The sequence below is a fragment of the Trachypithecus francoisi genome, unplaced genomic scaffold (assembly GCF_009764315.1).
Source record: "Trachypithecus francoisi isolate TF-2019V2 unplaced genomic scaffold, Tfra_2.0 Lachesis_group7, whole genome shotgun sequence".
Lineage (NCBI taxonomy): Eukaryota > Metazoa > Chordata > Mammalia > Primates > Cercopithecidae > Trachypithecus > Trachypithecus francoisi.
In genome coordinates, this window is record NW_022681472.1 from 46,398,571 (window position 1) to 46,470,659 (window position 72,089).

General features: G+C 38.1%; 1 long non-coding RNA gene across 3 annotated transcripts; it reads left to right on the top strand.

The window, feature by feature from the left end:
• The first annotated feature begins 820 nt into the window (after positions 1-820).
• LOC117078942 lies at positions 821-39,647 on the top strand. 3 transcript variants are annotated; one of them, XR_004435209.1, is made up of 4 exons: positions 821-1,165; positions 4,673-4,721; positions 22,264-22,425; positions 23,710-23,974. It is a non-coding gene; the product is annotated as an uncharacterized LOC117078942 (long non-coding RNA). The 3 variants fall into 3 exon arrangements; XR_004435211.1 differs by lacking the exon at positions 23,710-23,974 and adding an exon at positions 22,678-22,807; XR_004435210.1 differs by lacking the exons at positions 22,264-22,425; positions 23,710-23,974 and adding an exon at positions 39,159-39,647.
• The last annotated feature ends 32,442 nt before the right edge of the window (positions 39,648-72,089 follow it).

The window sequence follows — 72,089 nt, forward strand, 5'->3', positions numbered from 1 at the left end:
CAGTCTCCCTCTCACACTGCTCCTCACTGCATATTTGACCCAAAGAAGTGAGTCTTGGTGGAGGCAACATATAAAGATAGTAGAGAAAGGGGAAGCACCAACTCATATTAGCTAAATAATTGCCTAGCTAATTACCACTCCCAGCCAGAAAATGAAAAATTATAGGTTAACTCTGCAGATGTGACTTCCAGTCCAGAAGAGTCAGAAGATTTAGTATTTCCAGTTTCCATTAGTCTCAATTTCATGGGAAAGAGTATTTCAGAATTCCAAAAAGAAAACTGTTGTTCATTTATAACAGTGAATGAAAATGCCAAATCTTACTGTTATTATACTTATCTTACCATACAAGTTGATATACACACAAAGTACTTCTCAGTCTAGCCACTACACTAATTACCACCATATAGGATATTAAGGAGAAAAACTAGTATAAACTATCCACTTTAAATTTTTGTTTAAAAATGTAAGAAAAAGCAAAATTCAGAATATTCTACTACCAATGAACCTTTGTTTACTAGTATAGAAAATATGATTAGAAACTTATATTGATTACTTTCACAGAATAAATTCATTATTTTTTAGCCATACATACCCAGAATAATGTCTTTCAAGATTTATTAAATATGTATGGTTTTTTAACTCTTCTCGTTAATCAAGACTTAAATAAAATCTATGATTGGAGAAAATTTTAAGAATTTGAACTTGAATCTGGATTTACATCAAGATTATTTGTTTCATTTATAAGATATGAATTAGGGAGGAAGAATCTACTCTGTGGAACTCTAGGCTTAATGTGACTGAACTAATCTTTTTACAACCTTCTCTCCTAAACCTGTGCTCTCAGTTGAAGAAGAGAGGAATCTTCATCTTCAGTTGAAAAAAAAGGAGTGAAAAACAAAGCACAGGAAGAGAGGGGCTTGCCTGCTAAGCCAGCAAATAAGCTTTTACTCAAAAATGTCTTGTTGGGCATCTACTATGATCCCAGCATTTTAAAGGATACATTGGAGGTGTGCCCTCGAGAATCCATCTTTCAGTGTGAGAAGGCCTAAACAACTGCACCACAAAGTGTTAATTACAGTGACAGCACTGTCAGAAGGAATAACTAAATCTGCCTGGGAGTCAGAGGTTTTGCAGCCATGATGATATTTGAGCTGTGTGTTGAAGGGTAAGTATACAGTTATTTATATCTTACTCATTTCAAAAGGATTTAAGGTGTTTCCGGGTTTTGAACAGACAGTGGGAGAGTAGAATAGCCTTTCAGGCACAGAAAGTGCCAAAGCACAGAAATGTGAAAAGGTGCAATGGGCTTGGGAAGTGGCAAGCTGTTCTGAGGACACATGCATAGAATGCACCTCTATGTACTCTGGGGGAAGCCAGGCAAATAATATCAACAAATATGCCATCCTCTAACAGTGGTTTGCAGACTTGAGCACGCATCAGAATTCCCAGGAGAGCTTTTCAAAGAACTGTTTACTGGGCCTCATTCCCAGAGTTTTTAATTCTGCTGGTGTGTGGCCTTGGAAAGCAAGAATTTGCATTTTTCACAAATTCCCGGGTGATACTGGTGCAGCTGGTCTTGGGACCATACTTTAAGAACCATTCAGGGAAGGAAACACTTGGTAGATTATGTCACATGTCCAAGAGACAGAGTAAATAGACTGCAACCCATTTATGGAAAGATGAAATAAACTTGAGAATGTCTAAAGCATAACAAGATTACTTGGAATGATGGCATATGGGGAATAAGAGAAAGGGAAGGAGTCCAGGATATTAAAATTATGTTCCATAATATAAATGAAATACTATAGTGTTTACGAATTCGAAGAATCTTATTCCACCAACAAACCATACTATTGCAGGAAGTCAGGGACCCCGAACAGAGGGACTGGCTAAAGCCATGGCAGAAGAACATAAATTGTGAAGAGTTCATGGACATTTATCAGTTCCCCAAATTAATACTTTTATAATTTATTACACCTGTCTTTACTGTAATCTCTGAAAATAAATTGTGAAGATTTTGTGGACACTTGTCACTTCCCCAGTGAATATCCTTCTGATTTCCTATGCCTGTCTTTAATCTCTTAATCCCATCATCTTCTTTGTAAGCTGAGGAGGATGAATGTCGCCTGAGGACCCTGTGATTGTATCAACTGCACAAATTGTAGAGCGTGTGTGTTTGAACAATGTGAAATCTGGTCATCTTAAAAAAGAACAGGATAACAGCGATGTTCAGGGAACAAGAGAGGTAACTTTGAACTGGCCGCCGGTGAGCCAGACAGAACGGAGCTATATTCCTCCTCTTCCATAAGCAAATAGGAGAAATATCACTGAATTCTTTTTCTCAGCAAGGAACATCCCTGAGAAAGAGAATGTGCCCTGAAGGTAGGCTTATAGACTGCCCGTTTTTAAGGCGTCCCGTCTTTTCTGGTCGAAGCCAAAGGGATGAAATAAGCCCCGGTCTCCTATAGTGCTCCCAGGCTTATCAGGTGGACAAAAATTCCCACCTAATAAATTTTGGTCAGACAAGTTATCTGCTCTCAAACCCTGTTTCCTGGTAAGATGTTATCAATGACAATGCGTGCCCGAAACTTCATTAGCAATTTTAATTTCACCTCATCTGGTGGTCCTGTGATCTCGCCCTGCCTCCATTTGCTTTGTGATATTTTATTACCTTGTGAGGTATGTGATCTCTGTGACCCACACCGTATTCGTGCACTCCCTCCCCTTTTGAAAATCGCTAATGAAAACTTGCTGGTTTTATGGCTCAGGGAACATCACGGATCCTGCCGACATGTGATGTCTCCCCCGGACACCCAGCTTTAAATTTCTCTCTCCTGCTCTTTCCCTTTATTTCTCAACCCAGCCGAGACACTTGGGAAATAGAAAAGAACCCATGTTAAACATTGGGAGCGGGTTCTCCCGATACCATGTAAAGTTTTATATCATTTTCTTGCCAGTGTCATGAGTTAGGTCTTTACAGCTAGATAAAGAGATGGCCCAGTCATGGTCATTCAGCAGTCATACCTCAAAAATGTGTAAAATGAAGTCCACTCAGATAGGAGCAAACCTTCCTGAGGAATCTTCTAGGGGTGCTGAACCCACTTCCAGTGGTTGCAGAACTCATTGCACCCACTCTTAGTATCAGAACCTTGGCTATAAGTCACTTGTGGTGTTTCAGCAAAAGAAACTCAACAGAGTAGACAGACAACCTACAAAATAGGAGAAAATATTTGCAAACTATGCATCTGACAAATGTCTTATATCCAGGATCTGTATGGAACTTAAACAAATTTTCGAGCAAAAAGTAAACAACACCATTAAACAATAGACAAAGGCCATGAACACTTCTCAAAAAAAGACATACATGTGGCCAAAAAGCATATGAAGAAATGCTCACTATTATTAATCACTAGAGAAATGCTAATCAAAACTACAGTGGGATACCATCTCACGTCAATTAGAATGGCCATTACTAAAAAGTCAAAAAGTAACGGATACGGGCAAGGTTGTGAAGAAAAGAGAGGGAGGAGTGTAAATTAGTTCAGCCATTATAGAAATAAGTGTTGTGATTCCTCAAATAACTCAACAGAATTACCATTCAACCTAGCAATCTCATTATTGGGTATATATCCAAAGGAATATAAATTGTTCTGCCACAAAGACACATGCATGCATATATTCATTGCAGCACTATTCACAAATAGCAAAGATAGGAAATCAATCTGAATACCCATCAATGGTAGACTTGATAAATAAAATGTGGTGTATATGCACCATGAAATACTATATAGCCATGACAAAGAATGAGATAATGTTCTTTGCAACCACATGGATGGAGCTGGAGGCCATTATCCCGAGGGAACTAACGCAGGAACAGAAAACCAAAATACCTCATGTTCTCACTTATAAGTGAGAGCTAAACAATAGGAACACATGGACGCAAAGAAGTGAAAGCAGACACCAGTACCTACTTAGGGTAGAGGGTTGCAGAAGGGAGAGGATCAGAAAAAATACCTATTGGGTACTATGCTTATTATCTGGGTGACTAAATAATCTGTACACCAAAGTTCCATGACACACACTTTACCCATATAACAAATCTGCACATGTACCCTTGAACCTAAAATAAAAGTTAAAATAAAATTGTGGTGTTTCTAGCCTCCGTGTACTTCAGTAAGTGTAGGATCCCTGTCCCCTGACCCCCAGTACCTAAGAGACTTCATAACAACTATAAAAAATTGATAAATTGAGACTGGTGGAAGCCATAAAATGGAAAGATAAATATATTTGAGTAAGTTGATACCAATTATATTAAACACTTACATGAAAGCTTTGAAATTAACTTCTAGTTTCTCTGTCTAGCAACTATGGAGCCCTTAGCCAAGAATACTTAAGGAATAGTCTCTGTTCTGATCTCTCCTCCTTTGAATGTTTTTCTTCTTCAGGTGCCTTGGTTCTGATGACACTCTTCTTGAGTTGTGTGATGTTATTGACTCTTGCAGGGCTGTTGAAATAATCAAATCTTTATTAAGTACAAACGCTTATTTATCTTTTTGCAGATTTTGAACTTTCCCATCAATATAATTTCTGCCAATAGTATATCCAAAGCAGTTGCTTTCCTTAATCCTCATTGCTAAATATTTATAACTCATTAGCCTTTCTGTTTTTACAGCCCGTGAACCCTCTGCATCTCTTGGATTGGACTACATACAGCCTTTGTGGTATGCCCTTGGTTAAGACTGCATAGGGGATGGAAGGAAAGTATGGAGTGGGTGGGAGTAAGATAGGTGTTACATTTTACTCCTTTTGACTGGAAGGATAACTTTCATATGGGGTTTAAACTGAAAAAAGACTGGTGCAGTGGGTCACGCCTGTAATCCCAGCACTTTGGGAGGCCGAGGTGGGTGGATCACTGGAGGTCAGGAGTTCAAGACCAGTCTGGCCAACATGGTGAAACACAGTCTCTAGTAAAAATACAAAAAAAAAAGCCAGGCATAGTGGGGGGTCCCTGTAATCCAGCTACTCGGGAGGCTGAGGTAGTGAGAATAGATTGAACCCAGGAGGTGGAGTTTGCAGTGTGCCGAAATCATGCCTCTGCACTCCAGCCTGGGTGACAGAGTGAGACTCCATCTAAATAAAAATAAATTGAAAAAAAATTTCTTCCCTTGGACAGAAATTTTACCCTTTCTTTATAGCAACACTAAGCAGTCTTTGGCTGCAGCCTTTCAGGAATTTCTCTGATTCACCATTTTGTGCTCACAAATCATATGGGAAACAAAAACTTGCGTAATACATTTCCACAGTATTGGGGTAAGAGGGGATTAATAAATTATACCTCCTCACCACCTAGGTTTTGAACTGTTGAGAGAGACGTGGGTCAGTCAAATGAAAGTCAAAACTTTAACAATATTCCTGATAAAGCTGATGGAGAATGGACCTTAGAGTGAGAGCCAAATAATAACTCTCTGCTGCCAGTAGGAACTTTGAAATAGCCCAGTACCTGGAAGATTTGAGTGTAGAGCAGACAGACTAACCTAGGCCAATCACCGTGACCCACTTACCAGGTAATTAATTCAACCACCACAGAGAGCAAGAAGCCAGGAGAAATACTTCCTCATGGAAAGCAAAGGATAAGTTATGTAAGATGCATATTTTATAAGGGAGTTTTAAAGACAGTAATTAAAAAAATGGCCAGGTGCAGTGGCTCACACCTGTAATCCCAGAACTTTGGGCAGCCAAGGCAGGAGGATCACTTGAGACCAGGAGTTTGAGACCACCCTGGACAGCATAGTGAGACCCCATCTCTGCAAAATACGTTTTTAAAAAAGAAAATAACAATGACTAACACTAACTGTGTCTAACAATGACTTCTAAACTGTAGAAAAATAGTTTCTTCCCTCAAAGGTAATAAATGTCAAACACAATAAGGAATTTTAAAAATTCAAGAAAGTTAATATTTATTTTTCAATCTGTGAATGAAGATGATGATTAATTACATGCATATCTTGTGTTGACTCCACTAAAAGCCTGTTTAATTTTTTAAAAGGTACCATTAGGAGAGTTAAGGTTTTCTAACATTGTCACACACTAGTTCTTCTTCCATCTGTCCTCCGGTTTGCATAGTGGTAGAGTTAAAGCTGGATGCATGGCCACCCAGCGAGAAATACAATTGTTTAGTTTTACTTGCAACTAGAAGTAGCCACATGAATAAGTTCTCTCCGGCGGAATGGTAACATAAGAGTGATGTGTTCAACTCTAACTTCATTTATTTGTTTTTTGGGGGTTTTCTTGAGACACAGTCTCACTCTGTTGCCCAGACTGGAGTGCAGTGGCACAATCACAGCTCATTGCCTCCTCATCCTTCCAGGCTCAAGCAATTCTCCCACCTCAGCCTCCCAAATAGCTAGGACTACAGGTGCATGCTACTACACCCAGTTATTTTTTGTATGTTTTGTAGAGGCAGGTTTTGCCATGTTTCCTAGGCTGGTCTTGAACACCCGGGCTCAAGTGATCCTCCCACTCAGCCTCCCAAAGTGCTGGGGTTATAGGCGTGAGCTGATGTGCCCAGCCGAACCTTACTTGTTTAAAATGAAATGAGTTGTTGTTCTCCACTTTCATTCCCCCTCTGAGTTGAAATGCCAACATGGCAGAGGCCCAAGGCACCAGGGACCCTTTGTGACCTAACGGAGCAGAGCCACTCTAACCACTTAGCCTGGCCAGACTGTGAGATGAGAAATAAACTCCTACCTTATTTAGGCCACTATATGTTCAGTGTCTTGTCTTCTGTTTGTTTTCGTATCAGCTTAACACATTATTTAACACAAATATGTATGCCCCATTTAAAAGGTATTTTAAAAAATATTCAATAGAAAGATATCTGTACAATTAGCAACTGTGGTGGATTAAATAATGGACCCCAAATGATATGCCTACTCAGAACCTGTGAATGTGAATTTATTTGGAAGTATAGTCTTTGCAGATACAATGAAGGTAAGGATCGCCAGATGATATCATCTGGGATTAACCAGGTGAGCCCTAAATCCAATGGCACATGTCTTCGTAAGAGACAGAAAAGAAAAACAGAAGAGAAGAAAACCACGTGAAGGCAGAGGCAGAGATGGAAGTGAGGCATCTGAAGCCTAGGGACACCTGGTGTCTGCAGGAGCTGGAAAAGGCAAGGAAGGATTCTCCCCTAGAGCTTTTATAGAGAGCATAGCCCAGCTGACAATTTGGTTTTAGACTTCTGGCCTCCAAAGTGTGAGAAAATAAGTTTCTGTTGTTTTTAAGCCACATACATAGTTTATGGTGATGTCTTATGGCAGCTCCAGGAAACTAGAGCAGCTACCTAATAAAATTTGATCGTGAAGATGGAGAAACTGGACATGGAGAAATAAAAAGAATAATTTCTTGTATTGTTGTGAAATGCTAAGAGAAGCACAGAGCACTATTTACATTAGTTTTATATACTGGCTCATTCATTCATGACTTTTTAAAAGATGATCTGAAATGCCTCAACTGCTGAAAGGTGCAGGGCATATAAAACCACAGGGTCGGAGGGCGGAGCAAGATGGCCGAATAGGAACAGCTCCAGTCTCCAGCTCCCAGCGCAAGTGACACAGAAGACCGGTGATTTCTGCATTTTCAACTGAGGTACTGGGGTCATCTCTCTAGGGAGTGCCGGACAATGGGTGCTGGTCAGCTGCTGCAGCCTGACCAGCGTGAGCTGAAGCAGGGCGAGGCATCGCCTCACCTGGAAGCGCAAGGGGGAAGGAAATCCGTTTTCCTAGCCGGGGAACTGAGACACATAACACCTGGAAAATCGGGTAACTCCCACCCCAATACTGCGCTTTAAGGAAACAGGCACACCAGGAGAATATATCCCACACCTGGCCGGGAGGGTCCCACGCCCACGGAGCCTCCCTCACTGCTAACACAGCAGTCTGCGGCGATCTATCCGCAAGGTAACAGCGAGGCTGGGGGCTGGGGGAGGGGCGCCCGCCATTGCTGAGGCTTAAGTAGGTAAACAAAGCCGCTGGGAAGCTCGAACTGGGTGGAGCTCACAGCAGCTCAAGGAAACCTGCCTGTCTCTGTAGACTCCACCTCTGGGGACAGCCCACAGCTGAGGTCGAATAGGGAAAGCAGCAGGGGCCGGTGCAGAGGCGAACGACTCTGTCTGACAGCTTTGGGGAGAGCCGTGGATCTCCCAACGCGGAGGTGAGATCCGAGAACAGACAGACTGCCTGCTCAGGTGGGTCCCTGACCCCTGAGTAGCCTAGCTGGGAGACATCCCCCACTAGGGGCAGTCTGACACCCCACACCTCACAGGGTGGAGTCATCCCTGAGAGGAAACTTCCAAAGGAAGAATCAGACAGGTACACTCGCTGTTCAGCAATATTCTATCTTCGGCAACCTCTGCTGCTGATACCCAGGCAAACAGGGTCTGGAGTGGACCTCAAGCAATCTCCAACAGACCAACAGACAGTCCTTCTGACTGTCAGACGGAAAACTAACAAACAGGAAGGACACCTACACCAAAACCCCATCAGTACATCACTGTCATCAAAGACCAGAGACAGATAAAACCACAAAGATGGGGAAGAAGCAGGGCAGAAAAGCTGGAAATTCAAAAAATAAGAGCGCATCTCCCCCTGCAAAGGAGTGCAGCCCATCGCCAGCAGCGGATCAAAGCTGGTCAGAGAATGACTTTGACGAGATGAGAGAAGAAGGCTTCAGCCCATCAAACTTCTCAGAGCTAAAGGAGGAATTACGTACCCAGCGCAAAGAAACTAAAAATCTTGAAAAAAGAGTGGAAGAATTGACAGCTAGACTAATTAATGCAGAGAAGATCATAAACGAAATGACAGAGATGAAAACCATGACACGAGAAATACGTGACAAATGCACAAGCTTCAGTAACCGACTCGATCAACTGGAAGAAAGAGTATCAGCGATTGAGGATCAAATGAATGAAATGAAGCGAGAAGAGAAACCAAAAGAAAAAAGAAGAAAAAGAAATGAACAAAGCCTGCAAGAAGTATGGGATTATGTAAAAGACCAAATCTACGTCTGATTGGGGTGTCTGAAAGTGAGGGGGAAAATGGAACCAAGTTGGAAAACACTCTTCAGGATATCATCCAGGAGAACTTCCCCAACTAGTAGGGCAGGCCAACATTCAAATTCAGGAAATACAGAGAACACCACAAAGATACTCCTCGAGAAGAGCAACTCCAAGACACATAATTGCCAGATTCACCAAAGTTGAAATGAAGGAAAAAATCTTAAGGGCAGCCAGAGAGAAAGGTCGGGTTACCCACAAAGGGAAGCCCATCAGACTGACAGCAGATCTCTCGGCAGAAACTCTACAAGCCAGAAGAGAGTGGGGGCCAATATTCAACGTTCTTAAAGAAAAGAATTTTCAACCCAGAATTTCATATCCAGCCAAACTAAGTTTCATCAGTGAAGGAGAAAAAAAATCCTTTACAGATAAGCAAATGCTTAGAGATTTTGTCACCACCAGGCCTGCCTTACAAGAGACCCTGAAGGAAGCCCTAAACATGGAAAGGAACAACACCGGTACCAGCCATTGCAAAAACATGCCAAAATGTAAAGACCATCGAGGCTAGGAAGAAACTGCATCAACTAATGAGCAAAATAACCAGTTAATATCATAATGACAGGATCAAGTTCACACATAACAATATTAACCTTAAATGTAATGGACTAAATGCTCCAATTAAAAGACACAGACTGGCAAACTGGATAAAGAGTCAAGACCCATCAGTCTGCTGAATTCAGGAGACCCATCTCACATGCAGAGACATACATAGGCTCAAAATAAAGGGATGGAGGAAGATCTACCAAGCAAATGGAGAACAAAAAAAAGCAGGGGTTGCAATCCTAGTCTCTGATAAAACAGACTTTAAACCATCAAAGATCAAAAGAGACAAAGAAGGCCATTACATAATGGTAAAGGGATCAATTCAACAGGAAGAGCTAACTCTCCTAAATATATATGCCCAATACAGGAGCACCCAGATTCATAAAGCAAGTCCTTAGAGACCTACAAAGAGACTTAGACTCCCATACAATAATAATGGGAGATTTCAACACTCCACTGTCAACATTAGACAGATCAACGAGACAGAAAGTTAACAAGGATATCCAGGAATTGAACTCATCTCTGCACCAAGCGGACCTAATAGACATCTATAGAACTCTCCACCCCAAATCAACAGAATATACATTCTTCTCAGCACCACATCGCACTTATTCCAAAATTGACCACATAATTGGAAGTAAAGCACTCCTCAGCAAATGTACAAGAACAGAAATTATAACAAACTGTCTCTCAGACCACAGTGCAATCAAACTAGAACTCAGGACTAAGAAACTCAATCCAAAACGCTCAACTACATGGAAACTGAACAACCTGCTCCTGAATGACTACTGGGTACATAACGAAATGAAAGCAGAAATAAAGATGTTCTTTGAAACCAATGAGAACAAAGATACAACATACCAGAATCTCTGGGACACATTTAAAGCAGTGTGTAGAGGGAAATTATAGCACTAAATGCCCACAAGAGAAAGCAGGAAGGATCTAAAATGACACTTAACATCACAATTAAAAGAACTAGAGAGGCAAGAGCAAACACATTCAAAAGCTAGCAAAAGGCAAGAAATAACTAAGATCAGAGCAGAACTGAAGGAGATAGAGTCACAAAAAACCTCCAAAAAATCAATGAATCCAGGAGTTGGTTTTTTGAAAAGATCAACAAAATTGACAGACCGCTAGCAAGACTAATAAAGAAGAAAAGAGAGAGGAATCAAATAGACGCAATAAAAAATGATAAAGGGGATATCACCACCGACCACACAGAAATACAAACAACCATCAGAGAATACTATAAATGCCTCTACGCAAATCAACTAGAAAATCTAGTAGAAATGGATAATTTCCTGGACACTTACACTCTCCCAAGACTAAACCAGGAAGAAGATGAATCCCTGAATAGACCAATAACAGGCTCTGAAATTGAGGCAACAATTAATAGCCTACCCACGAAAAAAAGTCCAGGACCAGATGGATTCACAGCTGAATTCTACCAGAGGTAAGGAGGAGCTGGTACCATTCCTTCTGAAACTATTCCAATCAATAGAAAAAGAGGGAATCCTCCCTAACTCATTTTATGAGGCCAACATCATCCTGATACCAAAGCCTGGCAGAGCCACAACAAAAAAAGAGAATTTTAGACCAATATCCCTGATGAACATCGATGCAAAAATTCTCAATAAAATACTGGCAAACCGGATTCAGCAGCACATCAAAAGGCTTATCCACCATGATCAAGTGGGCTTCATCCCTGGGATGCAAGGCTGGTTCAACATTCGCAAATCAATAAACGTAATCCAGCATATAAACAGAACCAAAGACAAGAACCACATGATTATCTCAATAGATGCAGAAAAGGCTTTTGACAAAATTCAACAGCTCTTTATGCTAAAAACGCTCAATAAATTCGGTATTGATGGAACGTACCTCAAAATAATAAGAGCTATTTACGACAAACCCACAGCTAATATCATACTGAATGGGCAAAAACTGGAAAAATTCCCTTTGAAAACTGGCACAAGACAGGGATGCCCTCTCTCACCACTCCTATTCAACATAGTGTTGGAAGTTCTGGCTAGGGCAATCAGGCAAGAGAAAGAAATCAAGGGTATCCAGTTAGGAAAAGAAGAAGTCAAATTGTCCCTGTTTGCAGATGACATGATTGTATATTTAGAAAAACCCATTGTCTCAGCCCAAAATCTCCTTAAGCTGATAAGCAACTTCAGCAAAGTCTCAGGATACAAAATTAATGTGCAAAAATCACAAGCATTCTTATACACCAGTAACAGACAAGCAGAGAGCCAAATCAGGAATGAACTTCCATTCACAATTGCTTCAAAGAGAATAAAATACCTAGGAATCCAGCTTACAAGGGATGTAAAGGACCTCTTCAAGGAGAACTACAAACCACTGCTCAGTGAAATCAAAGAGGACACAAACAAATGGAAGAACATACCATGCTCATGGATAGGAAGAATCAATATCGTGAAAATGGCCATACTGCCCAAGGTTATTTATAGATTCAATGCCATCCCCATCAAGCTACCAATGACTTTCTTCACAGAATTGGAAAAAACTGCTTTAAAGTTCATATGGAACCAAAAAGAGCCCGCATTGCCAAGACAATCCTAGGTCAAAAGGACAAAGCTGGAGGCGTCACGCTACCTGACTTCAAACTATACTACAAGGCTACAGTAACCAAAACAGCATGGTACTGGTACCACAACAGAGATATAGACCAATGGAACAGAACAGAGTCCTCAGAAATAATACCACACATCTACAGCCATCTGATCTTTGACAAACCTGAGAGAAACAAGAAATGGGGAAAGGATTCCCTATTTAATAAATGGTGCTGGGAAAATTGGCTAGCCATAAGTAGAAAGCTGAACTGGATCCTTTCCTTACCCCTATACGAAAATTAATTCAAGATGGATTAGAGACTTAAATGTTAGACCTAATACCATAAAAACCCTAGAAGAAAATCTAGGTAGTACCATTCAGGACATAGGCATGGGCAAGGACTTCATGTCTAAAACACCAAAAGCAACGGCAGCAAAAGCAAAAATTGACACATGGGATCTAATTAAACTAAAGAGCTTTTGCACAGCTAAAGAAACTACCATCAGAGTGAACAGGCAACCTACAGAATGGGAGAAAATTTTTGCAACCTACTCATCTGACAAAGGGCTAATATCCAGAATCTACAAAGAACTCAAACAAATATACAAGAAAAAAAAACAACAACCCCATCAAAAAGTGGGGAAAGGATATGAACAGACATTTCTCAAAAGAAGACATCCATACCGCCAACAGACACATGAAAAAATGCTCGTCATCACTCGCCATCAGAGAAATGCAAATCAAAACCACAATGAGATACCATCTCACACCAGTTAGAATGGCAATCATTAAGAAGTCAGGAAACAATAGATGTTGGAGAGGATGTGGAGAAATAGGAACACTTTTACACTGTTGGTGGGATTGTAAACTAGTTCAACCATTATGGAAAACAGTATGGCGATTCCTCAAGGATCTAGAACTAGATGTACCATATGACCCAGCCATCCCACTACTGGGTATATACCCAAAGGATTATAAATTACTCTACTACAAAGACATGCACACGTATGTTTATTGCGGCACTATTCACAATAGCAAAGACTTGAAATCAACCCAAATGTCCATCTGTGACAGACTGGATTAAGAAAATGTGGCACATATACACCATGGAATACTATGCAGCCATCAAAAAGGATGAGTTTGCGTCCTTTGTAGGGACATGGATGCAGCTGGAAACCATCATTCTTAGCAAACTATCACAAGAAGAGAAACCAAACACCGCATGTTCTCACTCATAGGTGGGAACTGAACAATGAGATCACTTGGACTCGGGAAGGGGAACATCACACACTGGGGCCTATCATGGGGAGGGGGGAGGAGGGAGGGATTGCATTGGGAGTTATACATGATATAAACGTTATGCACATGTACCCTAGAACTTAAAGTATAATAAAAAAAAAAAAAAAAAAAAAACCACAGGGTCCTAGCCCTCAAGAGGTTCCTTGTCTCCTTGGAGAACATAGATGTTCATAGACAATACTGTTTTATTCATTTTAAAAATAAATTCATGTGAGAATTACAGGCTACTTGGCAATGAGGAAATCACTCACTGAGTTGTTGGAAAAATAAGCTTACCTGTCTAAGAAAATCAGATATGCAACTTGTCCTATGTCTGGTGAATAGGATAATAATAATAATTTCTTAAAAAGGTTACTTGTACTTCTAAAGCAATTCACTTTATAAAATAAATTTTTTTAAATAGAATATCCTCTAATTTAGTTGAATGCTTACTCATAGTGATGACAACTTGAGAAATACGCTGAAAGAAAAGAATTTGAAAGCTTATTTCTTAGGAAATATTACCACTTAATGATTAAACAAAATGGAATAATATCTTAATATGAAAACAAAATGACTTACAGAGGCAAACATTTTATTTATATTTTAGTAATATCATTATATTAAAAGTTAAGCGCCAAAAAATCACATAAACACTTTTAATGTAATTTTTAAATTTTTTTTGAAGACAGGAGTCTTGAGCTCCTGTCTTCAAGTTGTTCTCCTGCCTTGGCCTCCCCAAAGTGCTGACATTACAGCAGTGTGAGCCACCGTGCAGTGAGCCACTGCGCTCAGCCACATGTGATATTTGTTATTCCTCTATGTCCTTTGGAAAAATGGTCTTCTAAAAATTGGTAAAATAAAAGGAATTGGCTTGAGTTCATTAATAAGTTTTAATAAATACAGGAAAAATACTGCTTTGCATAACAAAACTAGTTCAATATTTAAAAACAGTTAAATATTTTCCATTTGCACAAAAAAATCTGACCAAACTCCTTTTCAGATTTAATGCACATGAATAGAACTTAAGATTAATATCTTTGTATTCCTGTTTTTATATTTTTATTGCCTTATAAGTTGATGAAATAGCATTCCCTTCTAACCAATGAAAATCTTCAATTCAGTATAAGCTGGAAAATCTATTTAATAAAGGGACTTTTTCTAGGGGGACATTTGTGCATAATTCCTCTTTCTTACCCAGTGTATAAAATATGCCTTGAAAAATATATCCTGGCAGCCCATAAATACAGTACCTATTTTCAAAACACAATTGACCTAGAGCCATTCCTCAGATTAAAAGCCAAAAACCCAAATAACAAATTGGCTCTGTGATGACACAGAAAGAATGTATTGAGCATTATTCCTTGGGTTGCATTTAGACTTGGGTATGAATAGTCCAAGATTCTTAACTATATTAGTTTCATATTGGAGGAACAGGCTACAGAGTGACCTAAAAAGTGTCCTTCCCGGTATGATTACAGGTTAAACTGTAAAGCAATATGCGATCTATTGTCTAAGTTATCTCTAAATTTTATTTTGGAACTGCAGATCCTCACTAGGTTCTCCCATTCTGAGGGTCACCCTTCTTAATTACTCCCATTGTCTTCTGAGTCCCTTCCCCTCCCAACTAGTGTTTTAGTCTGTTTCATACTATCTTTTATTTTGGCTCCCTTCTAATGTTTTACTAAATACTGAACTTGTGTGATATTCCTTTTTATGCTAGGTAGTATTATTTTGACACATAAAATGAGGACTTAGTGTATAAGAAATGTATGTTGAAAATATGCTTAAAAACACCTGAAGGAAATATACCAAAATGTTTTCCTTTGAGTGTTATTACAAGTAATTTTTAAAAATCTGCTTAGCACTTCTTATCCTTTCTAACTTGCTTTTGACAGAGAAACAGATAGCACTTTATTTTGCTTTGTTCCAACTGCAGAATTGGACAGAAAATCCCTCTAGGTTTTTGTTTTTTTGTTTTGTTTTGTTTTGTTTTGTTTTGCTCACGGGTTTTGTTAAAATGCCCTCACTGGAACTGTTTTATGTCAAGAAGTTTGTTGTAATGTCACCGTGATCATTTCTGATTGTGCTTAGTTAGATCTTCTGGGTTTTGTTTTGTTTGTTTGTTTGTTTGTTTGTTCATTTTCTTTTTCTTTCTTTCTTTCTTTTTTTTTTTTTTTGTTGTTGTTAATCTACCTAACAGTCTATTGATCTTCTTTGTCTTTTTAAAGAACCAGCTTTTGGTTTCATTGAGCCCTTATATGATTTTTGATTCTCAATTTCATTCAGCTCTGCTCTAATTTTGGTTACATCTTTCCTTCTCCTAGCTTTGGGGTTACTTTGTTCTTCTTTATTAACTTCCTCTGTGTGTGATATTAGATTGTTAATTTGAAACCTTTCAACTTCTTGAGGTAGGCATTTAGCACTATAAACTTTCCCCTTAACACTGCTTTTGCTTTGTTTCAGAGATGTTGGTATGTTGTGTCTCTGTTTTTATTTATTTCAAATAACTTTTTGATTTCTACTTTAATTGTGTTGTTTGTCCATAGTCATTCAGAAGCAAGTGATTTAATTTCCATGCAATTATGAGGTTTTGAGAGATCTTCTTGGTATTGATTTCTATTTTTATTCCATTCTTGTCTGAAAGTATAATGGTATGATTTTGATTTTTTTGAATTTGCTGAAACTAACTTTATGACTGAGTATGGATGTTCTGTGTGCAGATAAGAAGAATGTATATTCTGAGGATGATGAGTGGACTGTTCTGCAAATGTCTATCAGGTCCAACTGGTCAAGTGTGAACTTTAAGTCCACTATTTATTTGTTAGTTTTTTGTCTTGGTGATCTGTCTAACACTATCAGTGAGGTGTTGAAGTTCTCTACTATTATTGTGTGACTATTTCTACTCATAGATCTAGAAGTACTTGTATGAATCTGGGTGCTCCAACCTTGGGTGCATACATATTTAGGACAGTTAAGTCTTCATGTTGAATTGAAACTTTTCATTATGTAATGTCCTTCTTTGTCCTCTTTTACTGTTGCTGGTTTAATGTTGGTTTAATGTCTGTCTTATCTAACATAAGAATAGTCACCTCTGCTCTTTAATGCTTTCTATTTGCATGATAGATCTTTCTCCAACCCTTTACTTTGAGCATGGAGTGTCCTTATGCATGAGATGGGTCTCTTGAAGACAGCAGATAGATGGTTTGTTTTTGTTTTTATCGTTGTTGTTTGAGACAGGGTCTCGCTCTGTTGCCCAGTGGTGTGATCACTGCAACCTCCACCTCCTGGGTTCAAGCAATTCTTATGCCTCAGCCACCCTAGAAGCTGGTACTACAGGCACATGCCACCACACCCAGCTAATTTCAGTATTTTTGGTAGTGACAGGGTTTCACCATGTTGGCCAGGCTGGTCTCAAACTCCTGATCTCACATGATCTGGCCACCTTGGCCTCCCAAAGTCCTGGGATTACAGGCATGAACCTTCACCCCAGGTCAAGGTCTTGTTTTTTTAATCCAACCTGCTGCTCTGTGGCTTTTAACTGGGGTGTTAACACCATTTACATTCAAGGTTAATGTTGATATGTGAAATTTTGATCCTATCATGAGGTTATTAGCTGGTTGTTTTGTAGTTTTTATTGTGTGGTTGCTTTACAGGTTCTGTGGGCTATGTATTTAAGTGTCTTTTGAGGGAGCAGATATCATTCTTTCTTTTTTTTTTTTTTTTTTTTTTGAGATGGAGTCTCGCTCTGTCGCCCAGGCTGGAGTGCAGTGGCCGGATCTCAGCTCACTGCAAGCTCCGCCCCCCGGGGTTTACGCCATTCTCCTGCCTCAGCCTCCCGAGTAGCTGGGACTACAGGCGCCCGCTACCACGCCCGGCTAGTTTTTTGTATGTTTTAGTAGAGACGGGGTTTCACCGTGTTAGCCAGGATGGTCTTGATCTCCTGACCTCGTGATCCGCCCATCTTGGCCTCCCAAAGTGCTGGGATTACAGGCTTGAGCCACCGCGCCCGGCCCATTCTTTCATTTCTATGTTTAGCACTCCTCCCTTAAGGAGTTCTTATAAAGTTAGTCTCTTTGTGCTTGCTTGCCTGAAAAATATTTTATTTCTCCTTCATTTATGAAGCTTAGTTTGATGGGATATGAAATTCTTGACTGAAGTACCATTTCTTTAAGAATGCTGAAAATAGGTCCCCAATCTCTCCTGGCCTATGACTTTTACTGAGAAGTCTCCTATTAGCCCAATGGAGTTCCCTTTATACATAATCTGACCTTTTTCTCTAGTTGCTTTTAAGATTTCTCCTTTAGCATTGATTGTAGACAGACTGGTGATTATATGCCTTGGTGATATTTGTTTTATGTAGCATCTTGCAGCTGTTCTCTGGATTTCTTATGTCTGAATAGCTATGTCTTTAGGAAGATTATGAAATTTCTCTTGAATTATTCCGTCAGATATGTTTTTCAGGTTGTCTTCTTTTTATCCATCTCTCTCAGGAATACCAATAATTCATAGACTTTTTTGCTTTACATAATCCAATATTTCTTGAAGACTGTTCATTTTTGAAGTTCTTTTTTCTTCATTTTTTTCTGACTGGACTAATTCGAAAGATTAATCTTCAAGCTCTGAATCTCTTTCTTCTACTTGGTTCAGTCTATTGATAAAAGTTTCAATTGTATTTTGAAGTTCCTTAGCTGAGTTTTTCAGTTACAGTAGCTCTGATTGACTTATTTTTAAGATATTTATTTCTTCTTTTATTTCCTGGATTGATTTAGAAGTTTCTTATTGTTGATTTCAACCTTATCTTGGATCTCATTAAGCTTCCTTGCTATCTATGCTTTGAATTCTTTATCTGTCATTTCTGATTTTCCATTTTAGTTAGGGACCATGGCTGGAGAGCTACAGCAATCCTTTGGTGGTGTCACTACATTGAGATTTTTCATGGTGCTGGAATTCTTGCACTGTTCTTTGTCATCTGGAGATGCTGGCATTCCTATTTTTGTAATTATTTTCCTGTGGTTAGGATTTTTTCTTCATGTTATTGTTTTTTTTCTTCTTTCCATTTCCCTGCTTCCCTAGGGGATGTGGCTATAGAGAATTTTGGGTAGGGCCTTTGGCTTTGCATTTATAGCCCTGTGCACTTCTGTCAGCAGGTTTTATACTAGGTTGTGCAGTTCCACTCTACCCTTCCTGTGCAGAGATCTGCATGCAGAGAGACCCTCTCTGCTTTATGCCAGGCAGATCTGCAGGCACTTGGAACACCAGTTCACCTTGTTCAATTGATATTACCCAGATGTTGCTTATAGGTAAGAGCTGGCTGTGGCCAATGCAGCTGGGTATATACTTGATCTTTGTTTACTGGAAGAAGATATCTGTTGCCTGTGACAATGCACTGATTTATGGAGTGCACAGTGGTCTGAGCTCCCTGCTTAGCCCTGGGTGGTGGAGGGGCAAGATGCATAGAGTTGGACTGGGAAGATCCACCTGCAGATCCTCCAATGGCAGGCACAAGTACCACTACTGAGGTAGCATCCAGTGGGTGGCCACCAAGTGCCCAAAGGTGTGCCTAGGTGTGGAGCTGAGAAACCTCTTTAGCCCCAAGTTCTCTGCATGGGAATGAGGATAGTGGGTACTCTAGGTTCCTGGAGATCTGCCTAGGTATGGGGTGGAGAGGGCCCCTCTGCACCCAGATCTCTGCACAGGAAAGGTGGATCAGCTCAGGCTGCTGAACCAGGTGAGCTGTTGTTCCAAATACTTGAAGATCTGCCTGGATGTGAAGCAGAGAGGGTCCCTCTGCACCCAGATCTTTGCACAGGAAGGGTGGGGTGGCTTAGGTTGTCAATCCAGGTGAGCAGATGCTTTGAATGCCTGGAGATATGCTGCGCATGGAGTGGAGAGGGCCTGACTGCACCATAATCTATACATAGGCATGGTGGGGCAGCTCAGGCTGCTGATCCAGGTGAGGGGTGCTCTGAATACCTGGAGAGACCTGCCTGTGTATGGAGCAGAAAGGGACCTACTACACCATGTTTATGTCCCATGCTACACCATGTCCATGTCCATGAAGGGTCAGGCAGCTTAGGCTGCTGGTCCAGGCAGGTGGGTGCTCTGAGTGCCCGGATTTTTGCCTAGGAGTGGAATATAGAAGACCTTGCTGCACCATGATCACTGGGGAGCAGGCTGGGGCACCCAGAAAGGACACACGCAGACTGATTCCAGGTCACCAAGCTGGTCCTAGCTGCAAGTCTTGCCACTCAGGAGAAACTCCAGCTGTAGCAGCTCTCTCCTGCCCCAGCTTTGTGATAGGAGAGAACACAATTCCAGTGCCTACTGCTGAGGCACTTCCCAAATTGTGGCTATGTAATTCCCTACCCCACTCCAGGGCAGGTGCTCCAATCTCTTGGCAGAGACTAAAATGCTTCCACAGCCAGGCTGCCAGGTTGACAAACAACGGCTGACTTTGTACGCATCTGGATTAAAAAATGGCATCCTGCTTTAGGTCCCGGGTCTGGGAAAATGCCTGCAGCTTTTCCTGGTGTCTTTCCCTCACAGTGTCTCCAAGCCTCTCCCCAAGTTAATTCAGAGCTTGGGATAAACAAAGTGCTTTCCATTGGCCTGGGTTGCTTGGATCCCCAGTGGAAAGGTGAGTCACAGAGGAAGCCTTTCTGCCTCTTTCACATACTGGGGCTTCACTCACTTTTAGTAGCCAGATGCTATCACAGGAGCTGCTTGCCCACATTCTCCTCCCTGGGATCTGGGGTGTCTTTCACAATTCCAGTGGATTCCCATTTTTCTTCCTGAATTAAAGTTCACAGAATTGATCTTTAGGCACTATCTTGTTATTTCTAAGTTGCTGAGGCATGCTAAAAGCCTCTGATCTTGGAGGGCAAAAACTGCTTTCTAACTTTCTATAATAAAATCTAATAGATATTTATGTTCATTTATTTGCAATTTAAAGTGTCAACATTATCCTACATATGTAAATAGGTGGAAAGAGATAGCTGTGGGGTCTCTAATGCCTGTCCTCCAGGGAAGACAGCTGGGTTTACAGTTGTCTTCCCCAGGATCAGTTAGAGAATCTGGAGAATCCCATTAATCCCTTTTAAGGAATCCTTATCTAGGTAGGGATACCTGTGTAGGGCAAAGGTAGTGTTGAAGAGTCTTCTTGCATCTTACCAATACATGACGCACATAAGCACCAAGGAGCCAGCGTTGTGCACATTTTGCTTAATCCAAATTCATTGTAAATGAGAAATATTTAAAATGATATTTAGAAACTATTGTCCAATGGAAGAGAAAAATCAAATGGGATCACTGACATACTCAATTTTAGCTTAAGTTAAAAAGAAAAAGGTGATAAAGTTATATTTTTGTTTAAGCACCTAGGTATCTACTATGATTTTAGAATGCCACATGGTGGTTATCAATTGATTAGACAGAGGCTTGAAATGTATTTGTATACATTTGCAGATGCATATAATTTTAATGAATTATCTCTTTGCCATGAAATTCTATGGGTAACTTATCTCAGCAGTATTGCTTTTTGGTAATATATTATTTGATAAATCTTTGGAAAAGTTGACATGAAATCCATTGTTGTTCTATTCAAGCATCCAGAAAGCACTTTATTTTAAGCACAATTCAGGTGGTAGAAAGAATAAAATCAGTTTTGTGTTGATGTTGCTGCTTTTTCACTCTGAAAAAGATTTTTGTTGCGTTAAAGCCATTTTGCTTCTCGAAGTGAATCTTCTTTTGTGTATTTTCAATAAGGTTTCTTATGGGCATTTTCAAATAAAATACATAAGTGGAGACATATTAAACCAGTAATTCTGCTTTCCAGGTGTTCAGTTTCAACTTCAAAACACAAAGAAAAATGTCAAATAGGACTTAGAATAAAGTTGCACTAGGTTTTTAAGACTTACAACATTCACTTGTGGAACTACTCATATTTTAAGACAAATAGAAAAATGTTCCCCCTGGTGAAATGTTTGCTATTATATGATACATAGTTAAATCAATGAGAAATCAGGGCAAAAATAGACAAATACTAAAGAAAAGCTTCATTGTGCAAATATACTCAGAAAAACCTTGAAAAACATACCTCCTAGTTGTAAATATTACAGCTGAGTTTATACAAAATGTCTATTAAAGCCAGTGGGAGTCATGCATTCATACATTTATGGCTAGTATAGGAGTTTTTAATAATCACTAAAGCCTTATATAAAGGTCTATATGATTCCTTGTCTTAATTATTTTAAGTAGCAGTTCCCGTTTCAATGTCCAATTTTTCTGCTGATTTAATGTTTTGAAACACTAATTTCTAAACAAAGGGGATAATCACGATTTCAGTTGTAAATTAGTAGGTATCACATTTGCTTTTGTAAACTTGATTTGCAATTGTTGTTTAAGCATTTACACATTAGCATAACAACAGATAACCTCCTATTATGTTTTGGTAATGACTATGTAGACATTTTATCTGTGAGAGGGCTAATGCCTGTCATGGATCAACCCACTAGTAACTTGTGCTTATTTAAACCTGGTTTTAGCCTAATGGTTTGCTTATCTCATTTTGAGGGGCTATTAAAGAGCAAAAATAATTTAGAATTTAAAAATTTTGTATTACTTTTTGGAAATAGAAAAAAACATGTTATAAAGAATAAACTAAAGCAGTTTGAGCACAACAGATTTGATGAAGGCCATCTGCATTTGCTGCCTCCATAATCTGCCTTCCTTAACCTATTTATCTGCAGATTCTGTAGAAGAACCTCTTCTTGCAAGATCATTCATTCATGCCTTGAGACAGTATGACTCAAGCTGACCTTTTTTTATTTCCAAGGAGTTTTTAGTAAGTAAATGAATATACCAGTCAGGAGATGGAAGAGAAGTCCAGCCTGGAGATGCAAATATAGAAGGTACCAGTATTTTAGTAGTTGGTAAAACCAGGGCAGTGTATGAGATTATCTAGGAAAAAGATTATCTATCAGTTTTCTAAAGCCCATGCCTTTTTTGAATAAACAGAGTACCTTTTTCCCCACGCCATCGTCATTGAGAATCTTAGCCTTAGCATCCACCTAGTTCCAGCTTTGTTTTTGTGTTCTACATTATAAAACCAATATTTTTGGCCTCATTTTCAAATTACTATTACATTTAATATGCCTTTTCAGACTATATATATGATACCCCTGATGAATAAGAAGAGCAGCCTGCTGAGCATGGGAACTCTACAAAGGGAAGAGCTGTGACTGACCCACTCACCTCACAGGGTGGCTAAGAGCAGCAAGCCATATAGCTACCATATAGTTAGAGGTCTTTGAGACTCAGTATATAAAAGCCAGAATTTACACGATACTCTTGCTAAAAACAGATAATATCCATTTTTAAGAATGTACGCAAAAGGAAATTTTTATGTTAGCGCTTGCTTTTGGAAAGTCTAGCATGGTATATTACAGTGATTAGTAGTTCTATTCATTGCAAAATTTCAACCACATAGCTGCAAAGTAACTCACGGTAGATATATTTTATTACCAGCATTCAAACCCTTCTCCTCTCTCTTAATATTTAATCGTTCTGTAATTCTAAATTTAGCAAGTCAAATGGAACAGCTCATGAACAGTGTAGGTACTAGTATGGGTATCCGTTGTTCATTGTGGGCAGTGTTGGGTTCACTGTCAAGATTTTGTTGAAATCCATGGACTGGTTTATAAATATATAATTGCTCTGTATATTATGCTGTTTACAGTGAATGTCAAGTCCTTGACTGACACCAATATCAGGTAAATATATTCTGCAAACAAAAACAGTATTTTTTACTTTTAAATCAATAGTTCATGTGTACATTGTTTGTAAATTTCAGGGAGATTGGGTTACTATTTAATATGTTTTATTAGAGTACTAAGAGTATTTCTAAACTTGTCTTAACTAAGTCTCCTCCCCAATACCTCTGAGAGGTGTGTTCTCACAAAGCAAATGATTCAAAGGAGAAAATAACCAAGCAACAACAGTAAAAAATAAATAAATAAATAAAAATAAAAACTTTATTAGTTAGGAATTTAGCTTCAAGCCACTCTACAAAGCTCTAGTAAGCTTGGCTGAGTACATGAAAGGCTGCTTTTTCCTGAGCTCATTAGGCCTGAACAGCCTCAAGCAAAGGCAGGCTCTTAGGATGCTCTCTCTTCACTTTTTTTTTCTTTTCTTAGATTCCAGTGGGCACTAATGGAAATGGAGAGAAAGACAAACAAGAGGACCCTGTTAGCTCCCTGTGTACTGCAGAAGTGGTGTAGGCTGTGCTCCGAACTTAGAGAAAAGCAAAAGAGGACAACTCCTCTATCCCCAGATTCCCTCCCAGCCCTATTCTGCCAGCCGGCTGATTGGAAAGGGAGGCCTCTGGTGACCTCTTTCTTGACACCAGGGGGAAAACCTGACCCTAGAAAAATCAGCTTGATCAATATCACGTGATCTTACCAAGGCAAGCGACCCTACCCCCTAAACTGGTGGAAAGGGTGTGAATGTCAACTAGAGTTCTATACTTTAAAAACAACCAAAATATTGCAAATTTTGAGTATCTTTCCTAAAGAAAGCAACATATTGTAATCTTGTTTTCTGTTAGACAAATCTATTAAAAAGAAGCTTTGTTGAGACTCTCAAGTCTCTACAAAATAACTCAGCCATCTTTTGATTCCTTGGGGACCCATGAAAAAGTCTGAGCACACACACATTCTTTACAATGAGTCTCTGGCACGAAACCAGAGCCCTAGTGAGTGAGGCTGAGTCATGGCATTCCGCAAAGCCTCCTTTTGTGCCGCTGGCCTAAAGCCTAGATGAAAAGAAAGCAAAGAGGCTCCTTTGACTCCACTGCCCTAGGCCTACGCCCTAATTGTTGCTTTCAGAGTCTTGTAACTTCAGCAGTAAGAAGGGGAAAGTCAACTTTAAGAAAAAAAGTGCCAAGGGTAAAAGATCAGTTCTCCTTCATAACGTAGAACTGATCTTACCTGTGTTACCCAGCTGTGAGCCATTGGTGTGCATGTGTGAGTGAGTGTGTGTGTTGGGGGAAAATGGAGCATTTGAATATGAAAACTATGTGAAAAGGCACACTCTATAAGAGACAAAGAACAGCAAATCCCACAGAATGCTAAAGGTGCCAAAGATAGAGCTGTTTACTTGTCTGCAAATCTCTTGGAAACCTTCAGTCAACAGCTGACTGGCTCAGTTTCTAAATTGTATCTTCCCTTGGCTCTCTGGCCTTCTCCCACTGAGATACTCATCATGTTGTATTCTTCTTCAACAGCCATCATTTTCCTAGACTGGAAGCTCCCCGAGAGCCAAGATATGTCTGTCTTGTTCTCCAGCACTTACTAGGCAGTCAGTAGATTTTGTTTTTCCTGTTGAATGGCATTTAATCTACACTTGACTATAACCTTTATTCAGAACACTATTGGGGAAGGTATTTAGGGGAGGGCTTCTTCATGTCTCCTAAAGCATACAATCTTTAACCAAGATTAACTCTGGAAGTATTATCATTTAAATAACTGATTAAGTTAGGAAAATTAGACTCATACGCACACACACAGACACAATTTTAATTTGTTAGCCACTCAGACTAGGTTTTATGTGTCCATAGCTCCATGAACCATCCTCTTTTTGTATGCTCACTTGTAATTTCATTATGAAAATTTTTGTTTCAGCTAGGCTGTAAACCACAGGAGTACAGTAGACTGTGTCTTTTTTGTTTACTGCTGGATTCCTTGGGCCTAACACTTGGCCTAGCATATATTAGATATTCAATAGGTATTCACTGAATAAATGAATGAAACACTCAGCAATCCCTTTTTGCAGACAAATCAGTAAACTCTTTTTGTCAATTGCTCATTTGATCACCTCCAGGTTTTCATTCAAAGACGATTAGAGGTCTAGTGTGTATGCTAACTATTGTAGTTACTGCAGCTATTCATTATCAGTTATGCCTATGCTTCAGTAACTCTTATATTTCATTAGAAAGACAAGGAAAGAGAAATTGTTACATTACTATATCAGAAATTAATTTTTTTTTTTTTTTTTTTTTTGAGGCGGAGTCTCGCTCTGTCTCCCGGACTGGAGTGCAGTGGCCGGATCTCAGCTCACTGCAAGCTCCGCCTCCCGGGTTTACGCCATTCTCCTGCCTCAGCCTCCCGAGTAGCTGGGACTACAGGCGCCCGCCACCTCGCCCAGCTAGTTTTTGTATTTTTAGTAGAGACGGGGTTTCACCGTGTTAGCCAGGATGGTCTCGATCTCCTGACCTCGTGATCCGCCCGTCTCGGCCTCCCAAAGTGCTGGGATTACAGGCCAGAAATTAATTTTACAAGATATCTGAAACTCAACTCTGAAATACATCTAATTTTTTGACATTATAAAATGGTGCATACATCTCTATATACAATATATAATACATCTGTATAAATCTGGACAGTATAATACAGTTTTTACTGCATCAAAACTTTTCAGTAAAGTTACATATAAGTAAAAGTTTAAACTATAGGCCAAATTTATTTTTGTATTTACACATGGTCACAAATAACTCTTGGTGCACAATGGTATTTCTATTCTAGACAATCCCCAGTAATGAAGAATCAGTTTTGAATATAACATAAATATAGATATCAAAACTGATTCTTCATTTTTTAAATTACTGAATTTTCAACAGATTTTACCTTATGTTTAATCAAAAGAGATAAATAGGACTGGAAAAGTCAATTATAAAAGTAGTTGCTGCTTGCTAGTCTTACACAAATTTTTATATTCCTTTAAAGTGGAAACTTGAGACAGCAGAAGATAGTGATAAATTCTTACTTGTAATGTGTGTGCTTTAAAAAAAATATTTATGTATCATTTTTATGTTAGATGCCTTTTAATTAACATTGTCAAATTATAAGGCCCTCAGTATTAAAAGGAATCCAGAAAGATATTCATTCTGAGAAAAAAAATGGTAATTTAAATATAGTATTTCTATTTAATCCAGGAAAGTTCAACTTTGCTCAATTCATAAACATTTAAACATAATTTATTTCCATAATAGGAACAGCTATGCGGAGGAGGAATGACAAGTAGAAGAGGGGAAAAGGGAAAATATAAATAAAAACAAATAATTACATTTCACACAGAAGCAGAGGAACAGAAAGTGAAATCTGAGATGTGAGTAAAGTACTCTTGTTACACCATGTTAACCACTTAGGCTGTAAGATTCAGCATGTGACACAATTTCCTGAGACTTTTGAAGTGGTAATACTAATTATATGATTAAGTATAGTATTCTTAACCTTGACCCTGGAAGCTCCAGGAGCTTTCATTCATTATTTATTCATGGAGCTCAGACTATACTACTCTGGAGGTACAGAGATGACTATTTGCCTTCTAGGGATATACAACCAATTAGAGAAGACAGACAAATAATCAGAGGATGCTAATATAGTTTCATATGTACTATAATACTGGAAATGCTATTTTTTGTGGCAAAACATGCTAAGAAAAGAGTCCAAAAACTCTTTCTCAGGATTTCATGTGTCGGATGTTAAAATGGCATTTTACAGCTATATTTTTTAAACTGGCATTAGTTGCACTTAAAATAAGCATTTCATAGCAATACTATTCAATATTATAGTTCCCTATATAATAAGTGAATACTATTTTAATCATATATTATTTCGAGTCAGTGTGCAACTTTTTCCCACAGTTAATATGGGACTAGCTAATTTCATAATTGATATATCAGAGCAAATTCAGCAGAGTGGGAAGGAATGAATTTGACATTTAATTCCTTGCTTCAGAATATAGCAAAATGGTAACTCCTTTGAAGTTGCCCCCAACTTTTTCTGAGTTTGGGGTTCTGTGAATATTTTTGGTTCTGTGAGAGTTGCAACAGTGTTGCTGGAGGGAACTATAGCACTAAATACCATTCTGACACCTTTGTTTATATGGGTGATCATAGTGATAGCTTTTTATATAAAATCAGGAAAAGTTCTGGATACTTCAAAGGAATCACTCCACCATTTAAATTAGTATTTCCACTGAGCAAGGATTCTATGCAAAGGCTACTCCAAGTAGTGTCATGAGGAGGATGCAATAAATAGAGGTCCTACTGCCTAATTTGTTTCATTAAGTATACATTAGGATGAACCACTCAAAAACACTAATCACAGTTTGGGCAAACATCCTCTCCCTCCTCTGAAAAAGTTTGAGACTGAACTGAAAGGTAATTCTACCAGAACTCTGAAGACAGTGTTGTGTAAAATATTCCCAGTGAAAATAAATTAGTGGAGAAAAAAATCTTAAAGAGAGGGCAAAATATACACTGCAGAAATTACCGAGAGCAGAGATACATTAGAAGGAACAGAGATACAGCAGGAAGGGCTGGTGAAGGGATTAGTTTGAGACCAAAAGAAACTGAAAGTTGAAGAACTGGGGGTTTTAGAAATGCATTGATAACCAGTTTGGCTTGATTTCAGTCACATATAAGATTTCTTCATTCTTACTCTTAGGAGTATGCCTAAGAACATGCTGCACTGTCTTTGCTTCTTCACCCAATCTTTGCTTCTTCACCCAAGCCATCTCAAGAGAGGTGGAATCAATGATACATTTAGTAAATTTGATTAGAATAAGAGTATCCTTGGCTGAACTTCAGCCATCGTTCCTTTAGGAGCATTATTTCCTGCAGAGAGCAAATGTTCTACTGCTCCTCCAAGGACAAGCTCTTTCTCCCGTATAAGAAGACTTGTTTGGGTCCAATGCTGCCCTGAACTTGGTTAAATCTTCTGTATTTTGAGATTTGGCATTTTCAAATTCCTGTGACTAACAGACATAAAGCTATATTCTCCAACCTGGTCTCTATTATTAATAAAAATGTTATGTTAGTTTCTGTCTGTTATTCTTTTGTTTCTCAATGAGATCAGTATTGGATGGGAGAAAGGAGTGTTATCTCATGTGCCAATTAATTATTTACTCATCAAGTATAGCATTCATTACGTGACTGTGGCAGACTGCTAGTGGGCCCCCCAAATCTGCCTTTCCATTCTTAATAATACAAGGATATGGCCAGGCACGGTGGCTCAAGCCTGTAATCCCAGCACTTTGGGAGGCCGAGACGGGTGGATCACAAGGTCAGGAGATCGAGACCATCCTGGCTAACACGATGAAACCCCATCTCTACTAAAAAAATACAAAAAACGAGCCAGGCAAGGTGGTGGGCGCCTGTAGTCCCAGCTACTCGGGAGGCTGAGGCCGGAGAATGGCGTAAACCCCGGGGGGCGGAGCTTGCAGTGAGCTGAGATCCGGCCACTGCACTCCAGCCTGGGTGACAGAGCGAGACTCCATCTCAAATAATAATAATAATAATAATAATACAAGGATATCCAGCTAGAGACCATATTTCCAGTTCCTCTTGCACAAAATGTGACCATAGAGCTTAGTATCACCATGGAAAATGATCAGAAGCAATGAGTGCAACTTCTACCTCACTTGCTTCAAAGGAAGTTACTTTCTCTTGTCTTCCTGTGAACTAGACCTTAGGAATGGCTTCAAGTTAATTTGACTTTTCAGAGGAGGACTGAGTCCCAGGGGTTAGTAGAGCAGCATTGTGGAGGGAATCTGAGTTGCTGAATGGCCTTGGAGAGTAGATTTGGCCCACTGTGCTTCCCTGCACTGTTACATATAAGTGGAATAAACATTTGTCTCATTTCCATTGTGTAGTTGAGGCTGTTTCTTAAAGAAGCTTAGTGTTTACCCTAAAACCCAGGATCAAGTTGATTTGGCCTTAAATAATCATTATTATAAGATGTAGAGAGGTAGATTGAATTTATCATATGAATCTCATTAGCTACAAATTAGCCCTATGGGGTATAGCTACTATTACTTCTTAGAGAAATGAGTGGCATAATTTTAATATAAATAATATGACAACCATTAGTATATTATTAATACATCCCAAGAATGGGACAAGAAGCTCCTTGGTTATGCTTTTATCTGTAAGAAAGGTAGCTTAAGTAAACATAGGCTTGCTCTAATTCTTTTGAACCAGTTAATTTTCAGTTACATCAAGAAAGTTTAATTGATAAAATCCTTCAGGGCTTTCAGGTAGAGAGGACAGCAAGCATAAAGGTTCTAAGCCAGGAATGAACTTGGCATGTGTGAGAGTCGAAAAGAGCAGTGTACCTGGTACATGATGGATAAAGAAGAGTAGTAAGGAATGAATTTAGGCGGATTGGCAGGGGCCAGATCAGACAAGTCCTTGAAAACCAGGATAAGAAATTTGGATTTTATTCTAGACATGATGGGAAGCCAGTGGAAAACTTTAAGCAACTAGATGGCATTAGTAGGTCTCTTCTTCTTCTTCTTTTTTTTTCTTTTTTAAAAAAAGCACTCTATCAAAAATGGATACAAAAAAAAGCAGGAAAACTGGTTAGTGTAGTAACTTAGGCAACAGAGGACGGTGACTTGGGTAATGGTTCAGCCCTTTGGGAACACCACACAATAATATATCAAAGATTTTATTTCATCTGGCACTCATTAGGCGGAACATTCCTTCACTCCCTAGCTCCAGTACTGCTCCTGGCTGCTTCTTCCAACATGCCTTTGTTGTCAAAGAGTGAATGTCTTGGCTCAGCTCAGCAACCCCAAACAGAGGCCTGGAGTGCAGCTGCTTGCTTATGGGAATATGGTCCACAGAATGGATGTCTAGATTGCAGTTAATCAAATCAAACACCAGCTAGCACTTTTTGTTTGGTGCTTCCAAAGCAAGTTGCTGCCAAGTCCAGTCATCATTCTAAACCATTTTTAAAAGAGCCTTCTGCAGCTGCCTGGCTCTGGTGAGGCTTCTAATGGTAAGGCTATAGACAGATCACAGATGGGAAAGCTTCTGATATTATTTCATCCAATGTGCTGAAAAAAAAGAAAATAACAAAATTGGCAAGTGATAGGTGTAGAAATGAGGTACCAGGAAATTGAAGTAGATCTTGACCCAAAGAGTATACTTAGAATGGACAGTAGATGCTTGTGTTTTCCTTGAAAATGTCTGTCCAGAACGGTAAGACATATCAAAGTTGGGACTTCCAGGTAATAGGTGGATTCAAACATTTTCTGATTAACAATTGATTGAGTTTATCTAAGACTTGGAATCATTAGAAGGGAGTGTCTGGGTTGAATAACGGGTTATGGAGACCGAGGTTTTTGTTATGCAGATGAAGCCTCCAGGTAGCAGGCTTCAGAGAGAATAAATTGTAAATATTTCTTGTCAGACTTAATAAGGTACTAGATTTTTAGTTAATTCTCTCCTGTACAGGAAAAAGACCTGGAGAGGGAACGGGATTCTCTAGAGAATGTAGATTTTTTCCACAACAGACAGCTTTGAAAGACCATTTCAAAATATGTCAAAGAAATATATTTTGTGGTAAAATACTTTGATTTCTTTCAGGGCCTGCTGTCTGTCATACTGGTATTTTATTGTTACAAATAGCCTGTTTTGTCAGTCTTAATGTCGCTGTTGCAATGTTAATGCTGGTCAGCTGTGCCTGAATTCCAACGAAAGGAAGATATAATGAGGCATGTCCAACCATCTATACCCATTGTGGCCTGAAATAGAGTTTCAGGTTTACTTTCGATTATCCTTGGCTGAGAGGAGAGATCCATTCAATTTGTTGCAGGGCTTAGAATTTTATTTTTGCTTTACAAAGGTACAGAGATTTCCCATATACCCCCATTCTTAAATGTGCATAGCCTGTCCGTTATCAACATCCCACACCAGACTGGTACATTTGTTACTATCAATGAACATACATTGACACATCATCATAACCCAAACTTCACAGTCTAGGTTAGGGTTCATTCTTGGGTTGCACAAATATATAATATCATGTATCTATCACTATAATATGATTTTCACTGCCTTAAAAAGCCTCTGTGCTCTGCTTGTTCCTCTATCCCTTCCCTCAGCATCCAGCAACCACTGATCTTTTTTCTGTCTTCATAGTTTTGTTGGAATCATACCATAGCCTTTTCAGATTGGCTTATTTCACTTAGTGACATGCATTTAAGTTTCCTCCATGTCTTTTCATGAGTTGATAACTCATTTCTTTTTAGTGCTGAATAATATTCCATTGTCTGGATGTACCACAGTTTATTTATTCATTCCCTTACTGAAGAACATATTGCTAGGTTATATGGTAAGAGTAATTGACATGTAATTTTGTTGGATGGCTAGTACATAGCCTGCTGCAGTATACTACAACAAATTATCAAAAAATGTATAGTTATGTATATCCACTAAGGGTACAACAAGAAGGTATATTCATGCATAACAAGAGGAGAAAGTTAGGATAGATATAAAGCATGGAAGGATAAGGAATCTCCTCCATGAAAAACAAAGGGAAGAGAGAACAGGCAGTTACCTCCTGGGTTTTATTCTTAAGTTTTGAATCATCTACATGAGATTGATTCTAAATGTCTTCCTCACCTGTACAGTTTGAGTGATGGGCCAGGTTTTCTTTTATCTGAATAACCACTGTGAGATGGCAGTAGGGGCTCCATGTGGCAAGATGGCCCAATAGAGAGAAGGCAAAGTGCAGGGGAAGGAAAGTAGCTTTATATTGAAGGAAAGGCAAGAATGAAAAATGTCTTGGCCAACCTCAAAATGGACCCTCAATTAAAGTGTATTTCAGCATTTGTCTTTTATAAATAATATGTTTAAATAAGCACAGCACTTTGGAGAGGGTATCAGCTAAAGCGTACTTACTTTATCTAGGCAGAGCTGGCTCCAAGAACAGCTTATTTCCTTTATCAGAGTTTGTTGTTATTAACACAGTTGAGGAGTTGGGCAATTATTGCTTATTTTATTTATTTTATGCAGAAGTGCTTCTTTTGCTTGACTTATCTCATTAACTTAATTATCTACTAGTTAAGTATCTTTCAAATGGAAACATGTTTATGCTGAGTATTTTTAAATGGATAATGTAGTGTGTCAGGAGATGGATTTGGTAAAAGTAGAAAAAAATAAAAGTTGAGGCTCAGCCTTTCATGAGAATGCAATGAATCACATTTTTTCCCCCTCCAGTTTCTGATTTTGTTAAAGAGAAGGAAAGAAGTTGCAGTCAAATTTAAATCAAACTTAGAAGAACTCTGTTTAGACACAATATATTAGTCCATTCTCACACTGCTATAAAGTGTAGCAGTACGAGCCGCAGACAAGAACCCCTCAGACACCGAGTTGTGGGAGGAAAGGGCTTTATTCAGCTGGGAGCATTGGCAGAGTCTCGTCTCCAAAAACCAAGCTCCCTGAGTGAGCAATTCCTATCCCTTTTAAGGGCTTACAATTCTAAGAGGGTCTGCGTGAGAGGGTTGTGATCGATTGAGCAAGCAGTGGGTACATGACTGGAGGCTGCATGCACCGGTAATCAGAATGGAACAGAACAGGACAGGAATTTTCACAGTGCTTTTCCATACAATGTCTGGAATTTACAGATAACATAACCGGTTAGGTCAGGGGTCGATCTTTAACTACAAGGCCTGGAATGGAGGACCGGGCTGTTTGACTGCTGATTTCATTTCTGTCTTTTCTTTAACTCCCACTTTTTCTTTGAGACAGAAATTGGGCATAAGACAATATGAGGGGTGGTCTCCTCCCTTAAAATAACTACCCAAGTTCTTTATATGACTCACAGTTCTTCAGGCTATACAGGAAGCGTGGCTGGGAGGCCTCAGGGAACTTACAATCATGGTGAGGCAAGAATATAGGGTCTAGAGGCAGGGAACATAAGGCCGATTCACACTTCAGTGATGACAGGAAATACCCTCTCTACAGGGTGTAGGCCAAGTAAATGACTTTGTAACTTTACTTTATCCTCCTCATTTACATAGGGCATACCCCAAGTAACCAATAGAATCCTCTGGAGGGTATTTAAACTCCCGCAAAATCAGTAGTGGATCCCTTAAGCACCTATGCTTGGGCCTGCTCCCACACTGTGGAGTGTACTTTCATTTTCAATAAATCCCTTCCTTCCTTGCTTGCTTTGTTTGTGCGTTTTGTCCAATTTTTTCCTTTCTGCCCCATAGTTTACTGTCTAATGGCAAAGTGGAATAGTGTTGCATGTATCCAGATTTTTTACTGTTGTTCTAGCAGGGAGCCTGGTTAATGTGTGATGCTCTCCTTTGGTACTGTTTGGTCCCAGTGCTCTTTGGAGGCTGGGGAGGCTTGACCTTTAAAAATCAAACTGCCATGGTGACTGCTTTACCCGAAATTTTGGTTGACAACCTTCATTGGATTATCTATTGGGGCAAAGTGAAACTGGCAAACCTGTATTGCTATCTCATGGTTAAGGTTCCAAGCTATTGGATCTTTGTTTATGTGTGTGTGTGCATGTCTAGATATGTTTGTATGTACCTTATTGCTATATGTTCTGTCTACCAAAATTGGCTTATAAATAAAAGAGTACTGATAAGTAAATAATTCTAAGCAATTTTCAAGTTCACATGACTTAAAATATAACTTTACTAAACAAGCTAGCTTTACAATTATTGGTGGAATAAAAATAGAAATGTCTTCAGAATTGCCAGCATACATTTTGTCTAAATCTTACGTTTGTCTTTGCTAGATACTTTAAAATGTCAGTGTTAATTCAAGCTGGGAGCTGTTGGGGTGAGCCTGCCTCCCATTCTATTGAAAGTCTCACTGAGATAAATGCATATCTGATTGCTTCCTTTGGAAAGGCTAATCAGAAACTCAGAAGAATGCCACCATTTGTCTCCCACCTACCTGTGATCTGAAAGCTCCCAAACCCCCTCCCCACTTCGAATTATCCCACCTTTCGGGATCAAACCAATGTCCATTTTACATATGTTGATTGACGTCTCATGTCTCCCTTGTTAAAAGTAAAAAATTGGGTACAGTGAATGGGATAAATGTTTTACGTAAACTTTTTATGTAAATTAAAATCTAAGTTATTTTTGGTGCTCGTTTAATATCTAGATCATTTCCAATTAAAAAGGGTTATGATATGGGGAAATATATGTCTAAAATTGTGGAGTTGTTCTTATCCATAAATGCCCATATCTGATAGTTCAGAATTTCTTGCTTTTTAGGGTTACACTAATGTTTTAGGTTGCTGAGGATAAAATTCTACTTAACACATAATTCTGTATACAAAATATGCCAGAAAGGATAGTTATTAGTGGAAAAAAAATTGTGTCTAATTCAGAAGTTATCTAAAAGTTACTTCAAATTACATATTTCAAAAAGTTATTTATGAAACAATGTAGTAAGGAATCAGTAAGTAAGGGAGAAAAATGTGGAAAAGTTTAAATAATAAAATGTTCTTTAAAACCTGATAGAGAATTGGAGACACTTGGCTAATTAACATTTTCATAAAGCTCTCAGTCTTGATTAAAGTAAAGTAAGAAGCTTTGTAAATAAATGCATTGGCAGTTTGGCAATCCTTTTTTTTTTTTTTTAATATAGTTAAACATGAAGCAGGATTTAGTGTGGAGTCAAATTTCACATACATGCTTGCATTGCTTCACACTATGTTTGCTGTTTTGCATGGATAGTGCTGGAACTGGAGTACTTACTGGTCATGTACCTAAAGTGGACTTCTTGATTGCACAGAACATATAATAATATTGTTGAACTTAAAGATATTAAATTGTGTATCAGGAATAAAATATTCATTGTGTGGGTTTTCTGGGGCCCTAGGTAACACTGTAGCCTCCAGGTAAAATTAAGTAGGAAAATTTAGGGTTGGTTTCCTGTTTGTTTTTACTTCTAGTTTTCACTCATTTGTTCTTTATTCTCCTCTGGCTTTGCTTGTATATGCATTTACATATAACCATGATGTTTTCTAGATCCTAGTGCAAGATTTTATTTGGTTCTGTGAATACTTATTTTGTTTCCTATGCCTTTCTAGGAAGTCATCATTCATTCCATTTATCTGGAATTCCTAGGCTACCTTTGTCAGGCCTGCAGAAATTGATAGAGCACACCAGCCTTTTTTTTTTTTTTTGAGACAAGAATCTCACTCTGTCACCCAGGCTGGAGTGCAGTGGTGCGATCTTGGCTCACTGCAAACTCCATCTCTGGGTTTAGGCAATTCTCCTGCCTCAGCCTCCTGAGAAGCTGGGATTACAGGTGCCCACCATCAAACCCAGCTAATTTTTTTGTATTTTTACTAGAGATGGGGTTTCACCATGTTGGTCAGACTGGCCTCAAACTCCTGACCTCAAATGATCCACCCACCTTGGCCTCCCAAAGTGCTAGGATTACAGGCGTGAGGCACTGCACCTGGCCCATACCAGCCTTTTAACCTTAAGCTAACTTTTTGGGTTTTAGGTTTCTTGATACTTTAAACCTGTTGAGTATACTCTTATAAATAGAATTTGAGTCATATTTCACTCTCTGCCTAATTTCTCCAAAATGTGTAAACCCTTTGTAAATATTCTTAATTCATGGCAATGTGTTTGTTTGCATACAATCAAGCAGGGTCACTAGGGCTGCTTGGAGAGAGAGAACCCAGAAACCTGGCATGCTGGTAAAAGGGTAGAATTTCTTACCAGTCAGTCTCTGGCCTCTTTCTGTGCAAACTGGTTAAATATAAAGTAAAAGTCACTGTTTATTACCTCTGTAAAGTTTTAAGCTAATTTGTGTAATAATAAAAGCATCAAATATTTTGTCAGAAAAGTGAAAAACATAATGACTTTTATTTAGTTCATGTGACTTGAGTAATCTTTGGGAAATTAAGATAGTTTTAAAGATTACTGGTAAAATACAATGTCTTCGAAATGTAAACATGTAGTCTAAATTATGTTCAAATACTAGGTTTGCTAAATGCTTTAAGGACCTAAGCTGCTTCTTTGGCTTTTGAAAATTGTTTAACTTGCCTGCTTTCCAGCTAGGTAAGGCCTGGGGACACGTGGAGCTGGCAACACCCGCAGCTATGCTGGAAATAGTCAAACCTTATCAGAACATAACTTACCAGGTTTTGTTAGAATTTGCCATTAAAACCTGCAAATTAGACTACTAGAAACAGTTTTACACGCAAGGTGTGTAAGAACAGAACATAGGTTTTTTTGTAAGAGGTTATAAAAGGTTTTTACTTCTTTAAAATTTCTTAGTCATCATTTTGGCAAAATAAATACTTTATGGCAATCTGGAATTCCAAAATCAAACTTCAGTTTTAAAATTATCTTTCCTGGCCAGGCACGGTGGCTCACACCTGTAATCCCAGCACTTTGGGAGACTGAGACAGGTGGGTCACCTGAAAATCATCTGAGATCAGCAGTTCATGACCAGCCTGGCTAACATGGTGAAACCCCGTCTCTACTAAAAATTCAAAAAATTAGCCGGGAGTGGTGGCAGGCAACTGCAATCCCAGCTACTTGGGAGGCTGAGGCAGGAGAATAGCTTGAACCCAGGAAGCGGAGGCTGCCGTAAGCCGAGATCATTGCACTCCAGCCTGGGCAACAAGAGCAAAACTCCGTCAAAAAAAAAAAAAAAATTGTCTTTCTTAATGCCTGGCTTTGTGGATGGATCAGAGGGCCCCTGAAAACATCCAGAAAGGAAGTAAACAGGGTTATTTGACATTTTTTGGTACATAGGATTGCCAAAATGATATTCAATCTTCTATAGGTTATGTTTTTGTGAATAATACTAATATATGTTCCAAAATTATATGGGATTTCTAAAATTCTAATGTCTAAGTATATGCTATGTATTATAATTATGGTTATTATGTTAAGTTATTGTAAACCACAGAAATAACCAAATTTCCTTGTTAGTGCTAGCACCTAATTTGGAAAAACAGCTGGTATCCAAGAGGATATAAGTCTAATGTTAATTAAGCATGGACTCATGGAGAACCAGGATGGCTACCTTGTCCTTCCTGAGTCCTTAAAGCTTTAATTATCAAAAGTTCTGCATTCCATGACTCATCATCAAAAAGATAAAATAATCCAAATTGAATACATTGGTGTAGTGACTTACAAATTACTAAAATAGTTTATAACAGTGTTTGCTCCCATATTCTTGGAAAAACAATTAAAGCTTCAGGTACATTTGGTCACCTGGTTGGCCAATTAAAAATTTTATAAAGGGATTTCATTCCATTGTTATTTTCAATGCATATTTTCTGGTTGTATAAAAGCTTTCCTATGTAAGAGGGCTGATATTATAACAGTAGATTATTATGCTACAGTGTATTTTCACCAGGTAAAGAAAGCTTTTTATGGTTTGGATTTTCTGGAAACATCAAAGAAAAACTGTGCTTGCCATCCACATGACAACAAAATTTCAGGACCATGAGCTTTGAGTTCATAATCTCATAACTGAGAAAGGTACCTCCATGCTCTTGAAACCGTACCCTTAAGGTAAAAGTAACCAGGGAAATTTTTCCCAAGAAGATGATGGCATCCTCCATGTGAACAGCTTTTCCCAAGTTCACAAATTAATACTTCTACCATCATGAAACTCTTATCTTTGAATATTTTATCTTACTTATGCCTCTATGAACAATAGAAGTGAAAAGGGGGTCTTTTATGTGCACTTATGGGGTTTACTTTGATTTGTAAAGGAGTTTGCAACCAGCCTTATATATGGATAACCTTATACTTTGATAAATAAAAGATGAAGGCCCAATGTAGGTACAAAACTTTAAAGGTACATACGTTGCATCATAATCAGTCAAAAACAAAACATTAGTTAACTCCTCTTGACCCACATCATAGGTTAAGAAGACCATTGCCAGGAGGCCTTTGCTCTTCTAGAAGGGCATCATTTGTTAGGGCCTTTTTCCATGTTTTAAAGTAAAAGAAGTAATGATTCCCTCATGATAGGCTCTATAGCAAATTCTACTGTAAAGGCTATAGTTACACAACAGAATTTAAGTTCTCGTGTGACAGTTATGTTAGGATTGGCTGAACAAAGAAGTATCTGTGCAGCTGCTGGCACTTGTGGCCTATGGAGAAATATATCAAATGAAGATTATAGAAATTTGATTGTAGCGGATTAATGAAGAAACTGCTTAGTTAAGTCATTTTTTGATCTATTTGATTTTAAGAGGTTTGGTTTATGAAGACCTTGGGTAAGGAGCATACTCCAAACTCTTGATATTATCCTCCCAATAGTCATAATAACAGTCTCCCTGGTGCACTGTATTCTTTCAAAGGTTTTAAATGCTTGCATGCAGCCATCTCTAGAATGTCATATGGTCTCTCTTCAACTGGAATGACAGGACCTGAAAGAAATGTGCAAACATGAGGACACTGTAACCTATGAATGATGTGCTGAGATGGGAAACCAAAAATTATGGTAACTGAGAGCGGCACTAAGGCCCTAAGTTTTGGTCACAATCTCATCTAAGTGAGAACCTGACCAAAAGGGGAAATTTTTTAAGCAAAATTATGGGAGGCCATTATTTTGGACTGAGCTCATGCACTAGGCCACAACAGATCAAACCAAACTAAAATGGAGTCGTTTGTGCTAAGACTTTAAGGAAACACATAGATCCCAGAACACACCACAAATCAGGTTTCATTTTTCTCCTGCAAATCTCTATAATTAATATTCCTGACAGCATACATATCCACCCCCTGAAGTTCCCATTAAATCTTTTAACCAAGTTCTTTTTTTTTTTTTTTTGCCTAGAGACCATCAAGCTTCAGACCATCATGCAACAAGGGCTCCAGCAAGTTCCAGATGAAGACACCACCCCGGGCCATCAAGGAGCTTCCCTGCCTCCACTAGACAGAGCAGAGCGAGAGTTCCATGATCCCCAATAGGTAGGGGCTACGCCCTAATCTAGCATGAAGCAATTACAGAAAAAAGACCATAGGTTCCTCTGCCTTCCATGGGGATCACATCTTTCAGTGGGGAGATGAGGCAGAAAAATAAGGTCTGGAGGCAGGAAATTCAAGCCCGATTCACACTTCAGCTATGACAGAAAATATCCTCTCCATAGGCTGTAGGCCAAGTAAATTACTTTGTAACTTTACTCCTCATTTTCTTAGGGTGCGTCCCCAGTAACCAATGGAATCCTCTAGAGGGTATTTAAATTCCCCAAAATTCTGTAATGGGGCCCTTGAGCCCTTATGCTCAGGCCCACTCCCGCACTGTGGAGTGTACTTTCATTTTCAATGAATCCCTCATTTCTTCATTGCTTTGTTTGTGCATTTTGTCCAATTCTTTGTTCAAGACGCCAAGAACCTGGACACCCTCCACCGGTGACAGTGGCAGAAGGTGAAGGGGAAGCAAGCACATCTTACCATGGCAGACCAGGAGAGAGAAAAGAAAGAGAGTGAGGGGAGAAGTGCCACACACTTTCAAACAACCAGATCTCCTGAGAACTCACCCACTATTACGAAAACAGCAAGGGGGAAGTCCGCCCCCATGATTCGGTGACCTCCTACCGAAGGTACTCCTACTTCATATATTCTCCTCCAATATATGAGGATTATGATTCGAGATGAGATGTGGGTGGGAACACAGAGCCAAACTATATCACACAGTAATCTCAACAAAAGTGTCCAAAAGTTACTTTTGAACATCAGAGATGTAGGATATAGGATTCTCTCTCTGTCTTGGCAAGTTTAATAAAAGTAGATTGACTATAAGATATTGTTAATCAAAGTAATTGACTATAAGATTCACTGTAAGTTTACAATTGCTCAGAAAGAGAAGCTTTTGAATAAAGATCAGTTATAGATTAAAAACTTACAAACAACTTATTCTGCACAACAATGCAAGTGCCTACATTTTGACCTGCAAAATAATAAATAACAGCAGGAAGCTCTACTTGAGGCCAGCTTTAGTTTAATGTAAGGAGGACAGTGACCCTAAAACAAACACACAGCAAAGAAAAAGGGGTGAAAAGCAAAGGTTATTCTGGAACAAAATAACAGAGGATATTGAGGCATAGGCAATTCCCTCCCTCTCTCCTACCCTCCTTCCCAGTCATCCCACTAGAACAGAAACCTTAAAAAATGGAAGAGAGGGGCCTGGTGCAGTGGCTCACACCTGTAATCCTAGCACTTTGGGAGGCCAAGGCAGGTGGATCCCCTGAGGTCAGGAGTTCAAGACCAGCTTGGCCAACAGGGCGAAACTCTGTCTCTACTAAAAATAAAAAATTAGCTGGATGTGGTGACATATGCCTGTAGTCCCAGCTACTCCATAGGCTGAGGCAGGAGATTCACTTGAACCAGGGAGGTGGAGGTTGCAGTGAGCCGAGATTGCGCTACTGCACTCCAGCATGGGCGACAAAGTGAGGCTCCCTCTAAAAAAAAAATAAACAAATAAAAAAGGAAGAGAGACTGAGATCCTGCTATTATAGGAATTAGGGCTTTTAAATCAACTCATTTGGATTTAGAAGGTATAGAAAAGGATGACATGCTTATTGTTTATTTTTAAACTTAAATTCACTGAGAGTCTGACCACAAGAAATGTAACTACTTCATAATAATATCATTTGATGTTTCAATGAAAAAATAAACAATATATCTTACTCTTATAAGATACTTACAATATGTAAACACTTTTTATTTTTGCATTTATTGAATATAAATGCTCATATTTTACTGTTTTCACCTGTTACTACATACTAAGGAATTCTCAATATTCCTACAGTTATCCTTTTATTTTAAAAGGGCACATAATATTCTATAATACTTAAGTGCTATAATTTATTAAAACCATTACCTAATGACTGACATTCATATTTGTTTTCATTTGGGGGATAGAGGAGAGAGATTAGTGTAGAGCTAGTGTATGTAAGCTTTTGCTTGTATTTAATTATTTGCCTTAAGTTTGTTTGACTTTGAAGTTGAACTGACTGGGGCTGCAGATGGTTGGCTTACTTCCATTCCCCACATTCAGTTGACTATAAAGGAACAGTTGACTTTTTAAAATGAAAACAAAACTTTGAGTCTCAATTTGAACAATAACAAAATTCTCTTTAATCAAAAGTTAAACAAAAAAGTGCAGAATTTGAGAAAAGGGCTGCACCAAGATTTTTTATTGTATTTTTAAGCAAACCTTTAATATTTTAAGATAGTATATTAATTTTAATATTGTATTTTTAAGCATACTTTTGGAATATTTTTAGATTTCATAAAAAACTTGTGAAGATAGTACAGAGAGTTCCCATATATTCTATACTCAGTTTTCCCTATTGTTAACATATTATGTTAGTATGGCATACTAACTAATGAACCAATAATAATACATTACTATTTACTAAAGTCTATACTTTATACAGATTTCCTTACTTATAGAGTTTATTTGTTTTAACCATTGTGACAGCTGTCTTTGTACAATAGGTATTTGCATATAAAATATTGATTTCTTTTTTTCTTTTTTAGATGGAGTCTCGCTCTGTTGCCCAGGCTGGGGTGCAGTGGTGCAATCTCGGCTCACTGCAACCTTTGCTTCCTGGGTTCAAGCGATTCTCCTGCCTCAGCCTTCCAAGTAGCTGGGACTACAGATGCCTGCCAACACAGCAGGCTAATTATTGTATTTTTAGTAGAGATGGCGTTTTATCATGTTGGCCGGTCTGGTCTCAAAGTCCTGACCTCAAGTGATCTACCCACCTCAGCCTCCCAAAGTGCTGGGATTACAGGCATGGGCCACCATGCCTGGCTGAAATATTGATTTCTAAAAATCAATTTATACTAGTACAAATGGACTCTGTGAATTAGCCTAGAAGACTTAAGGGGAAAAGAGCTCACAGAAAATCCTTTCTAACCCACCACACAGGTATGTCTAGGCAGGGTCTTCCAGATAGAAAAGAGGAAAGCCAACATCTTTTCTTTCCAATTCTTCACTCTCACCCTTCTTCCACTGGTCCCCAAGGCAGGGAATTGCAATGGATGGGCATTCTCTGTTAGGACACAGTGAGAAACAATGGTAATCTAGTTTTGGTGGTATAGCAAAATCAATACATATTTCTTAAATGAGTGAGTGAATCAATAATGAATGAATGAAAGCATTTCCTAGGTGGTGAATCCTTGAGTAGGGTATATCTTGCATGAGTCAAGGTTAGGAACTATATAATTTACCCTCATCTTTACCTTAACAAGATTATTCAGGGTAAACTTCTGGAAGAAATACATTTTGTGCAATTTTGAGTTTTGACTAGGAATAGAGAGACGAACTTAAATGACACAAAAGAGGAAATGATTCGACATGAACAACATGAAAAAAAGTCATAGTGAAGGAACTAGAGAAAGGAAAAGAGGCCTGAACATTCCTTTGACTTGATTAAATTAAGTGCTGCTTTTTAATTTAATCAAATGGAAATGAAAGGAGATTGATTACCTATTGTCTGGGTAGGTTATTTGAGTGAGGTGCTAAAAGCAATAAAGACTCATCTAAATTCAGTGGGAGGAGATGATGCAGTCCTTGTTGAATCTTTTTTTATTTGGCTGCAGCTTTTTGTGCTCATCAGGATGTAGAGAGTGACCCAAGTCAGGAAGTAAGGAACAGAAGAGGCTTCATTAATCCACAGCCAGGACAAATGATTGACCATAGTTACAATGTGGAAGGAAGCATTTGTGAAGCTATTCCAGGGAAAGAGGCAGCCTCGTCATTTGAAAGCCATTTTGAATAAAAAACAAATAACAACGTAATTATTTCTTTCTCTTCCTAACTTCTCAGATTCTTTTTATTTTCTTTTTCTTTCTTTTCGTTATTTGTCAGAATTAGATACTAATTTTTGCTGAATAATTAGGAGGCCTATGAAATTTTAAATGTGTATGTTGGTAAGTTTCATTTATTTCATCCAGGGGTCAGTAACACAGAAAGTCCAAACTTACACTTCTTTAACTTCAAATTGCATTAATGTATTGGAGTACACAAAGGCAGACAATTCTTTTTAGTTTCATTTTGCTTAACAGTGAGGTTTATATTCTCACAAAACACAATACAGGCAATCAAGAGGAAGTCTGAGTAGGAGTTTCAGAATTTAGGATTGTAGGGGAAAACCTTGAAAATTTGAAACTTTTCATGAAAAAATGAGCTAAGAATTGAGAGCCTAACAAAAATATGAATACAAAATAGTTTTAAAATTAGAATCTTATCCCATTAATAGTTACTTTCCAAATATAAATCCTACTGGGTAACTCTAACTCCAAAAAGTAAATAGGTTCAATAGATGTAAAGTAACAAAGGTTAAAATAGTACAGGACCAGGCTATAATTGTTAAGTCATTGTAATAACTATGGCGGTACCTATGATTAAAGAGATTAATAGTCAATACTTATAAAAAGGTCTAGGTGACTTGACACTGAATTTCTAATTTAGATTACCAGTTACCCTTGGGGGACTTTCAACTGTGTACCAGTTTTTTAACTTTTGCAATTTTGATAAATGAACATGGATTATTTAGAAAAAAATTACAACCAATAAAATGATAAACACTGAGCTCTTTACTTGCTAGTATGTCTTTAAATTAAGGTGGCTTATCTGAGCTATATAAATCTTGAATGACCCTATTTTGGAAATTGGTTTGAGACCATAACATAGTCCAAGATTTTTTATTAGAGATTCAAGTGTTCTTTACACTAAAGGAAAATTAAATTGAAAATTTAAACGGAAGAATGGTATGATCCCCCTTTGAGCAATACAATTCTAAGTTGCTTATAATGCTCTGTCTCACTCAGCACTCATTCCGTAGGCTGCCTGCCTCTCTCACACACAGATACAACTCTGAAGTTGTTAGTGGGGATCACCAACAGAGGGGAGAGTTCGATCCCACAGCATATAGCAACACTTCCTAGGAATTCTCTATTAATGCCTCTCTCTTTCTCCATGATTCCATTTTCTATGGAAGTTATTGTGTATCTTTCTTCTCTCTTCCAGAAAAATCCTTTCAGCTGTGCCAGTAAATTCCTCCCACTGTCTTTCCCCACTTTACTGTACAAAGCTTAAAATGTGCTTGCATACCACAATTAGCTACACAAAACTGAAACAAAACATCACCAAATCAAACCTATTGCAACTTATTCATCCCTCTAAGCATATCATTAAGGAGGCTTAATTTATGCCATCAAATAATATCTAAAAAATAAACTAGCTGAAAGTAACTTTTTTAAATGTAAGAGGCAAGGTGAAGCATTCCATTTCCTGATCCTAGTCCCATGCTGTAACTGCTATTTCTTTCCTCATGATATTCATTTCACTCTCAAGGTTTATCCTTCATGGGTGTACACAAGGTCACATACCAGTCTCTCTGCGACATTTTTTTAATATGGGAAAATATGAAGCCACCAGCTGACTCATTTATCCAAGAAGCATTTTTAACAGGTGCTGTGGAAAAATGACCTACATTTATAGGTCAGAGTTTCAAGAGCTAGTTTAACTGAGTCAGTCTGTGCACATGCCAGCCTTTTTCTTGTTTTTATTATTTTAAATGTTTATTCAGCTGACGGTAAGAAGATACTTCAGTAACAGCTGTTAATGGAATCAGAGCGTGCTTTGGAGAAAGCTGTGGTATATAGGGTTTTTGGAAATGAGTGAAAAGGAAGTCATCTAGTTTCATGGTGGGGCCAGTTGATCTGATACCCCAGGAACCATTACAAATATAGTGTACAGTCTTTAAGTGCAAGAGTGAGTGTGCGTGTGGTGTGTGTGTGTGTGTGCGTGTAGGGGATTCAGATGCTTCACTATCTTTCTCTCTGCCATTACTGCAGAGCATTTGCATACTTAGCTGATGAACAATGGAGGCATAGTAAAGCGACATCAAATCATATCAAATGCAAAATAGAGTTCAACTGTGATTAATGAGTATGTTAAGATGTGAAGTTGTTTGTCTTTTGTTTTAACTTCTCTGAAGACAAATGAATTGATGAAATAATACATTGTATTTAAAAGTTGTTATAGGTGCATCATTGTTCACAACAGAAAACTATGACTTTTAGTTAACACCATTATACCTGGAAAAATTGTTCTAGCCCTGATGGTTTAAGATTCGCATCTATAATGAAACCCAACTCCTGCTAGACTGTAGGCACAATGAGGCCAAGAACTAAATCACCATGTTTACCATAGCGTAGTGCCTGGGATGCAACAGGCACCACAATAAATGTTTGCTGAATAAGTAGTAATTTGGGGTTACATTGTACATCTGAAGAACCTTATAACGGCATAATGATGACGATGATCATAAGTAATCGCTATGATTTACCAAGTCCTTCTTTGTGCCTGGGACTGGAACTGTAAGTTTTACACATATTATTTCACATTTCATATTCTCCTAGGGAATATTATTACCAACATTTTACAGATGACCAAACTGAGTTATACTGTTCCCACTAAACCCACCCAGAGCAGTCTGACACTAAAACCTGATCTTTTTACTGCACTTCTTTGGGCAAACACATTCTATATATACACCGTGAACACAGAACTAAGTTAAGGACAGGGGACTGAATGTAATATACACTCTTAGCTGTTAAGGAAATCGTTAAAGGCAAATTAAAATACTGGATATATTGCAAGGCCAATTTGCCAGATGATTGGTACAGAAAACCAGTGCTACAATTTTAAATAAGAAGAAATTGCTGTGTCCCAAGGAGCTCACAAAATGCTTCATGAGGGAAACAAAGTTGTACTGGACATTGAAACACGAATAGCATTTGAATAGGAAGACGAGGGGAAGGATGTGAACTAAGCTAAGAAGCAGGAACACACAACGGATGTTTAGAGAACAACAGGGAGACTAATGTGGCTGAGGCTGGCTTAGGGAACAGCTCTCATTTAGGAAAGTGTTCCAAAATATATTGTTGGGACACCGGTAGTGGGTAGCTCACATGTCCAGATAAGAAGTTTGGAATGTGTCCCATGACAACCAAAAAATTTTGAGATAATACTTTATTGAAAGCAATTATTGTGCTTTCCACTTAAAAATATTTTATCTCTGTTAACTTTTTGGTTATCTTCATCCAAGTCTTATTTCCTTGAATGTGTTATGTAAATTGGGATTATTTTCTATAAACAGTTTGAAATGGAATACATCAAAGTTAAAATTGACTCTATACCCCAGCAGCAGAAGTGTTTCTTGTTGCAGCAAGGTGTGCAGGCCAGATGACAGTGCTGGAGGCACACAAGTACACAAATAAACTAGGCTCGTGGCTTGCCGTTGTGTGTGTCTGTGAATGCGCTCCAGTAGTGGCTTCTGAGATTGCATTCTCAGAATCCCTGGGACCCTGAGTCATTTCTCAAGGTCTGCTACAGGGAAGAGGTGGAGTTGGTCAGGGAGCTGAGAGCCTCCGTCCTTCTTCAACCGCTGCAACTCCTCTTCTCAACATTCAGTAAGTTGGGAGTTACACATACATTTTTATTTGAAGAATAAATTCTGCTAATGAAATTCACTTGAAAATGTCTGCTCCTTAACAAACATAGACACTCATCGCATGGTCTGGAGCAGGAATACCATGTTTTGGATCAGTGAGCTTGCACTCTTTACAGATGAAAATACCATGTTTGTGCTTAATGCTTTCAGTTGTCCTTTGCCATCCTTATAACTTTATGCTTTTTTTTACATCTTGCATTTTAAAAATATTACATTTTCCTTTGTGATTTGTTTCATAATCTTTCTGTTCCAATTTATCATTTTTTTCCAAAGGAATTTAACAATCATTTTAGGTTTCCCAATCCTTATCCTCACTTGTCAACACATACATCTCCAAAATTGTGTTTTACAATGACAATGAATGGTTTTGGCACTTTCATACAGATTGGACCCTTGAGGAAAGTGCAGAGCAATGGGTTTTCCTTGGGCCACTTTATCAGAATTACTAAATCAGTGGGACCGAGGAATCTGTATTTCAAGCAAGTTTTCTATGGTTGAAAGACATGGGTGTGGGGGCACAGGTACACATTAAGAAGACCCTACACCATCTAGGCATGAAGTGATAGGGTCTGAATAAAAGTGGTGATCATGGTATAAAAATGGACAGATGTAATCTGTTTCAAGGCAAGAGTTTGACCATATTTGTTTTGAGCATTTGTTTCTATTGAGTTTGAGTTCAGGGAGTTGGTAAAAAGCTATGCCACTAATAAAAATATCGACTTGAGGAAGACTTTTTTCCCTTCTGGGGAAAACAATTAATTTATTCGTAACATGTCAAAATTAACAATAATAATTATCTATAAAGTAGACAGATACATGTAAATTGGGCTCAGGTGAGAGAAGGCTATGAGAAAAAGATGCTCAGGGTTTAAAGCATGAGCCGTGGGAGTGACAATACATCCATCTTTGTCACTTACAGGCTACAGCTTCTTGAGTGACCTCAAGCAGATAACCTAATTTCTCTAAGCCGTAGTTTTGTTGCAGGCTTGGAAATGGGAAGTGGATACAATGATTGTCCACCAAGAGAGGACTGTGAAGCTGTCAGATTGGATTACATCTCCTATGGGGAGTTGATAAGAATAAAAAGCAGAGGATAATGGGCTGAGTCTTGAGGAGCTACTACATTCAGAGGATGCTAGGAAGAAGAGGAAGTAGCATGGGAGTTGGAGAAAGTGCAGTTAGAAAAACAAATCTAGCTCTCTAGGTTCTTTATATCTCTCAGTCCATCAGCTGTGGTTGGACAGTGATTCCCATTCAGTTTTTATTAGCAGCAGGACTCTTTCTTTAAATGCATTCCATGCAAAAAGTCTGGAGATGCCCTGGCTGAAGTAAGAATGAGGGCCTTCCAAGGTGAACCTCCAGACATCTGCCTGAGCTTGAACCTCAGGTTGTAGGATATTTGCAGCTGGGAGGCCAATACTCCTTCTCTCTATGAAGTTGCAAACTGAACCTAGTATACCTAAAAATCCAGAAGAAACCTTATCTTAGTTATGTGAAGATATCAGCCAAGTACTGACCAGGGGGCTTGAAGAAGGCAGGTTTTGAAGTCACAAGTTTGTCTCTGCATGAAAGTGTTACTGTCACCGATACCTACTTTACTGTAACCTTCCAGCAGTCAAGAAGTGAATTCTACTTAAGTACATTACTATCGTTCTCATTCTAAACTATTGTGGATATTTGTGTTATTTAATTTAAAGTAGTTATTAGTCTTAGTTCAATAGATAGTTGATAATAAAAGCTGGGAAGAGAAATGCAAGGAGAGCAGGTGATTATAGAGAGGAATGCAGGAAGTTCATGAGGATTTATGTTTTATGACCCATTATTTCTTTTCCCCCTTATCTACTGCCTTGCAGATGAATTCGGAATTTGTCTAATGTATATTTTAAGTATCTGTCCACATGATTTCTATAGCTATTGTAGCATTAACCTTGATTATTCCTTTGCCTCAGTACAGATACTAGTGTTCCAAATTCTACTTAATAAACACTGTCCTCTGTTGAGAAAGATAACAATGCAACCAATTAATTTCCCTTTTAAGACTGATTCTGGCTTTTATATTCTGGTCTTTGAGGGACTGAAATTAGACCACAAATTACTTTAATGAAGAATAAAAAGTTCTGCCAGGCAATAGCAACTTCCTGTAATTTTTTGAGATTTAGGGATCATGTTGCAGAGCTAATACAGAAGTTCAAAGCTTTTCCTGGAAAAGTGGATCCATCTATAACTTGCGGTACTTGCAGAGTAATTTGCCTAAATCATCAAGTTGTGGTTCTCAAATTTTTGTGTGAACAGCAACCACTCACACTACTAACTAAAATGGAAATTCCCAGATTCAGCCTCTGATATGTTGAGTTCAGTCGGTATGGGATAGGGACCAAGACTCTGCTTCTCAAAGAACTACTCCAAGTGACTCTGATACAGATTGTCCATGGGTCACACTTTGAGAAATGCTGGTGTGTAGAGTAGGTTCACATCAAGGAAATCTTTTGAGAGAAGCACTTTGATAGGGATCACTGGAGTGGATAAATCATGGAGAATTTCCACTTCACCCAGCACCCTGTGTTTACATAGGTACAGAGCTGCATGATGCCTGGTAGTGAGCTGGTGTGAGTAAGGTAATTTTACTTAAACCTGGGAATGAGGAAGTAAATAATCAGTGATATCATGGTCCTACGATAGTTATTCAGGCAATCCTATCATTGATGTTTTGGTCATTCCACAGGCTCCTCAGATGGTATCCTAATTAACTTTCAGAAGACACACTTGCTTGTCCTTGAGTTCTGTAAGCCTTTAAACAAATGAATAATAAGCGCTGCAAATCCACCTGTTTAGAAATTACCTTGATAACCATGTTTCATACTTTAATTATAGAAGTTTCTTTTCATTATGTGTTCTTTCCTCAATGTATTATCACTTATTTTGACTCTCCCTTCTAACAATTCTGAAAAAAAAACATAAGTTATTTAAATTTGTGTCAGTTTTCTGAATTGCAAAAGAGTTGCTCTTGTAATATACACACAAATATAAATTTATTTATGAAAACATTTCTTTTAAAGGGAATTGTGTAAAGAGAATATTATTATCCCACTGGTGCCAGCAATAACTAAGTAAGAGGGAAAGTTTACCTTCTTTTCTGTTGATCTTTGCTAGTAGCTCTAACTACTGGTTGTTAAGACATGCAGTGAAGTATTTCTGGAAGTGCACCGGGGGTCTGGCTTCAGCATTTCCCAACTATAGGACCTTAGTAATTCGTTTACTCAGTAAATCACTTACTACTTTCTACTGTTTCCTCCTATATATATATATTCAATACATTTTATTTTATACCCACTATGTGTGCCATCAGAGTGTGCTGAGGACACACTGATAGCCCTTTGAAAGGGCAGTGATGGTGGTGAAGATGGAGAGAAGTAGATAGAGGCATTGTGCCATCTAAACTTCAAATAAGACAAATGCATGCAAATATTATTTCAAGATATAAGGTGCTATACAAATGTAAATTATTAATATTTTGTTTCTCACTCCCTATCCTTGTCTTCCCATGTAATTCAAGTGTCCTGAGGTATTTATTCACAGGGCCTTAGAGATATATATCTACATTGACCACTTCATTAAACACTGTATATATAAAGATGAGAAATAACCTAAATAAATAACTATCTAGACAGAACTGATGAAATAAATTATGGTACTTCTATATACAGGGATACCCAATGGTAACAATGACAAGAAGTAACCTCACTGAGCACTTACTGGATCCCAGAGGTGACGCCAAACTTCATTTACACATTAAGTTGCCTAAGTATTATAATACCCCTATGAGGAGAAATAATTATTATTACTGTTTCACAGACAAGAGAACTGAAGAACAGAGAGGGTAAATAATTTGCCCAACATTTCAAAGCTAATAAGTGATGAAACTAAAATTTGAACCCAGGCAGTTTGATTCCTAGTCTCTGCACTTAATGCTAGTCTTTTTCACAGTTAGAATGAGTAAAGCAATTCTGTAGTTTTGGAAAGGAACACTCTCCAAGATGTATTGTAAAGTGAAGAATAGCTGCCATTTCCTAAAGGAAAGAAGGAAGAAAGGAAGGAAGGAAAGAAGAGAAGAAAAAGAAAAGGAAATATTAAGAGAAAACATGCATGCATGTGCATAGAATATCTCTAGAAGGGTACACAAGGAAATGATAGCAATGGTTGCCTTCTAGGAGGGTCTCTGGATAGCTGGAGAACAGGATGAAAGAGTTAGCATTCACTACAAGCCTCCCTGTGTCTTTTGATTTTTGAAACTTGTGCATGTATTATCATTTCAAAAGTAGATTTTTAAAAAGTAAAGGCTTCATAGTAAATCTTTGTAAAGCAAATAGTAACCTTGCAACATATATCTTATTTCCTGGGATATACTCTGCAATCAGGGATTCACATTTTGGGTGCCTAGAGGACCTCAGCTTCGGGATAATGCCTTCAAGTGATTTCCTTACGTGTTGCTCCATGACCTGTATCAGCATGCACCTAATGAAGTAAGGAACACTCAAAGGAATTGGCTCAGTCAGCCTGCTCATGACTGTGTTACAATACACGCCTTTCCCCTGGCAGCCCAATTCAGGCTAGCCCAGAAGGGCCTCTATCTGGAGCCTTTCAGCTCAGACCAGTACATAAAGGTTTAAAACCTGGTAGATCAAAGAGTGACAGGCACATGAAATGTGTCTCATACATATTTTTTGAATGATAAACAGAAAAGAGCAAAAAAGAACAAAAGAAAAAAATGTAACTATACAAATTTATGTGCTCCACGTTTGTACAATGGTGAGATAGATTTTTTACCTGTGTTTAATAAACTGGCTCTAAGTTCACTATGAAACAAGTTCTCAGAATGGCTCATTAAGCAAGAGTCATTAGCTTCAAAGTCATCGATGATACAAAAAGTTCTGTTTAATGTATCTTTTACCCCATGGGTGGGTAGGTGGAGGTGGGCACGGGAACAGGATATTAGCTTTTTCATCATAACTCCCACCGTTTATCCAGTACATAAAAATCTTTGAAAATGATAAAGGCAAAACATCATGTTCTACTAATAGAATTTTAACTTTAAATAGAGACTTTTAGGAGCTGAAGTTAAAATAGGAAACTTTGGGGATCTAAATTTCGGCATTAATTTGGCTACCTGGCAAGAAAAGGCACTAAGGTTTTTAACGCATCAGAGGATGGTAAACACAGGATATGCCCAGTCTGGATTCAAGCATTTAAAGGTGTGAGAGCCCAAGTTAAATTCCTGGTCCTGAGGAGATGGCTACTTAAATCAGAAGGATATTTACTTTTAAACACCCCAAAAAATGTATATAAATTGTATTATTGTTCCCAATTTTTCTCTTTCTCCCTAAAAGAAAACTGTAATCCTGTGACTTGCCATGTGACTTGCAGTAGCATCTTCTCTATGGGAGGAATACACTTTCAATTCCACTTATATCAGGTTTGACTACATGACTTGTTTTAGTCAGTGAAATGTGACTAGAAGAAACACACAGGATATCTGAGCAGAAGTTTTAAGTGCTATTGCGTTGTTCTGCCATAGTTCTCTTTTATGTTTGCCCCTAGAGTGACACATACCAAAGAAAATCTGCTCCTTCAGGCTGGATTCTGGAATAAAGGACATATCTGGAGCAGACTCTGAGGCAATCTTTAGTTGATTTTTAACATAAGCAAGAAATAAATCTTTGTTGTTATAGGCACTAAGGCTTATAACAAAGTTTGTTACCTCAGTATAACCTACTGAAAGCTGACTAATAAAAAGTGATAACTTGAACAGCCATGCTTGCTACAGGAAAACATGAAATGAGAAAAAAGATTGGAGAAAAACATTCTTGTGTCAGCAGCCCCGCTCCCTCAGGCTGAGTGAACAACGAAACTGGCAGTGGGCTCAGCCTCTGATGCAGCCTGCCCAGGTCAGTGATAGGTGGGTGACTGACATGAGCAACTCAGCTCTAGGTTGGGCCGCTCTCTGCCCTAGGCCTCTGGGTTTGCATACATAAAGACATAGGGCTCAGAATATGCGTTTGACTATCCATGTGATATAGTCATCAAAGCTGCTATGAGAAAATATTTGAATCTCATGACCATTGTGTAGGGGAAGTAAATGCATAAAAGCAGAATATTCATGTTCTTGGAAGGCTTCACAGGCAACACTTACTCAGCATCAAGTGGGGATTGCCCACTCTTGTCAAAGTGATGGGACCTCAGATTTTAGAAACCAGTAGGATTTTGACATACATCAAAGAACATTTTGTAAAGGGCTGGATAGTAAATAGTTTAGGCTTTGCAAGACATACCATCTCTGTCACAGTGATTTGACTCTACCATTGTACTGTGAAAGCAGTCATTAACTACATGTGATGAATCAGCTCATCGTGGCTGTGTTCCAATGAAACTTTTTTTTTTTACAAAAACAGGTGACTGACCAGGTTTGGCTTGCAGACCATGTGTTGTTGATTCTTGATCTAGTGAAAAAGAAAATGGAACGTTGTTGCACCAACAATATCATAGTCAGCAATGCCATGTCAGTTAATGGAAAGTTGTTGTACACACTTCATTTAGAGAACCTTGAAGTAAGCATGCTCACTCAAGGAGCCATCATTACCATAAGTGGCACTACCCTGGGGAACTATTTGGAAAATTTAACAGCAAACATTATATCATCAAATCCATGAAGAGTCCAGATATCTCAGCATGGGTGATTCACAAACCTAGTGCAGTTTGAGGACCCTCTCCAGAAGCGCCAACCAATGAGGGTACATGAAACATGCAGCGGCAACCATGAATACAGATTCTGAGAGCACAGAAAATACAAAACTTGAGAGTGAATGTCTATAGAAATTCATTATTCTGCCTTGCATCACTGTGGAATGTGCTCACTTAGTCCACACTTGGTTTGTCAGAAAGAACTTTAGCTCGTAGTACAGGTCAGGAGAGTAATTATGAGTTGATTTAGGAAGGGAACACTGGAACATGGAGTTATTTGCTGTATCTTGGCTTTTTAAAAATTTTACCAGGGCTTATTAGACAATAAATGAGTTTAAATATTTGGTATTCTTTCCCCCAAAGTCCAAAACACTTAAACATAAGTTTCTTGGGAGTTTTGGTATTTAAGTTGTTGCAATCATGGATTGAACATTCTCCTTGGCTTTTTTGCAAATCATGCTACTCTCAGAGGGTCAGAGTAGTGTTCTACAGCCTTGCTCTGTCACCGAAGCTGGAGTGCGGTTGTGTGATCATAGCTTATAGTAACCTTGAATTCCTGGCCTCAAGCAATCCTCCCACCCCGGCCTACCAAAGTACTGTGATTACATGGTGAGCCACAGTGCTTGGCAGAGTTCTTAAACTAGGGAGCTTCTAGCTTTTGAAAACTGCAGACTGATGGGCTTTAGAAATTCTATTAATTCTGGGGTTTGGCTCCTTAATATGTACTTTAACCAATACTGCAGGGGTTGTGGTATGGTGGTCATCGAAGCATGTGGCAACAAACACAAGCACACCGATCCCTTGGAACCGAATACAGGGCACTGGCGGAGTCTCCTTACTGTGCTACTGCTGCAGCTCTGGGGAAAAATCTTACCTGTCAAGGCTGAAGTTCAGGTTCTAAAAACATCACAGCCACAGTGCATAGTGCATATACTCCTGGTTTATTGATTGGATTTTATTATTTCCTACTGACCAGAGAATTTAAATTTAAGAGTACTGTTTTTAATTATGTGTGTATAACAAGTAACACAACCCATATTTATTTCATTTTAGTTTCTGAATATAAAATAGAGCATATTTTTCCTAACGTATGTTGCAATCAAACCAAAGATTTTTGTCGTTTCAGAGGAAATGCAAGCACCTCATGAGAAAAAAGTTATTTGCTAATGTTATATTTTTGTCCAAGTTTTTATTTCATATGAAAAATAATTTTACCAAAAGCATAGAAATAAAACATGAATCCTGCTGCCTTTCTTCTGTTCTTAATTTCTAATGTTACATCTTTGTTATTATGACCCCTGAGTAGAGCAAGAATAATGACTTTATATAATGGATATAATAGTATAAATTTGAAGATATACAGAAAAGATATGACCTGGGAGTCATATAATTCAGAGAAAATTACATCCAAACTAACAATAGTTTCTATATAAATAAGAAATCTGTATATAACACAATAAATTGAAGACTAATTTGTAGTTAATTAGTGATACTTTTGGCAATTTATATAGAAGTTATATGTCTTGTATAGGAATGTGAAATCCACTATGACACTTACACATGAAGGCATAGCGAAACCATCAGGAGACTTCGAATCAGATAGGTATTAGTCTGCTTGTGATTTTGTTAATCACTGTCTATGTGACCTTTTCTCAGGTCAACTGAACTTTCTGAACTTCATCCTCCTCCTTTGTAAAGTAGGAAGAAAAATATCCATTTCATAAAGTTAATATAAAAATTAAATGAGGCAATGTTTATAAAATATTAACATCACAGTGCTGAGAAAATTCAATTCCTTTACAAAATTTGACAACATTCCTGAACCCTGAAGAGGAATATGTTTTTTGTTTCCATATGAGGAAATAATAATTTTTTTAACTTTTATTTTGAGTTCAGGGATACAGTGCAGGTCTGTTATATAGGTAAAGTCGTGTCACGGGAGTTTGTTGTGATGGATTATTTTGTCACCCAGGTATAAGCATAGCACCTGTTAGTTATCTTTGCTGAACCTCTCCCTCCTACCACCTTCCACCCTCTGGTGGCCCCAGTGTCTGTTATTTCCTTCTTTGTGTTCATGAGTTCTCATCATTTAGCTCCCACTTATAAGTGGGAACAAGAGGTATTTGATTTTCTGTTACTCTGTTAGTTTGCTAAGAGCAATGGCCTCCAGATCCATCAATGTTTCTGCAAAGGACATGATGTTGTTCTTTTTATGGCTGCATAGTATTCCATGGTGTATGTGTACTGCATTTTCTTTATCCAGTCTACCGTTGATGGGCATTCAGGTTGATTTCATGTCTTTGCTATGTGAATAGTGCTGCAATGAACATACGTTTGCATGTGTCATTATGGTAGAATGATTTATATTCCTTTGGCTACATACCCAGTAATGGGATTGCTGAGTCAAACGATAGTTGTTTTTAGCTCTTCAAGGAATCACCAAACTGTTTTCCACAATGGTTGAACTAATTTACACTCTCACTAACAGTGGATAAGCATTCCTTTTTCTCCACAACCTTGCCAGCATCTGTTGTTTTTTGGCTTTTTAGTAATAGCCGTTCTGACTGATGTGAGATGGTATCTCACTGTGGTTTTGATTGACATTTCTCTAATGATCAATGATGTTGAGCTTTCTTTCATATTGGCCACATGTATGTCATGTTTTGGAAAATGTCTGTTCCTATCCTTTGCCCACGTTTTTGCCTTTTTTTTTTTTTTTTTTTTTTTGAGACAAAGTCTCACTCTGTCGCTCAGGCTGGAGGGCAGTGGTGTGATCTCGGCTCACTCAAACCTCTGCCTCCCAGATTCAAGTGATTCTCCTGGCTCAGCCTCCCAAGTAGCTGGGACTACAGGCACAAGCCACCACACCCAGCTAATTTTTGTATTTCTAGTAGAGATGGGGTTTTACCATGTTGGCCAGGCTGGTCTCAAACTCCTGATCTTGTGATCCTCCTGCCTTGGCCTCCCAAAGTGCTGGGATTACAGGCGTTAGCCACCACCCCTGGCCCGCTCACTTTTAAATGGGGTTTTTTTTTTTGCTTATAAATGTGTTTAAGTTCCTTATAAGTAATGGATATTAGACCTTTGTCAGATGCATGGTTTGTGAATATTTTCTCCCATTCTGTAGGTTCTGTTTACTCTGTTGATAGTTTCTTTTGCTGTGCAGAAGGTCTTTAGTTTAACTAGATTCCTTTTGTCAATTTTTGCTTTTGTTGCAATAGCTTTTGATGTCTTCATCATGAAATCTTTGCCTGTTCCTATGTCCAGATGGTATTGCCTAGATTGTCTTTCAGGGTTTTTATAGATTGGGTTTAACATTTAAGTCTGTAACCTATCTTGAGTTGATTTTTGTACATGATGTGAGGAAGAGGTGCAGTTTCAGTCTTCTGCATGTGGCTAGCCATTTATCACAGCACAATTTATTAAATAAGGAGTCATTTTCCCATTGCTTGTTTTTGTCAGCTTTGTTGAGACTTTATTTCTGGGCTCCTAATTCCGTTTCATTGGTCTATGTTTCTGTTTTTGTACCAGTACTATGCTGTTGTGATTACTGTAGTCCGGTTATGTATAGTTTGAAGTCTGGTAGCATGATGCCTCCAATTTTGTTCTTTTAGCTTAGAACTGCCTTGGCTATTTGGGCTCTTTTTTGGTTCCATATGAATTTTAAAATAGTTTTTTATAGTTTGTAAAGAATGTCATTGATAGTTTGATAGGAATAGCACAGAATTTATAAATTGCTTTGGGCAGTATTCTCATTTTAATGTTATTGATTCTTCCTATCCATGAGCATGTAATATTTTCCCCTTGGATTCATTTCTGATTTCTTTGAGCAGTGTTTTGTAGTTCTCCTTATAAAGATCTTTCACTTCCCTGGTTAGTTGTATTCCTAGGTATTTTATACTTTTTGTGGCAATTGTGAATGGGATTGCATTCCTGATTTGTCACTCATCTTGACTGTTGGTGTATAGAAATGCTAGTGATTTTTGTACTTTGATTTTGTATTCTGAGACATTGCTGAAGCTGTTTCTCAGCTTAAGGAGCTTTTGGGCTGAGACTATAGGGTTTTCTAGATGTATAGGATCATGTGATTTGTAAACAGGGATAACTTGACTTCCTCTCTTCATATTTGGATGCCCTTTATTTCTTTCTCTTGCACAGTTGCTCTTTCCAGGACTTCCAATACTATGTTGCATAGGAGTGGTGAGAAAGGGCAACCGTGTTTTGTGCAGGTTTTCAGAGGGAACCCTTCTACCTTGTGCCTATTCAGTTTGATGTTGGCTGTGGGTTTGTCAAAGATGACTCATTACTTTGAGGTATGGTCCTTCGATACCTAGTTTCTTGACAGTTTTTAACATGAATTTTATCAAAAGCCTATTCTGTATCTATTGAATCATGTGGTTTTTGTTTTTAGTTTTTATGTGATGGATCACATTTATTTATTTTCATATGGGACTTTGCATCCCAGGCATAAAGCCCACTTGATTATGATGGATAAGCTTTTTGATGTGCTGCTGGATTTGGTTTGCCAATATTTTGTTAGAGACTTTTACATCAATGTTTATCAAGGATATTGACTTGAAGTTTTCTTTTTCTTTTAGTGTGTCTCTGCAAGATTTTAGTATCAGGATAATGCTGGCTTCACAGAGTGAGTTAGGGAAGGGTGCTCCTCCCCAGTTTTTTGGAATAGTTTCAGTAGGAATGGTATCAGCTCTTCTTTGTACATCTGGTAGAATTTTGCTGGGAATCCATCTGGTCCTGGGCTTTTTTGGGTTAGTAGGCTATTACTGATTCAATTTCAGAGCTCATTATTTGTCTGTTCAAGGAATCAATTTCTTCCTGGAGCAGTCTTGGGAGGGTGTATGTACTCAGGAATGTACTCATTTCTTTTAGATTTTCTAGTTTGTGTGCACAGAGGTGTTCAAAATATTCTCTGATGGTTATTTGTATTTCTGCGGAGTCAGTGATAATATCCCCTTTATCATTTCTAATTTGATTTATTTCGGTGCTCTCTCTTCTCTATTAGTTATTAGTTTAGCCAGTGGTCTATTTTTTATTAATTTTTTCAAAAATCTAACTCTTGAATTTGATGATATTTTGAATTTTTTTCTGTGACTCAGTCTCCTTTAGTTTGACTGAAATTTTGATTATTTCTTGTCTTTTGCCAGCTTTGGGTTGTTCTCTTTGTTCTCTAGTTGTTTTAGTTGTGATGTTGCGTTGTTAAGATGTTTCTAACTTTTTAATGTGGGCATTTAGTGCTAAAAGTTTCCCTCTTAACACTGCCTTAGCTGTATCTCAGGGATTCCGGTATGTTATATCTTTGTTCTCATTAGTTTCAAAGAGCTTCTTGAATTCTGCCTTAACTTCATTATTTACCCAAAAGTCAGTCAGGAGCATGTTATTCAATTTGCATGTAATTGTATTATTTTGAGCAATTTTCTTAGTCTTGATTTCTAATTCTATTGCACTGTAGTCTGAGAGAGTGGTTGTTATAATTTCAGTTTTTTTGCGTTTGTTGAGGAGTGTTTTATTTCCAATTATATAGTTGACTTTAGAGTATGTGTCATATGGTTAGGAGAAGAATGTATATCCTGTTGTTTTGGGGTGGACAGTTCTATAAATGTCTATCAAGTCCATTTGATTCAGTGAATATTTCAGGTCCTGAATATATTTGTTAATTTTCTTCCTTGATGATCTGTCTAATACTGTCAGTGGGGTGTTGAAACCTCCCACTATTATTGTGTGGAAGTCTAAGTCTCTTTGAAGATGATACAGTTTGGATCTGTGTCCCCACCAAATCTCATGTTGAGCTGTAGTCTCCAGTGTTTGCAGGTGGTGCCTGGTAAGAGGTGATTGGATCATGGGGGCAGATTTCTTATGAATGTTTTAGCAACATCGTCTTGGTGTTGCTCTCATGATAATGAGTTCTTATGACATCTGGTTGTTAAAAAGTGTGCAGCACCTCCCCTCACTCTCTCTTGCTCTTGCTAATGGCATGTGAAATGCCTCACTTTCCCATTGCCTGCCACCATGATTAGAAGCTTCCTAAGGCCTCCTGAGAAGCACAAGCCACTATGCTTCCTGTACAGCCAGTGGAACCATGAACCAATTAAACCTCTTTTTGTTATAAATTACTCAGTCTCAAGTATTTCTTTATAGCAGTCTGAGAATAGACTAATACAGAAAATTGGAACTGAGGGGTGGGGCATTGCTATGAGGGTACCTGGAGATGTTGAAGTGACTTTAGAATTGTGTAATGGGCAGACATTGGAAAAGTTTGGAGAGCTCAGAAGACCAGAAGATAAGGGAAAGTTTGGAACTTCCTAGAGACTGATTGACTGGTTATGACCAAAATGGTGGTAATGATATGGAGAGTGAAGGCCAGGCTGACGAGGTCTCAGATGAAAATAGGCACTTATTGGAAATTGGAGTGTCACTTTGTTATGTCTTAGCAAACAACTTGGCTGCGTTATGCCCCTGCCTAGGGATCTGTGGAATTGGGAACCTGTGAGTGATGTTTTAGGGTATCTGGTAGAAGAAATTTCTAAGCAGTAAAGCATTCAAGATGTAGCCTGCTTCTGACAACCTATGCTCATATGTATGAACAAAGAAATGACCTAATGTTGGAACTTATATGTAAAAGGGGAAGCAGAGCATAAAAGTTCATAAAATTTGCAATCTGGCCATGTGCTAGAAAAGAAAAGCCCATTTTTTCAGGGGAGGAATTCAAGCAGGCTGCATAAATTTGCATAAATAAAGATAAGTCAATTGATAAAAGCCAACAGAATGGGAAAAACCACCTACTCAAGCCTCAGTAATGACAGAGGCCCCTCCCCTCACCAAGCTTGAGCATCCCAGGTTGACTTCAGACTGCTATGCAGGCAGCGAGAATTTCAAGTCAGTGAGTGAATCTTAGCTTGTTGGGCTCTGTAGGAGTGGGATCCACTGAGCAAGACTACTCTGCTCCCTGGCTTCAGCCCTCTTTCCAGGGGAGTGAATGGTTCTGCTTCGCTGGTGTTCCAGGTGCCCCTAGGGTATGAAAAAAACTCCTGCAACTAGCTCGGAGTCTGCCCAAATGGCTGCCCAGTTTTGTGCTTGAAACTCAGGGCCCTGGTAGTATAGGCACCCAAGGGAATCTCCTAGTCCGCGGGTTGTGAAGACCGTGAGAAAAACGTGGTATTGGGGCCAGATAACACTGTCCCTCATGGCACAGTCCCTCATGGCAGCTTCCCTTGGCTAGGGTAGGAAGTTCCCCAACCCCTTGCACTTCCTGGGTGAGGCAATGCCCCACCCTGCTTCTGCTCATCCTCTGTGGGCTGCACTCACTGTCTAACCAATCCTGGTGAGATGAACTGGGTACCTCAGTTGGAAATGCAGCAATCACCTCCCTACTGGTTAGTCTCACTGGGAACTGTAAACCAGAACTGTTCCTATTCGTCCACCTTGCCTGGGACCTTTTTGTGTTTTCTTTAAAGACTCATCTTTAGTTTGCTCAGCTTTCATGAATTCTGGAAACAAAAAGTATATCCCATTTAGAGTCCTGGCACATAAGCCCAATCTAAGAACATTATTGTTTTGTTTTTTTATAACTACTGTGTGTTCATTGTAGAAGAATTAAAACATACAAACTAAAAAGAAAGAATAAAAGCTATCTATTAAATCTACAAATCAGAGATAATCATTGATTACATTTTGTATAAAAATGTCTTTGAGACATTTTTTATTTGTATTTATACAGAAAAACCTTTAGTCACTCTGAAATAAATAACCATCTCTCTCAATCAACTGTGCTTATATAATATAGGCATTATCTTTAGTTGTTTGCATATACAATAATTCATTTAACAAATCTATATTTTAAGTATTTAGATTATTCCACTATTTTTATTATTAAAATGCTGCAATTATAATCCCATGTATATAAAACTATTTCCTTGGTTCAAATTCTTGTATATAGAATTTTTGCCTGAATGCAAGCACATTTAAAATCCATCATAAATTTCCATATAGAACATCATTCTCATTTCTCCACTAGAGACTTGTTTCTTTCTCTGCTTCTAAAACATCACCTGTATACATGTGAACTCACTGTAGCTACATTCGCAGACACGCAGCCCATAAACCTTCTTACTGTTAATGTTTCACTAACATCCAACCTCCAATTCTGTCAAGGTGTTTTTTCTTTTAAATAATTGTAATTGTCCTAAAATAAAGTTTTTTTCTACAACTCATTCTTTATTCAGACACTAATTGAGATTCTAATATGAGCAAAACATTATTCAAAGTAAAGAGAAATTTAGTAACTCTCCACCCTCAGTCATGACTTACATGATTAGAACAAGAGTATAATGTTGGACATTGGCAGTTTCCTATGAGGTGGATTTGCTCCTTTGAATATCACTCTAGTCTCTGAACTAAATCTCCATCGTAGTCTCGGTTCTGGATACTATCCTGTGTTGGACATCATGTTCTTTCTCCCTAAGCCTTTTCCCACTACTTGGTTCTAGCAGTTTTCATCCTGGCAGCTCCCAGAGATGCCCTACCTTGCCTAGTCCTCTGGCTGGCTTAGATCCATTTTGATCTGGCTTTTACTTCTTAATCCAGACCATTGTTTCACACTGAGAGAGCTCCCATATATCTATATACATAATCCTTGGCTACATGGAACTTAGTTTTTATATTTCTATGCTAAGAATTGAAGTCCCAAGGTCTGGTGCAAATTCACACCTTCATTTATTCTTTCAGTATGTATTTACTGGATACCTACATTGTGCTTAGTGCCAGGTGAACAGTAAAGCAAGGAGAGAAACAGATATGGCTCGTATCCTTATAGAGCATGTAGCCTTCGAGGGAAGGGATTCTAGCACCTCTCATTGCAGCACTTCTCCCAGGCATTTGTTAACAGAGATACAGATATATCTATCATGCAATGTCAAATATCATGAAGGGTATAAGCATATGTAACTGAAGAAGTATGGGCATTCAGGAGGGAGATCTCTTCTGAATTGCAGATATCAACAGAGAATCTGATAATGATATGAAAGTTGATCTAGAATAGGTCAGATTCTTATTGTTAGAGTAGGAAAAAATTTTCATTATCTTTCTAAGCAGTATTGAGAAAAACAAAATAAGAACATCTTTTCTAATTTTACCTCTTCCACTTTCTGGACATCGATCCTTATTGGCCTGGCTTTGTCATCTGTAAGTTGGGTGAATGATACTGCCCCGATATTCCACTGCAGATCTGTGAGGTCAAACCAAGATAATGTAATTGGATATATTTTTAAATTCTGCAGTGATCTACAAGCATAATGAACATTTAAACATTCAGTGTTAGCATTTTGGGTGTCAAGATATCAAATCATAATTAATAATTCTACCTGAAACTCATTTAAAGAAAATTCATCATAAGAAAATACAAAATAGTTTCAGTGTAAGTTGAGCTATTATTTTGGCAAGTGATCTTTCAAGTTAGATTGAAGTTTTATGGAGGAATTTCATAAATTATATTACTAATTGCAGTAACTCTCATTAATGTATTGCGTACTCTGATAAATACCTTACATCAGTGGTCCCCAACCTTTTTGGCACCACAGGCCGATTTTATGGAAGGAAATTTTTCCACAGGTGGGGGCTGTGTAGGGGAGAGGTTTTGGGATGAAACTGTTCCAACTCAGAAAATCAGGCATTAGTTAGTTTCTCTTAAGGAGCGTGCAATCCAGATCCCTCACATCACAATAGGGTTCATGCTCTTATGAGAATCTAATGATGGCCTGACAGGTGAGGCTCAAGTAGCATTGCTCCCTCACCCGCTGCTCATCTTCTGCTGTGCGGCCTGGGTCCTAACAGGCCTGATTAGGTGTTCACAGACTGGTTACCAGTTCACGGCCTTGGGGTTGGGGACCCCAGGCTTACCTGTATTATCTCATTAAATTGTCATCACAACACAGTTAAATAGAAACCACAGTCTTTTTATTTTACAGACAAGTATATTGAGTCTTAGAGAATTCGTGTAACTTGCCCAATGTCACATGATTGTTAAGTGATATAACAAGGATTTAAACACAGAATTCTAAAATTCAGCAACCTATAACCACAAAAGTATATTATAAATAGTACTCCATCAAATAATTTCTTTTTCAACTTTTAAGAGCTACTGTAATGATAATGGTAGTGATAGTTGTAAATTTAGAAGTTGGGTTGACTAGACTACAACGTTGAGGCTTAGAAAAGCTAGAGAGGTAACCCAAGGTCACACATTACTTTCGTAATCTATTACTGTGTCACAGACTTTTGCTTGAGACTTGAAATGGTAGTTTTATTTTGCTCACATTTTTGGTTATCAGGAATTCAGGAAGGGCCTGCCTGGGTGTCTGTCTCTAATTCACATGGTATCAGCTAAGGCAGCTGGGGCTGGGGGAACCACTTTCAGGAAGGCTTCTTTATGACACATTCAGCACCCTAGTTTCCTTTACCTCTCTTGTTCTCCACAAGGTGTCTCATCCTCCAAGGTTTGTCCACATGGCATGGGCTTCTCACAGCATGGTGATCTCAGAGTATTTGTACTCCTTAGATGGGGAACGGCATCCATAAGGCACAAAGCACATATGCCAGGCCACTGAAGGGCGATAGCCCAAGCTGGCAGGGCATCACTGCCACTGTGTTCTGTTGATTAGCGCAGTTACAGTGCCTGCCCAGATTCAGGAGCTGGAGACATGGACACTGGGGGGATTGTGGAAAACTCACATCACAAAAGAAAATGTAGGATAGGAGTTTCTATTAGAGCTACCTTTGAGAAATACAATCTACCACACAGACTCAATTAATGGCTAAGGTCAAGTATCTAATACCAAGGATTAAATTCTTCATTTTGGCATTACACTGAAACTTAGATAGCCTAGTAGGACAATGATTAATGGACCTATTTTTAAAAATTCAGCATGACATCAACATATGCCACTGCTGATAAGTTGACATTCACATTTCCATCATACTTCCCTCAGAAGATGACAATTTCTGTTCCACTGAGTACACTGAATTCTCTACTTTTGCCTGTAATCCTTGCATTCATGTCATGGCTCCCCCTCTTTTAAAGGCATAAGCCTAGTGGATTCAGGACTTCAGCAGATAAGATAGGTACATTTCAGGGGTCAGAGGCTACCTAGAAATGACATTGTTTTTAATTTTTAGGATATACTCCATTCTTCGGCATCCCGGGGCTTAGTCATTGCCAAAATCTGCTTTTGAAAGCAGGGTTTTCTATAGAACAAATTCTCTGCCACATGATTAAAGTTATACAGTGAACCCTTGATGATTAATTTAAATGAACCCTAGTGAAAAATAGAATAACACTTACAAGCTTAACAAGATAAGAAGTTTGAACTGAACAAGAAAAAAAGATTAGAATTTTATTTATTGTTTTTAAAATTCTTCGTATATTTAAACAATTTTAATTTTTATTTTAGATTCAGGGGGTGCATGTGCAGTTTTGTTACAAGGGTATATAGCGTGATGCTAAGGTTTGAGCTTCAGTTGATCCCATCACCCAGATAGTTAACACAGTATCCAATAAGAAGTTTTGCAGCTCTTGCCCCTTTTCCTCTCTCCATCCTCACTAACATGTTATCTTTCGGCTTTTTAATGATGGCCATTCTGACTGATGTGGGATAGTATCTCTTTGTGGTTTTGATCTGCATCTCTCTGATGATTAGTGATATTGACCATTTTTTCACATGTTTATTGGACACTTGTATGTCTTCTTTGGGGATTATTTGTTTTATTCTTGACTTGTTTAAGTTCCTTGTACATTCTGGATATTAGCACTTTGTTGGATGCATAGTTTGCAAATATTTCCTCTCACTCTGTAGGTTATCTGTTTATTCTTTTGCTGTGCAGAAGCTCTTTGGTTTAATCAGGTTCCACTTGTCAAGTTTTGTTTTTGTTGCAATTGCTTTTAAAGACTTAGTCATAAATTCTTTGCCAAGGCTGATGTCCAGAATAGTGTTTCCTAGGTTTTCTCCTAGGATTTTTATAGTGTGAGGTTTTATATTTTAGTCTTTTATATTTCTTGAGTTAATTTTTATATATAGTGAGGGATGAGGGTACAGTTTCATCCTTTTGCATATGATTAGCCAGTTCCCCCCAGCATCATTTATTGAGTAGGGAGTCCTTTCCTCATTGCTTATTTTTGTTAATTTTGTCAAAGATCAGTTAGTTGTAGGGGTGCAGCTTTATTTCTGGATTCTCTGTTCTGTTCCATTGGTCCACGTGTCTATTTTTGTACCAATACCATGCTGTTTTGGTTACCGTAGCCTTGAAATATACTTGAAGTCAGGTAATGTGATGCTGTGGTTTTGTTCATTTTGATTAGGATTGTTTTGGCTATTTGGGCTCTTTTTTGATTCCATATGAATTTTAGAATTTTTTTTCTAATTCCGTGAAAAACAACATTGGTAATTTGATAGGGATAGCATCGAATCTATATCCTGTGGATTTACTATATTTATTTATTAACTCCCACAGTTGTTTTGTAGATGCCTCTGGATCTTCTATTTTTTTTTTTTTTTTTTTTTTGAGACAGAGTCTTGCTCTGTTGCCCGGCTGGAGTGCAGTGGCCTGATCTCAGCTCACTGCAAGCTCCGCCTCCCGGGTTTACGCCATTCTCCTGCCTCAGCCTCCCTAGTAGCTGGGATTACAGGCGCCCACCACCTTGCCCGGCTAGTTTTTTGTATTTTTTAGTAGAGACGGGGTTTCACTGGGTTAGCCAGGATGGTCTCGATCTCCTGACCTCGTGATCCACCCGTCTCGGCCTCCCAAAGTGCTGGGATTATAGGCTTGAGCCACCGAGCCCGGCCGCCTCTGGATCTTCTAAATTGACTATCATTTCATCTTAAAATAAATACCTTTTTGTTTATTTCTTTTCTATAAATATATATTTTTTTCTTGCCTTATTTCATGGTTAGTTCTTGTTGTACAGGTTAGTACAATGTTGAATATAAGTGGTAAGAATTCAGGGGTAAAATGTTTAGTCTTTACCATTAAATATACTGTTAGCTGAAAATTTTTGTAGATGCCCTTGGTCAGATTGATAAGCTTTCTTTTCATTGTAGTTTTCTGAGATTTAAAACAATCATAAATAGGTACTTAATTATGTCCAGCGATTTTTTGGATCTAGTAAAATGACCATATAATTTTTGTTTTGTTCTGTTAATGTGGTGAATTACATTGTTTAACTTTACAACATGAGACCAATCCTGGGATAAAAAATCCTTAGTCTTGATGGGTTAAACTTTTTATATATTTCTTGATTTGATTTGCTAATATTTTATGATTCAGGGATGTTTATAAATGTGCCAGTTGATTGCTAAACATTTGGAACTTCTTGTTTTTTTGTTAGTTTTTTCAGTTTTTTCTTCTGTATTTAGAAGCTCTATTATTAATTTGTATGCACATAATAAACTTGGCATTTAAAAAAAGTACGTGGCCAAATAGTACAAAATTTAGATTTTAGGGGTCATACTGTCTCTGTCACAACCCACATCTGTCTTTGTAGCTCTAAAGTAGACAAAAACAATATGTAATCAAATAAGGATGGCTGCATTCATAAAACATCATTTGAAAAAGAAACAGGGGCCAGGTGTGGTGGCTCATGCCTCTAATCCCAGCACTTTGGGAGGCTGAGGTGGATGGATCACAAGGTCATGAGATCGAGACCATCCTGACTAACAGAGTGAAACCCTGTCTCTACTAAAAATACAAAAAATTAGCTGGGTGTGGTGGTGGGCACCTGTAGTCCCAGCTACTCGGGAGACTGAGGTGGGAGAATGGTGTGAACCCAGGAGGCGGATCTTGCAGTGAGCCAAGATCAGGCCACTGCACCTCCAGCCTGGGCAACAGAGCAAGACTCCGTCTCAAAAAAAAAAAAAAGACAAAAAACAAACAAAAAACGAAACAGGTACAAAAATTAACTCAAGATGGATTAAAGACATAAATGTAAAACCTAGAACCATAAAAACCCTAGAAGAAAGCTTAGGCAATACCATTCAGGACACAGGCATGGGCAGACTTCGTGACTAAATCACCAAAAGCAATGGCAACAAAAGCCAAAATAGACAAGTGGGATCTAATTAAACTAAATAGCTTCTGCACAGCAAAAGACACTACCATCAGAGTGAACAGGCAACCTACAGAATGGGAGAAAATTTTTCTATCTACCCTTCTGACAAAGGCCTAATATCCAGAATCTACAAGGAACTTAAACAAATTTACAAGATAAAAACACACAACCCCATCAAAAAAGTGAGCGAAGGATATGAACAGACACTTCTCAAAAGAAGACATTTATGTGGCCAACAAACATACGAAAAAAAGCTCATTATAACTGGTCATTAGAAAAATACAAATCAAAATCACAATGAGATAGCATCTCATGCCAGTTAGAATGGCGGTCATTGAAAAGTCTGGAAACAACAGATGCTGGAGAGGATGTGGAGAAATAGGAACCCTTTTACACTGTTGGTGGGAGTGTAAATTCGTTCAACTATTGTGGAAGACAGTGTGGCAATTCCTCAAGGATCTAGCACTAGAAATGCCATTTGATACAGCAGTCCCATTACTGGGTATATACTCAGGGACAATAAATCATCCTACTATAAAGACACATGCACACATATGTTTATTGTGGCACTATTTACAATAGCAAAGACTTGGAACCAACCCAAATGCCCATCAATGATAGGCTGGATAAAGAAAATGTGGCACATATACACCATGGAATACTATACAACCATAAAAAAGAATGTGTTCATATCCTTTGCAGGGACATGGATGAAACTAGAAATCATCATTCTCAGCAAACTAACACAGGAACAGAAAACCAAACACCGCATGTTCTCACTCATAAGTGGGAGTTCCACAATGAGAACACGTGGACACAGGAAGGGGAACATCACACACCAGGGCTGTCAGGGTGTGGGGGGAAAGCGAGGGAGAGCATTAGGACAAACCCCTAATGCATGCAGGACTTAAAACCTAGATGACAGGTTGATGAGTGCAGCAAACCACCATGGCACATGTATACCTATGTAAGAAACCTGAACGTTCTGCACGTTTCCCAGAACTTAAAGTAAAACACAAAAAAAAGAAAAAAACAGATAGCAGGCCAGATTTGGCTCACAGACTATATTTGCTCATTCTTGAAATAGAATTGGTATGTCTTCTTAATGAGTAAGCTTTTTCGTCATGATGTAATGATGATGTCTCTGGTGGTACATCTTTTCGTGACATCTAGATTGTCTTATTAATATAAATACTTCTTTCTCATTCTTACTATTTTCATCTTATTTTTTCTTTTAATATATTTATGTCTTTACATTTAATGCATTTCTTTCTAAATAGCATATAGCTGGGCATTGCTTTTTTTCCACTCTAATACTCTCTGCTTTTTAATTGGAGTATCTAGTTCATTGCCTTTTTTATGATTATCAGTATGGTTGGGTTTGAAACAATCATTTTGCTTCTTGTTTCCTATTTGTTCTATCTTTTCTTGAGACTCCACTATTTCTTTCCACCTTCTTTTTGACTAGTCAGTTTTTTATATGTTTCATTTTATCTCCTCTTTTGAAATTTTTATCTGTAACTCTTTTATTTTTAGTGATTTCTTTAGTTATTATAATATGTATCCTTAACTTATCACAGTTTATTTTAAATTAATATTACAGCACTTCCTTATAATGTAAGAATCTTCCTAACCATACTTCGATTTATACACTTGCTGTACTTTGTGCTATTATTGTCATACATTTGACTTTTACAGATAATTTAAACCACACAATAAATTGTTATTATTTATGGTTTAAACAATCTGTGTTTGTGTTTGAAATGTCACTATCTGGATGATCTGAGCATCTGTTATGTTGTCTATTGTTTTCCTTGGTTTCCATCCCATGGTTTTGTCTTCCTGTGTGCCTGATCTTTTAAATTTCATGCCAGTTGTTGGTATTTGAAGAAGTATAGAGGTAATTTGAAGTCTATTGTTTTCCTTGGTTTCCATCCCATGGTTTTGTCTTCCTGTGTGCCTGATCTTTTAAATTTCATGCCAGTTGTTGGTATTTGAAGAAGTATAGAGGTAATTTGAAGTCTAAAGTAAAGTTAACTTGATCTCAAATAATATTTGCATTTGTTTCTGGCAGATATCTTGGAACAAAAGCAATACCAGCTTACCTTAATCCACTCAGGAATTGAGGTGATTCAAAACTGAATGTCAGTCCTTGTGAGGGCTGGACTACATCAGTTTACCCTCAGTCCTTAGGTGGAGGTCTTCTCCTAAAATTTGGAGATTTGTAGGGCCCTCCCTCTCCTTGGAAGCCTCTACATCCTTGTTTGCACCCTCCTAAGCTCACAATGCTGTTGGAAGCTCAGTTTAGCTTCTCAGCCTCCAAAACTTCTCTTGTAGAATTAGCTACTGCCTCTGCAGAAAAGTAGTCCAAATATCAGGCTTGTCTTTCTGGGTTTTCTTCTCTGTGTTTTTGTTCCAGGTATTCATTTCTTCCTTTGTAGCTCACCAATATTCTCATATTTTCGAAAACAATTTTTATCAAACTTTTCTAGTTGTTCTTAGCAGTAGAATTGGTTCAGATCAACTAGTTGACCAAGCTGAATTCATGTTTTAATAATTCCTAAATTTGTTTATGTATCTCGCCAGGATTATATTTATAATTAATTTTTTATCTGGATGGGTTTTTAGTAATACTACTTATGAAAAATTTTCTTATTGTGAATTATGATACATTTAGAAAAACTCATACAAAATCTAGACACAACTAATTATTATAAAATGAATATTCAATGTAACTACCACAAAAGTCAAGACTTTTAATTTTAAGTAAAAATTATCTGACTTTAGGAAGTTTCTAGATACTCTCCAACAAGGATGGTTGTTGCAGTGGACTATAGCAATGTTAATTACAATGATAGGCACATAGAAACTAAAGAGTACGAGTGCTACTTACAAAGAAGTGAGAACTTTATCTCAATAAATTTTATTAATTCCAAGTAGAATGTACATTTCTCAGAGTGGGAGTAAAATAAGAATATACAGAAACCAGTTCACTGACCAAGGCTTAAAATAAATGCACATCATGGATAATTCAAAGAAGTGGGAAATGGATTATGTTGTTCACAACACTTTTCTCACCAGGATTAGGTTATAAAGGGTTGAATCTCACAATCTGGAGCATTTCCATTTGTGAATAGTAATTAAATTTTATTCATTAATTACATATACTTTGAAAGTTAACGTTTCTTACAAATCACGCAAATATAGAAAGGATAAACTGATGATACTATCTGGTACAAAAGAAAATAATGGTAGAAAATAAAACAAGCTAAGGTGAGTACACCAAAATCTTTATCATAAGTTTATGTAGTATTTTTAGAGGTGAGCTACACATTTGACTCTGAATTTCTTTTAGTGACAAAGCAAAGAGGGAAAAACAATCAGTTTCAAGATTCACAGTACTACAAACGATTGTTTGAAGATTCACAAACAAACCAATTGTTTAGGAGATGCACAGCTGTTCCTGGTACTGGTATCTGAGAAAAATTTCTGCTATGGACTTTATCCCGAAGCTACTTAGATGAATATACAAGTTAGAATGGACTGATTTATTTTTGACCAAGAACTTGGGAGCTCTTTCTCCTGAATTGACATTATTAATTAATCTCCATGTTATGCTCCCTTCCATGGGGACAGAAGGTGTATTAGTCTAAAGCAATGGCTTACTAGATCACAGTTTAGAAGCTAGAAAAAGTTAAGTAAGTAAGAGATAGGAAAAAGATATTTGTCTTAATCATCTTTAGTGACTCACCCTACTTAATGGTTTCAATATGCTCACATATCTCCTTTACAATTTTGAATTTAAGACACATTAGATGTGACATAGAAAATAAGTTGCTAAAATGGACTAGACAATCACATGAATATGAGTAAACTAGTTGTGAATATGAACAAGAAGGATACTAAAGACACGTCCAATCAATAGAGAGTTAAATTAGAGGAGAATTTATACCTCATCTAGAGGGCTGAGATAAATGTTTTCCTCTGCCACTTCCCTACAAACAGCGGCTCTACTAAAGGGTATTTGATTTCAGTGAACTATTTTAAAGTAGAAACAAGGAGAATCAATGTGAAAAGGGTGTACTACAGTTTTGAAGAGTTATGACTTTCCAAAATCCATGTCAAATTAAGGTGTAAACAAAACATAAAGTCACCTCTGGGACCCAGTAAGTGCTCAATAAGGAAATTCTAGGACTAAAGCTACATTCTATTACATTAAAAATTACTGGCTGGCTTAACAGCAGGGTACAGAGGAAAGAGTCCATAAACTACTAGAAATTATCCAATCAGAAGAATAAAGAGAGAAAGATTGAGAAAATATCAGCGTTGCCTCAGAGACATGTGGGAAAATATCTAAAGTTCTATTATATGTGAAATAGTTCTAGAA